Source organism: Hibiscus syriacus, unplaced genomic scaffold (assembly GCF_006381635.1).
Source record: "Hibiscus syriacus cultivar Baekdansim isolate YM2019G1 unplaced genomic scaffold, ASM638163v2 tig00113725_pilon, whole genome shotgun sequence".
Taxonomy (NCBI): domain Eukaryota; kingdom Viridiplantae; phylum Streptophyta; class Magnoliopsida; order Malvales; family Malvaceae; genus Hibiscus; species Hibiscus syriacus.
The window spans coordinates 12,494,794-12,566,882 of NW_024063471.1; the positions used below are offsets into that span (position 1 = coordinate 12,494,794).

At 33.3% G+C, this 72,089-nt stretch overlaps 3 protein-coding genes, 1 long non-coding RNA gene and 1 pseudogene across 4 annotated transcripts; 3 read left to right on the top strand and 2 right to left on the bottom strand.

Annotated features, from left to right (window-relative positions):
- Positions 1–18,070: 18,070 nt before the first annotated feature.
- On the top strand, positions 18,071–19,230 carry LOC120187607. Its single transcript, XR_005522318.1, has 3 exons — positions 18,071–18,081; positions 18,366–18,454; positions 19,193–19,230. It is a non-coding gene; the product is annotated as an uncharacterized LOC120187607 (long non-coding RNA).
- A 4,098-nt stretch (positions 19,231–23,328) lies between these two features.
- On the top strand, positions 23,329–23,676 carry LOC120187677. Its single transcript, XM_039191338.1, has 2 exons — positions 23,329–23,442; positions 23,575–23,676. The coding sequence occupies exons 1-2, from the start codon at positions 23,356–23,358 to the stop codon at positions 23,674–23,676; spliced, it is 189 nt and encodes a 62-aa protein (XP_039047269.1). The 5' UTR covers positions 23,329–23,355.
- On the bottom strand, positions 23,670–24,853 carry LOC120187678 (WAT1-related protein At2g39510-like). The gene is made up of 4 exons (XM_039191339.1): positions 24,692–24,853; positions 24,313–24,474; positions 24,037–24,188; positions 23,670–23,948 (listed from the first exon to the last, which is right to left on the bottom strand). Exons 1-4 carry the CDS (start codon positions 24,851–24,853, stop codon positions 23,735–23,737), a joined length of 690 nt encoding a protein of 229 aa, XP_039047270.1. The 3' UTR covers positions 23,670–23,734.
- Positions 24,854–40,324: 15,471 nt separating this feature from the next.
- Positions 40,325–46,098, bottom strand: LOC120187553 (2-oxoglutarate dehydrogenase, mitochondrial-like). Its single transcript, XM_039191255.1, has 9 exons — positions 46,009–46,098; positions 43,643–45,195; positions 43,276–43,502; positions 42,863–43,195; positions 42,010–42,256; positions 41,720–41,848; positions 41,413–41,628; positions 41,103–41,226; positions 40,325–40,782 (listed from the first exon to the last, which is right to left on the bottom strand). The coding sequence occupies exons 2-9, from the start codon at positions 45,191–45,193 to the stop codon at positions 40,538–40,540; spliced, it is 3,072 nt and encodes a 1,023-aa protein (XP_039047186.1). The 5' UTR covers positions 45,194–45,195; positions 46,009–46,098; the 3' UTR covers positions 40,325–40,537.
- Positions 46,099–48,002: 1,904 nt separating this feature from the next.
- Positions 48,003–49,905, top strand: LOC120187679 (annotated as a pseudogene).
- The last annotated feature ends 22,184 nt before the right edge of the window (positions 49,906–72,089 follow it).

The window sequence follows — 72,089 nt, forward strand, 5'->3', positions numbered from 1 at the left end:
AAGCGTGCCCCTTACAGTGGGTGGTGATATGTAATGCCTTTGTTCGGCCTCTGCCTCCAGATGGAATCTCATCATCTTAAAATGAGATGAGATTATCAGCTTGAATATTGTTCACCAGTCGATCCATCTTGTTGACTGGTATGTTTTGTGGCACGAACTTTTGATTCAGGACCTTCAACAATGCCTCCTGGTATACCTCCGAGTTTAACAATAGTGCCAACATTGAAGTATGTGTCGGCATGCTGTGGAGTTGTTCTACAATGTTGTACTCACTGTGCTTCAAGAATTTGAGGAACTATTTAGCTTCCTCCTCCTTTATGGGTTCGTTGATAGCCAGCACATCTTCCTTGAAAGGTTCAAGTGGTCTTGTCCCCACTTTTCTATCTTTTTTTCTTTTAAAGTACTCACCTGACATCCGTACTTCCATGGAACTTGTCGATTATCCTTTTATTGAAAAGGATAGGATGTTGTGATCACCACCTTTGCTTTTGTTGTTGCTACTATCATCGCTTTAGGGGTAATTATCAAAAGGTTACCCCTATCGTATTTTCTTTCTGATGACTCTCCGGTAGCGCAAACGTCTGCTTCCGAAGAATCTTGAACTTCCTCATAAAACTCCAGCTCCTTTCCGTCCATCATGAACTGGACCAAAGTTTTGAATTCCGGGCAATCTTGCACCTCATGTCCCTCCTTATCGTGGTAACAACAGTGGTTACAATCTCCATTCCTTGTTGTATCTGACTGTGGTGAGAGAAGCTATACCTTTACCATTTAGCTCCATATATAAGCCAAAGGATATTTTACTTCTGAAACATTAGTTTTAATTCTCCTTCCCTTCTCGGTAGTGACTGCGTTAATCCAGTCTCCTGATGATTAAGAAAGGGATTTTGTGCAATATTTAGTGAGCACCACCGTGGTATTCGTAGTGAGCATTCTCGTCATACCATCTAGGGTAAGTGGCTTTATTGGCTGCATAGGGTAAGGTGACACCACGTGAGTGTCAAAAAAACTGCTGGTATAACTCCTTGTATTTCATGGTAATAGGGTCCAATTGTTCCCTTTCCCTCTCTTTCATCGGTTCCTTATGATTTTGTTTAGAAGCACCTGATGGTACAACTGCAGCAGTTTTTATGCCATAGATTGTAACACATTTGTTGAAACTGTAGGTGTTAACGTTGTTGATCTCTCTGTCTTTGTTCTTCATGGGAGGTTTCTTGTTGGATTCCCCTCCCTCTATTTTGCCTTGTTTTATGGCCAGTTTGATCATCTCACCGGCCATAACTAAATCTGAAAAGCTTCCCGATGTGATTACCACCAGATTCTCGAAGTAAGGCGCCTTCAGGGTATGTACAAAAAGCTTTCTAGTTTCCTTTTCTTCCAAGGGTAGATGAACTTGCACAGCTAAATCCCTCAATCTCTGTACGTATTGTCGAAAACTCTCATTATGCTTTTTCTCCAAGGTTTGCAGCATAACTCAGTTTGGTCTCATATCATTAATATTCTTGTACTACTCCAAGAAAGACTTGGCTAAGTCTTTCCATGTCTTGATATGAGATCGGTTCAGCTGATTGTACCACCGGATAGTTGAACCGAACAGGCTCTCCTAGAAGCAGTGAATCAGAAGTTGATCATTTCCCAATAGTTTGCCATCTTCCGACATAACATAATGATGTGGGCTGAGGGACAACTATTTCCGTCAAATTTTCGGGGACTTTGAACTTCGATGGAAGTACCAAATCTGGAACCAAGCTAAGCTCCATTGTATCTACTCTGTAGTAATCATGGTCCCCTTTGACCAGTTTTATCTGGTCTTCCAGCATTTTAATCTTCTCTTCCATCTTCTTTGCTTTATCTTCCTCATCAAAACCTGGGATATGGTAATCATCCGGATGATTGTCAGGGTTGGTTGTAGAAGTTTGTATCTTTGCAACAGATGTGGCTTTCCCTTTGGTAGAAGAAGAGTCCCTGGGTAGGATTTCAGGTGAAATAACCACCTACGGGGTCGGTGGTATAGCTACCCCCTCAGACGCACCTACCCCTGGTGCACTGACTTATTATAAACCAAACAATTTGGCCATGATTTGATCGACCAAGGACTCCTGGCCTTTTTTTTGATGGAATCCAGGGTACTCTGACTGTTCTGTGCTATCTTATCTTCCAGTTCTCTCTGTAGCTTCAACATGTTCTCTTCAAGCTGAGCGATTTTAGCCTACATTTGTCTTTTCTTCGTTCAACTATTATGCGGATGATGCATGTGTGGAGGTAAACTCGGTTATTGTTCTTTTTTCTGATTAGACATGTTTTGTTAGTTAATATGAATGTAAAAACATGGAAAATATTAAAAACCATGGAAAATAAAGATGCAAAGTATGATGCATGATGTATTTAATTTAGAGGCATTGATCCAAAAAAGTGTTTGTTATTATAAATAATCCTTATTTAAACAAGAGTGTTTTATTTTTTAAGAGACATAAAAACAATCTAAAGGTACATCCGGACTAAATCCTCTAGATCCCGAACAACTTCAAGTAGGTTGACAAGTCTTCTTCCTTCATTTGTCACTGGTTTGATGCCTTGTTGAACTACTCTGGCTTCCTTTGCTAAACCATGAAAATGATGAGCTGCTTTCTGTACTTGCTCTAGGCATCTCTAGCTTTCACCTTCTGATGAGCCTGCTCCCAACGAAAATGCCAATGTAACTCTCCATCAAAGGGAACTATCTGAAGTTCGCTCGCTTTCTTCTTGAATCAATCCACAATAGCTTCTAACTCAGCTATGGTTTTGTCATCTCGTTCTTTTTATTTCTGAATAGTTTTCTCCATATCATCTACTTGGATTCTCAAGGGCTTGTTCTGATGCTGATTATCTATCAAGTGCCTCTGAGCAGTCTTTAGCTGTTCTTTCAGACTATCTCTTTCATTTGGCCCTTCAAACTTCATTTTCAGGCTTTGAGCTTCGTCTTTCCAGTACTCGAAAGTCCTTTTCAGATTAGAGTTAATCTGGACTTGCTCTTGGTACCCTTTTCTTAAGTCTTCGAACTCAAAACAGACTTTCTTCTGTTCTTTCTCCAGCTTATCTACGCGATCTTTCTAAGTGTCGATATCTAACTTCCACTGGTATCGTTCTGCCTCGAGTTCTCTTACCCGTTGTTTTAGTTCATTCTTCACAGCTTCAAACTCTTCTCTTGCTATCTCCAGTTTGGAAGGGACATGCCTGAGATGTTCCTCCATGGTCCGAGTGTCCTCACAATCTGGCATTGGGATGTTGTCATTTTTTGTCAATATTTGTCACTCCAAATAGTCCAGAGTAAGCTTGTCCTTAGTAGCCAGAACGTCTATCCGGAACACTTTCTTTCATGACTTGGCTACTTCCTTGATTCTTTTCTTATAGTTATCACCGTGGCATACAAATTATGATCCAGTTAGTCTACACGTCACTGAGATAAACTGACGTGCTCCATACTGTCAAAGTGACACAAGCGGAGAATACCCAACTCCTCCCCATAGTCCAAGTAGGGTCATAGTGTCTAAGTCCCCACACCGGAAGAGAATTTCACTGTGGGTCAACAAAGGGGCTCTCCAGGCAATATCCCAGTCCTGAAGATATTTTCATCCATTTTTCGTTTGAGGTGCCTTCATGCCATTTCAGAGTGATGAATTTACCCAAAGGTGAATAAGTAGTACTAAATCGGTGGTAAGCAATCTCGTTAGCTTTTCAGAAATGGTTGTGAATCCAGACTTGGAGAAGCTGAGTACACCCAATGAACCTTCCTCCGCCAGTTTTTCTGCAGTGGTTGAGAGAGCGGAAAGTCTCAGTTACGATTTCCGGTGTTGGATTTACTCACCTCGGGAGTTGTTCAAACAGTTCCACCACAGCTGAGTCGATGCACCCCAAAGTCTTCGAGAAAATAATCAAACCATAAAGACCCAGTGCAAAAAGATCTATAGCCTTCCATTTATCAGGGAGATTATTCATCAGTTGCTTGATGTCAGACCAAGGAATTCTTTCCCCGGTACCTCTGCGTTGAATCCAGTCAGTTATCCATTTCTCGTCTACTCCCGTAACTTTTGCAAACCCTTTTTTAAGGGCTGACTTTTAATATGCTTGATATAGGCTCGCTCCAGTATGATGCTTTTGCAGTGTAGCAGTGTAGTATACTCTTCGATCATGGGCACCATGTCCTCCCAGTTAAAGGTGAAGCATATGTACCCCGTATTCCAGAATTAAATAAGGGCTCTGATCAAGGGCTCGTCTATCTTGACATAGAGTAGGAGTGCAATATCACCATACCGCTGACTGAACTATTTTCGATCACTCTTCCAACTGTCCCAAATGCTCTATAGCTCTTGGACATTATTCTGCTTTAGGCTGACAGAGGTGTACCTAACCAGTTCTGACATATAGCTTCCCTGAAGACTGTCTCCCTTCTCTTTCTGAGTCTTCTCAGACCATAGTCATACCTCGGTGTTTTTTATCTCTTGCATTACAGCCCATTTGTCCATTAATTCAGATTATTTGTGTCTAATAAACACCTTTTTAGGGATCAATAGCCTTTTTTATGATGCAAATGCTAAAAAAGAACAACACGAAAGAAAAAAGTTAGTAAGACAATAATAATAAAAATGAAAGTAAAAAGGTAGAAAGAAAAGCAAACTGCATGGTTAAGGTGAAAAATCTTAGGTTTTGAAATGGGGTTTTAGGGTAGGCTGTAATTATCCATAGTCTTCTGATTTAGGTTCTAAAAAGGTACCCGAGTTCTCCTTGTTGGTGCCCTCTTGGGCCTGTCAGACCCTTAGTCATAAGCCCATCACAAGCTTGTTTAGACTAAGTTAAACTCGAGAGGATTCATTCCCTTATGCCCATACGGAGAATAAATTCACACGAAGGCATACGGTATATGAATCCCGAAGGTTACTTTCTAGGCCCATACGGAGAAAAAATTCTCATGAGAGCATCGCTTTCACCTTGTCCGCTATTTATGAGTACTATAAATGGTGTGGATATGTGTGCAAGTATACACAATCGAACAAGTAATAAAGTGATGAGTGAGTATCATTCTCCACATGGAACGATGACAATGTGGTAGCAAATGGATATGTTATGGCAAAGGAATTGTGTGTACGACAATCAAATAAAATGTAAAGGCAAAATAAATTATAAATACTAGATTTGATTATAAGGACTTTAGACTCCTCACACGACAAGCTACTGTGGGAATGAGTGATAGGAGTTACTTAGAAAATTTAAGTCTACTTCTCAGAATGATCTTACTTCTATGCCTAATCTGTCCGACAGAGTCTACTAGGGTGCTCTATGCTATCTCTAGTAAGGGACTTGACAGAGTGAAGATATCTTGGCAAAACCGGTTAGCGTAAACCCCTGCAGTGATCCTATTGGTCCAGATAACAGGATATGTCTCGGCAATACTTTTTGCAGTAGCATTAACATCTAACCTATCGCTCATGCACAACTTCTTTTAGTCGAATGAAATCTTAGCCTTATCTCTAAGGTGGATTAGGCCTAGTTACTATCTAGAACCCCTTGTTTATGTGGTTCCTCCTTAGTTTCTCTCGAACACTAAGGATGTGCTACCTAGACATTCTCTCGAACACTAAGTAATCTCTTAAGGAACAACTACTCTCATAGCTCTTACAACCTTAAGGCGCTAAGCTTCATAAACAAAACAGAATATGACATAGAAAAATAACCATTCATTAAAGAAAAACTTAAATATCCAAAATAAACTCCCACCAAATAGGATTAGTTCAAGGTGGGGTTCGAAATAAGCAAGCACAAAGTAAGTTAATTCGTTCCTTATAACCCAAATAATAAATATCGAATGTACGGAGCAAAGGGAAGGAGGAAAAGCCTTCGACGTGCACTGTCGGAGCTTCCCTCAGCCACCACGAATAGTCCCAGCGATCTAGCTCCTCTCAGACGCCTAGTTTGCCACTCCCTATAGCCTGTCAATGGAGGAATGTCACGGCAAAAACGATTGACAGAAAAAGAGAGAACTTTTTCTCTAAATTTTAGGCTCTTGGCTGCTATCTAAAAATCTCTAAGTCTCCTCAAAAAGTCAGGCTTCATCTTCTATTTATAGGGGAGAATGAACCTAGGGTTTTGTGTTAAAATTACACTAGCCCCTCTATTATGAACCTAAATTTCATTCCTTTTATGTGAGAGTCGGTGCAAAGATGGTAACTGGCCCCTCCATTATGGTTAATTGCAGAAAGCACTTTTTATGCCATGATAACTGGCTCTTACTAAAAATATTCTTCTTTCGTTTTGATCGCTCTCGAAATGCCAACTGGTTCGACATTTTCATTATGCTCAACAGTCTCCTTATGTCATGGCATTTTCCTTTTTCTTTTCCTTGCTCCCAAATCCTGCACATCACCAGACAAACATCTTCCCCATAAAGCAGCATTGATTACAAAATAAAATGTCGCGGCAAACAAAATTTCACCACATGTAACTATATGCTCCTAAATGCATCTATATGATCCTATATGAGCTCTAAGCCAGACAATAACTTAAGTGAAAAGGTCCCAAATATGACCTTTTACGGAGTTATCACACCCCCAAACTTAAGCTATTGCTTGTCCTCAAGCAATGGATAGTATTAAGCAAAATAAAAATATCTTGGCAAGTTCAGAAGCAGAATAGTTATATGGGATAGAATTTCAGCCCTTAGAACATTTGTTTTCAACATGCTAGACTGGTTTGAGAAATCAAGTAGTGTCCTCTAGGGCAAGATTCTTCGTGTGGGTGTGTGCGTGTTTGTATCCAGTCCATGCTTAACAAACCTAAAAATTTTCTACGCAAGTTTTCTTATTTTTCCATGACATTTACAATTTTTTACTCTCGCATTGTTTTCTTTTCCTTTTTGCTTTTTTTTCTTTTTTTAACACTGCTACGAGGGGAGTCAGCCCATCATACCTACCATCCCACACTCTAGGTGAAAGGGAGCGTACCTTCCATCCCCGAGCTAGTAAGGTAGAGTCATCCTGTGACAACTTTCATTCACACATATACCATAGCTGCCATTTATTTATTTATAGTTTCCAGGAAATATTATGGCATAGTGGAGTGTCCCTCTACAGATATGTCGAAGCATTTATTCACAATTTCATTTTTTTCTTTTTCTTTTTACAAAGTGGGGTTTTCATCGTTTATGCCAAGACATGCAAGAATTCTTTTATAAAAAATTTCTAAGTTCCTTAAGCATGGAAAACATACAATTGTGTATTCAAAGGTTTCAAAGAAGCAAGTCTTAGAGTTGGTTCAATCATCCTTAACAGTCATGTACATTCAATCCTAGCCATCAAGAATTCATCATCATCGGGCATCCTTAATTTATTCCAGAAAACCAATTCAACCACTTGCTAATGTCATGGCATATTCATTCTACTAATACTATCATACAATGATTTGGGAACCCTACCTCCCCCAAACTTAAGAGAAGCATTGTCCTCAATGCTAAATAAAAACTAAGGAAAAATCTAAACTACATGTTATGAAATTCAATACAATGCAAGGTACCTTGACTTCATGCTTGTGGTGGTGCGGCAATCATGCGACATGTGCGCTTTTGAAATTGTGTGGGGCTGGAGTGTTCAGAATCTGATGCTGGTACAGTTGAAATTTGGATGGACCCTAACCTTGCAAAGAAAAATAAAATAGTAAATTAAAAGGAAACTGAATAAAAACAGTAACAAAATAACCATTTATTTATGCACATGAGTAAAACTAAAATGTCACGGTATTCTTAAGATGCTGGGCCAGTATCAACTTCATGTAAGAGAAGCGCAGTCCTGTCACGCAATGGTGGGACTCCTTGGTAAGCCTTCAGGCGCTGTCCATTGAATTTAAAGATGGACCCATCATCCATGTTCTTGATATCAACAACGTCATATGGATAAACATGGTGGACTTTGAATGGTCCTGACCAACGTGACTTTAATTTGCCCGGGAACAGTTTGAGCCTAGAGTTAAACATCAACACTTTTGGGCCCACATGAAAATGCCGTGGCCAAAGCATTTTGTCATGCCACTTCTTGGTTTTTTCCTTGTAGGGCTTGGCATTTTCATATGCTTTACTCAAAACTCCTCCACTTCATTTAGATCGAGCAATCGTTTCTCCCCAGCGAGTTGTGCGTCGAAGTTTAGCTTTTTTATCGACCAGTATGCCTTGTGTTCTAGCTCAACTGGTAGGTGGTAGGCTTTTCCATATACCATCTTGAAAGATGACATTCCCAGTGGTGTTTTGAATGTCGTCCTATAGGCCCAGAGAGCTTCATCGAGTTTTGGGGACCAGTCTTTCCTTCGAGGGTTCACCACCTTCTCAAGGATTTGCTTGACTTCTCGGTTGGAAACTTCAGCTTGCCCATTCAACTATGGGTGATATTCCGTGGAAATCTTATGTCGCACTCTGTATTTCTGTAATGCCTTGGCAATTAGCTTGTTGTCAAAGTGGGTGCCCTCGTCACTGATAATGGCTTTTGGTGCTCCAAATCGAGTGAAAATGTTCTTGTGAAGGAACTTGAGCACCGTCTTCGAGTCATTCCTTGGTGTCGCAATCGCTTCAACCTACTTGGATATGTAGTCCACCATGAGTAAAATGTATAAGTTTCCAAAAGAATATGGGAACGGTCCCATAAAATCGATGCCCCAAACATCAAATAGCTTTATCTCTAAAATATTTTACAGCGATATTTTGTGTCGTATGGAAATGTTCCCAGTACGCTGGCATCTGTCGTAGGCCTTGCAAAATTCGTGGGCATCCTTAAATAGCGATGGCCAGTAGAACCTGATTGGAGGACCTTGGTAGCAGTCATCGCACCTCCAAAATGCCCTCCATAGATGTTGTGTGGCAATGGTGTAAGATGTCTCATTGCTCCTCTTCGGGGATACACCGTCGAATCATTTGATCGATACATTGCTTGAACAAGTATGGCTCGTTCTAAAAATAGAACTTGGTATCATGCATAAACCTCTTTTTGCCCTGGCTGTTCAATTCATATGGAAAAACACCACTAACAAGAAAATTAACGAGGTCTGCGTACCACGAAATTGCCGTGGCATATAAAATTTTCTCGTCAGGGAATTTTTCTTTAATATCAAAAATGTCATGGCATTCTGAAATGTTTTCTAGCCTAGATAGATAGTCTGTAACTTGGTTTTCGGTACCTTTCCTATCAATTACCTCTAAGTCAAACTCTTGCAATAGTAATATCCACCTAATGAGTCTAGGCTTGGCATCTTTCTTGTTCACTAAGTATTTTATAGCTGAGTGATCGGTGTGAACTATGACTTTGGTGCCTATCAAGTATGGCCTAAACTTGTCAAATGCAAATACCACGGCAAGTAATTCTTTCTCAGTGGTGGTATATTTTAATTGTGCCTCATTCAAGGTACGACTACCATAATATATAACATGAAAGATTTTACCTCTACGTTGCCCAAGCACAGCTCCCACGGCAAAATCACTTGCATCACACATTAGTTCAAACAGTGTCGTCCAATCTGGGGGAACTACGATCGGTGCAGAGATAAGTCTTTACTTCAACTCTTCGAAGCGCCATGGCATTTTTGATCGAATATAAACGGTTGGTTCTGTTGCAGCAAGGTGCATAAGGGCTTGGATATTGTGGAGAAGTCCTTGATGAATCGTCTATAAAATCTAACATGTCCAAGGAAACTCCGAATGCCTTTGACAGATGTTGGTGGCGGTATCTTCTCGATCACCTTGATCTTGGCCTTGTCAACCTCAATGCCCTTTTCAAAAATCTTATGGCCTAGAACAATGCCTTCAGTCACCATGAAGTGGCATTTTTCTCAGTTCAGCACGAGATCAGCCTCCTCGCATCGCTTCAGAACCTTCGCCAAATTACCGGGACAGTTTTGAAAATCATCTCCAGAAACAGAAAAATCATCCATAAAAATTTCCAGAAAATCCTTAACCATGTCTGAAAATGTGGCTTGTATGCAGCGCTGAAAAATTATCGAGGCATTACAGAGTCCAAAAGACATTCTTCGAAAAGCATATGTGCCATAAGGACACGTAAATATTGTCTTCTCTTGGTCCTCCGGTGCGATGGAAATTTGATTATACCCCAAGTATCCGTCCAAGAAATAATAAAATGCCTTCCCAGCAAGTCGATCCAGCATTTGATCGATGAACGGCAAAGGGAAGTGATCCTTCTTGGTGGCCTTGTTGAGCTTGCGGTAGTCCATGCAAATCTACCACCCGGTGACCGTGCGTGTAGGTATCAACTCATTGTCCTCACTCGTCAACACGGTTATACCTCCCTTATTTGGCACACATTGGATGAGACTCACCCAAGAACTATCAGAAATATGGTATATTATGCCAGCGTCAAGCCATTTGAGAATCTCCTTCATCACAACTTGCTTCATGATTGGGTTTAGTCTACGCTACGGCTCTATGGATTTGTTGTGGCATTCTTCCAGCAGGATTTTGTGCATGTAGATTGTTGGACTTATTCCCTCGAGATCTACCATCGTCCATCCTAACGCTTTCTTATGCTGTGAAAAAACACTTAGCAAACTCGATTCTTGGTTAGGAGTAAGGGCAGAGGAAATAATCACAGGTAAAGTTTCATTACTACCTAGATAAGCATATTTAAGATGTTGTGGTAAATTCTTAAGCTTTAGGGTAGGTGCATGATGTAATGAGGGCTTAGGAGGAACAAACTCGTCAAAGTTACGAGGTTCAAAATACGTACCTGGGCTAGCTTTGAGGAAGCTAGCCTGTTGTTCCTCGATATAAAAATCATTAGGCTCTCTAGCCTTTAAGTCTTCGAATAACCCCTCATCAGGTCCCAGCTGAATGAAGTTGTCCTGGAAAAATTGATTTGCTTCTTTCGTGATTATTGTATCCACTTCTAAAATGCTTTGGCATTCTTCAGAATCATCCATGTACTTGAGGTATCGGAAGACATTCACAGTGACATGTTGATCGATCACTCTCATGGTCAGCTCGCCCCTCTCGCAGTCGATGAGAATACGCCCGGTAGCTAGGAAGGGTCTCCCCAAGATGATGGGTGCTGTGGCATCGACCTCACAGTCCAGAATCAAAAAATCAACAGGAAAAACAAACTTGTCAACCGTACGATGACATCTTCAATTCGCCCTTCAGGACGCACATATGATCGATCGACTAATTGCAAGATGACGGATGTGGGTCTCGTATTTCTTATCCCAAGCTTTATGAAAATTGACTTAGACATCAAGTTCACACTTGAGCCAAGGTCACATGTGCCTTCCCAACAAATTTGTTTCATATCGAACATGGGATGATAAAACTGCCCGGATCATGTCTCTTCGGTGGAAGCTTGCTTAAGGATGAGCAAAATTCTTTTTCCGTGGCAATTGTCTCGTACTGCTAAGCCTTTCTTTTCTTGGTCAAAATCTCCTTGAGGAACTTAGCATATATAGGCATTTGTTCCATAGCCTCTATAAAAGGAACATTGATTTGAAGTTGACTCAGAATGTCAACAAATTTTCTAAATTTAATATCCTCGTTATGCTTTTTCAGTCTTTGCGGAAAAGGTGAGGGGGGTCTGGCTTCCTGTACTGACGGGGTGGTAACAGAATTTGCCTTGGCTTTTTTGTTTGCTACCTTAGTCACTTTACTTGATGAACTCTCATCTTTATCCTCTTCCTCTGGTGCTTCTTCTAGCACTCCTTGATCAGCTTGTACAATCTCAGGGGTGAATTATCCTTCAATCTTCCCCCAAACTTATCTTCGACATTAATTCATGTACCACTTCATAGAGTTAGCACACTACAATGCTCTTTTCCATGAGGTTTTGTGACTTCAGTGTCACTCGGTAGATGTCCTGGTCGTCGTTCTTGTAATGCCGCGGTAATTTGACCAACCTGATTCTCCAATGTCCTCAGCGATGAACTGTGGCTTTGAGGAAGAGACCCTTGGTTTTTTATGGAGGTTGTATGGTCTTGCAGCATTGTCTTCATTGTTACTATGAACTCTTGCATTGTGGCCTCCAAAGAACTGGTGTTAGATGAAGATGGACCTCCCTTGTTGGAATTATGCCATGGCATATTCGATTGAAATCCCTGGGAGTCATTGAAATTTTGATGCCGAGCTAGTTGATGAGCATTGTTGGTTCCTTGGTTTCCCCACAAAAAGTTTGGATGTTGACGCCATCCAAGATTATATGTGTTAGAATAGGGTTTGTTGTTACCTCGGTTGAAGTTGCCTACATAATTGATGGATTCTTGATTGGTCGGGCAGTCACTCTCATTGTGATTGTCGTGTCATAATAAACATGTTAAATGGGCTACCTTCACTTCTCTCACCTCACTTGGCCTTTGTAGATTCTTCAACATGTTGGTGATAGAAGCAAGTTGGGCGGACACGTTATCCTTAGAGTCTAGCCCGAAAGCTCCATGTGATTTGCACCCAAATCCAAGCCTTGTGGATGGGAACTGATAATCATTGGTGGCAATCCTGCCCAGAATGTCAAATGCTTTTGCTAGTGATTTATCAAGTAATGTCCCATTTGTCGAGGCATCTAACATCATCCTCGTGGGTGCATTAGCTCCATTATAGAACATCACCACTTGCGTCCAATCTTTAAACCCATGATTTGAACTTTTGTGAAGCAATGCTTTGTATCGATCCCAGCACTCATACATTGATTCGTCATCAGCTTGACGAAAAGAAGCTATGTCGTTCCTCAGTTGGGTGTTCATGTTCGAAGGATTATACCGCAGCAAAATGTTTTTGCATAGAACATTCCACGACTCCATTGAACCCACTGGAACGCCACTCAACCAAGCCCTTGCTCGGTCACGTAGAGAATAAGGAAATAGCTTTAGTTTTAAAACATCTTCGTACACTCCTTATTGGTGAAAGAAATCGCACACCTCCAAGAAGTTACGAATGTGTTTCCTGGCATCTTCATTTGGCATTCCGCCAAATTGCCCTATGGAGTTCAATATATTAAACATGACAGGTTTGAGCTCAAAGTGGGTTGCCTGAATTTCTGGTGCCACAATTCTAGGATTTAAGTCATCCAAGATAGGGTTTAAGTGATCACGAATGGCACGAGGTTGGGTTACATTCCCAGCATTTAGATTTGACTCGGCATTCTAATCTTCCTTATGACGAAATCCTTGATTTCTGATCTGATACATATTTGCTTGAGCACGTAAAATAAAAACCTGAAAAAAAGACAAGGAAAATAACAAGTAAAACTATACAAAAAAATAAACAAGTAAAATAAAAATGTTTTGACAAAACAAATTAACTTCCAGTTGCCAATCCCCGGCAACGGCGCCAAAAACTTGTCCGTTATTTGTGAGTACTATAAATGGTGCGGATATGTGTGCAAGTATACACAATCAAACAAGTAATAAAGTGATGAGTGAGTATTGTTCTACACAGGGATTGGGGGAAATCAAATAAGTTTGTCATGTCACTTTACTCTATCACCTAAGTAAAGTTAGAGATGGTATATATACAAATGATAATGCTATGGAAAAATGAATGGATGGTATAGAAATGGAACGATGACAATGTGGTAGCAAATGGATATGTTGTGGCAAAGGAATTGGTGCACTGCAATCAAATAAATATGTAAAGGAAAAATAAATTGTAAATACTAGATTTGATTATAAGGACTTTAGACTCATCACATGACAAGCTACTATGGGAATGAGTGATATGAGTTACTTAGGAAATTTAAGTTTACTTCTCAAAATGATCTTACTTCTATGCCTAATCTGCCCGACAGAGTCTACTAGGGTGGCCTATGCTATCTCTAGTAAGGGACTCGACAAAGTGAAGATGCAGTGATCCTATTGGTCCAGATAACAGGATATGTCTCGATAATACCTTTTTGCGGCAGCATTAACATCTAACCTATCGCTCATGCACAACTTCTTTTAGTCGAATGAAATCCTAGCCTTATCTCTAAGGTGGACTAGGCCTAGTTACTATCTAGAACCCCTTGTTTATGTGGTTCCTCCTTAGTTTCTCTCGAACACTAAGGATGTGCTACCTAGACATTCTCTCGAACACTAAGTAATCTCTTAAGGAACGACTACTCTCGTAGCTCCTACAACCTTAAGGTGCTAAGCTTCATAAACAAAACAGAATATAACATAGAAAAATAACCATTCATTAAAGAAAAACTCAAATATCCAAAATAAACTCCCACCAAATAAGATTAGTTCATGGTGGGGTTCGAAATAAGCAAGCACAAAGCAAGTTAATCCGTTCCTTACAACCCAAATAATAAATAACAAAAGCAAAGAGTAAAGGGAATGAGGAAAAGCCTTCGATGTGCACTGTCGGAGCTTCCCTCGACCACCACGAACAGTCCCAGCGATCTAGCTCATATCGAACGCCTAGTTCGAAATAAGGCAAAAACGATTGACGGAAAAAGAGAGAACTTTTTCTCTGAATTTTTAGGCTCTTGGTGGCTGTCTAAAAATCTCCAAGTCTCCTAAAAAATTCAAGCTTCATCTTCTATTTATAGGGGAGAATGAACCTAAGGTTTTGTGTTAAAATTACACTAGCACCCTAAAGTTCATTCCTTTTATGTGAGAGTCGGTGGAAAGATGGTAACTGGCCCCTCCATTATGGCTGATTGTTGAAAGCACTTTTTATGCCATGACAGCTGGCTCTTACTAAAAATATTCTTCTTTCGTTTTGATCGCTCTCGAAATGCCAACTGGTTCGGCATTTGCATTCTACTCAACAGTCTCCTTATGTCATGGCATTTCCCTTTTTCTTTTCCTTGCTCCCAAATCCTGCACATCACCAGACAAACACCTTCCCCATAAAGCAACACTGATTACAAAATAAAATGTCGCAGCAAACAGAATTTCACCACATATAACTATATGCTCCTAAATGCATCTATATGATCCTATATGAGCTCTAATACAGTCAATAACTTAAGTGAAAAGGTCTCAAATATGACCTTTTTACGGAGTTATCACACCCCCACTTAAAATGGGTTTAGATCTCAGGTATAGAGCCTTCGGTGGAAAAAGAAGTTTGATAAACTAAAACCATTGAAAGAAATCATTAGTACAACTATTTATTTGGAAAATATAATCAAAAGTAAGTAATAAGGATCGAAAAGTTACCTTAAAATTTACCATTTTCATTAAAAAGACAACTGGAAATTACATTAGCCTAATTCACTTACCTATCCCCAGTGGAGTTGCCAAGCTGTCGGAACCGTCTTTAGGGTGTCTCTGAATTGGGCTTCGACTTGAAAAAACGTTAGAGTCGCCACCGACCATTTATTTTTTAACAAAACTTAGGTTGATCGGATACCATCTTACATCATATGTGCTATACCAAAGATGTGTCAGATTCGGGAGTCGGTCACAGTCAAGGAAGGACTAGTACCCTTGAACTACCCTTTCGGTACTAGTTAGTTTCTAGTTGTCTTTAATTAAGAAAATGATAAGTTAAAGTAAAATATAAAATAATGATCTAAATTACTTACCTCTGATTGATTTAAAAGTGTACCCTTAAGAAGTCAAGAAATGTGTTAAATAGGAAATAAAAGAAATGAAATAAATGAAATAAAATAAATGAAATGAAATGAAAGAAATAAGATAAAAATATAGATAAAAATAAAATAAAATAATTAAAATAAAGAATATATATATATATATAAAAAGGAAATAAAAAATAAAGATAAAGACAAAAAAATAAATAAATAAATAAATAAATATAAAGAAATAAAGAAAAGAGATAAAATAGAAATAAAAATAAAATAAAGAAAAAATAAAAGAAAGGAAAATAATAGTAAAAAAGATATATATATATATATATATATATATAAAATATTAAAAAAGAAAAATAAAAAATATATATATATTAGAATATGCATAAGACAAATAAAGAAATAAAAATAATATATATATATATATACACATAAATAAAACACTAAAAAATCAAAATCAAAATCAAAAAAATCAAAAAAAAAATATAAAAATAATAAAAATAATAATAATAAATCCCAAAAAAATAGTAAATAATATATATATATATATATATATATATGAAAAATATAATAATTAATAAAAAGGGCTAAATTAAAAGAAAATCAAAATTAATGACCAATTTAAGAAGAATTTGGATTAAAAACTAAAATTAAAGGGTAAAATAAAATATTTTAAATGCGGGGGGACTAAAAAATAATTTCCCCCTTTATTCACAAAAACACGCGGACCCTGGTGTCCGGGTCGAGTTGACGCGCGGGTTGCCAAGGGTCCACGGGTCATGTATAAATTCCAACAGCCATAACACCATTTTTATTTTTTCCATTTGCAAATGAATCAAACCCCCCTTGCTCATTTTCTCTCGGGTGTTCATGTGTTCTTCAGCAATGAAGAACACGCCGCCGTAATTTCTAGAAGTCGGTGGCCCACAAAAAATTTTATGTTTTTGAAAACCTTTTTTCACCCACTGATCAAAACTTTGAACGATTTTCTCCAAAACACCTCGGGGAGGGCTAGATCTGAGATTATATATCTAGAAACACTCGCCCCATTGTCATTGGTGTTTCAAATCAACCAAAAAAAGAAAGAAGAAAGCCACAAACTACGCATTCAAGACCGAAAACTGAACGAGGTAAAGAAAATAATACCTTTTTATTTCACTTCGAAGTTGTTACAAAATGCTTCGAATACTCTCGTATTTGCCTCGTAAGTTTCGTATGTATTTCATGTAGGATTTGTGTATTTTCTTGTATGAGTTTACATCAATTTATATTAGAACAAATTGTAATACCCCAAAAAATTAAATAATGACCAAAATGAAAATTTTGAAAGTTTGATGGTCAAAATGGAAATTTTGGAAAACGTTTAGGGAATTAAGTGATAATTTCCTAAAAAGAAATTTTATTCCATAAATAGATGGTTTACTCTTGAGAGTGGAGTTTTATAGAAATCATATTTTTGGATTTGGAATTTTAGTAAAGAAAAGTTAGAAAGGGTTAAAGCCGATAAGGAATCGTTATTTTAGATAGAATTGGAATTTTACAAAAATTTGAAGGATGTTATAAAATGGTTGGAAATATTTTTTTAATATTTTGGATCAGAGAAATTTGGTTTGGAATTGTGTAATTTTTTATATTTAACCGAAACAGTGGAATTTAGTGACTAAAACGCAAGATTTGAAAATTCAATGTGAATTTCAGAAATAAAAGTCAAAATAATTTATGTTTGACTTTGTATTATGATAAGGATCAGATGGTTTGGTTTTATGGTGATTATGGAGATTCATTAAGGGTAAAAATGGAATTTCCTATAGTGCTGAATAAAAAATTTCCATTATGATATTATATTAAGCATGTGCTAGATCTAATTATCATTAAAATATCAAATATGATGAAGCATCTTAAGCTTCTTCTTCATCCAAGACCGACACCTCTAAGCTTGCAAGGTAGGTATTCTTGTTTTGAATTTTTGAAGTAATCTTGTTGAGAATTAGACTTGGGTGTGATTAGGAAAAATGTTCTAAGTTCAATTCTCTACATTTTGACATGAATATTACTAGGGTTTCATGTTCAAGTTCATCTTGATTTGATGAAGGGGATTTTGATTCTTGTGTTTTATGGGTTTTGAAGAGTTAAGTGATTTTAAAGAATTGATTCTAAGCATTGATGAACAACCTAAGAATGAAGTTAAAGAAAACAGTTTGGATTTTGAATCTGGAAGTAGGTTCAAAAATTCACCAGAAATTATATAAAAATAATTTTGAGGTTATTTTTATATATTTGTGTTCATATATCGATCTAGTTTCGTTTAAAATAAACGGGATCAATTTCAAGGTGTATACAAAAAGATATGAATTTTTAACCAAGGAAAGGTGAGAAAAATCGGACAACAGATTTTGCAAAATAGATTCTGTTGGTCAACTTTGAAAATTCACTATAAATTGTACATAATGAATTAGAAGGAATTATTTATATGGATAGATTATTATTCTAGTCTAGTTTTCAAAGGAATAAACGGAACTGCATTCCAGTGTGTATATCAATACATAATACTGGTTCTTTAAAGGTAGTACGAGTTGTCTGAATATGGAAAATTGATGGGTTGTTGTGTAAGTGTTGTTTAATTGATGTACTATACTGGAATTATTGGTATTAAGAATCTAAGTGATAAAATGGTGAAGGACCATTTTGAGTAAATTGGAAAAGTTGGTTCCAATACTAAAAAGAATTAATAAGTGTTAAAGTATTTGGTGGTGAATAGTTTGAAGTATATTATGGAGTTATTTTGGGATATGTTTATGTTAGTACAATACTAACATATGTATCATTCTGAAATTGTGAATTATACAGATTATGATTTATTTGCGATTTAAGCAAGTCAAGTGGGTTTATTGTGGGCAATAGTGAGGCACAAATTTGGAAAATTATAAAGTGTCAAGGTGAGTGCAATACATGCATGACATTATACATGGATGTTTTATACATCATCAGGAAGACTTGCGATAAGTCGACCTTGTTTATGTTGACATGATATTTATGTCATTTACCATATATTTGACATATTTTAAAAAAATGTCAAAGGTTGAAAATATAATGCATTGATTATGAAAATTATGATATTTTACCATGAATATTATTTCGGGTATGAACTGGCCAATGTTAAATTTTGATAATATACTTTGCAATGGATGGATTAAATAAAATAGATTGTATGCCCAAGTAGTTATTAACGGACAGGGTATAGTTGGCATGCCATAGAGTCCAGCAGTAGGATGCATACGGGATACACTAAAGGATACCTAGTGTATATGGTGGGTACGACCTTATGTGCCATACGGAACTGTACTTAAGGATACCTAGTACAAATGGTGGACACGACCTTATGTGTCATACAGATTAGCACTACGGTGCTTATATTTGACTCGTGTACCCAGGGTCCTCAGTGTTGTATATTGGGCTATTGTCTATGGTACATGTTTATGGAAATAATGGTAAGTATATTGGTAAAGTAAGCTTACGAGCTTGTATTATTAAATGGTAAATTATTGCACATGTATGTAACATGATTTTATGGCATTTTAAATTTGTCATTGAAATTCATGCATGAATTGTATTGCACTGTATATTGTTTTAACTCACTAAGTTTATACTTAGCGTGTGATGATTTTCACGCGTAGGTAAAAAGCCAATAGTGGATTAAAGAGTTCAAAGTGACATCAAGCATCGAGAGGTATATTTCAATATCAGTAAGACATCCTACGATGGAATTTGATTTTAGATAGTGGCATGTAATTTGAAAATGTTCGATTTAGTTGTTGAATAAATTTTGGAAATTTTTATAGTGATGAAAGGTTAATTTTTATGAATTTATATGTATTTTCAGAAGTTACTGTAGCGTATCGATGCACTATTCATCAATGTTCACGGTACTATTCATAACTATTCATAAAAAAATCTTTTGAATTAAATTTGTTATAACAAAATATAAATTATATGGTATGATATTTTTATAATATCAATTACTATTTTAAGAAAGAAAATGATTTTAAAATTCGGGTGACATCTATAATTTGTATAGGTATAATTATACGGGTTATGGGTGTTACACAAATCCTATTTTTAGGCCTATTTCGAGTATCCTATTCGAACTAAACCTCTGTTTTGTTGGTTGTGGATGAGTCCCATTAACACAAGTTGTTGATGGTGCCGTGAAAATCGGTCGGTTGCGTGGGGCGAGAGATGCGGCGTTTGGAGAGTAGTGGAAAGCGGCTGGCGGCTAAAACACTAGAAACCCTAATCTGCTCTAGGGTTTCATGTCTGGTCGAGCACAAGTGGATCCGGGTTTCAAGTTGCAGCTCCAGTGGGTCGCACGTAGGGCTTGGTCTGGGTACTCTTGTAATGATTCGGGCCACATGTTTAGGCCTGACACAATGTAAAAATAAAATACATATATATGTTATAATATAATAATAATAATAACGTAAATATATATTATATAATATTAATCGAATGGGAATGGACGAGAATCCCTTAGAAACGAATCAAAAATAACAGAATTGCGAGGAAGCCAAAGATTCCACAAAACTGAACCAAAAAGGATATCTCAATCCTGAACAAGTCGAATAAACTCATTGGGTTTCGAAAGATTCATAACCGTTCAATCTTTCATATCCATAGAGAGAAATTTCTCAAGCTTGTCCCTCTTAGTCAAAAGTAACCAGAACAATAAAGCTGTCGGACACCGCCTGAAAATGTCTTCACTCGGATGGGAACAAACTGGACAACTACCATATACTTGTGTGTTATTTTAATATATTAATGATTTATTTATACCATATAAATGATTATACTTATGTGTTATTTTTGTATTATATAATCTCATTTTGTTTTGTTTTTTTGAACATGAGACAGCTTACGCTTTGACTAAAATTATATCTAATGTTTTCTTCATGGAGAAGAGTTAATACTCCTGTCGATGGTGATGAAAAAACTTGACACCTTTCATCTCCTATCCGCACGAATTTAGCCATATCTGCTATCTGATTCCCTTCTCGGAAGACAATCTCGATCTTGACCTCCCAATTTCTTTGTAATAAACCACATATATGTTGATGTATTATGGATTCTACGTGTTGTTGTTCTTTTGTAGGAGGTTCCTCACTTCCAAATTATCGGTCTCTAGAATTACCTTACGTGAACCCAAGTTCCACGCTCCGGTTAAATCACCAAATACTCCCCAAAGGTCTACTTCCCTGACCGTACAAGTGCCGATAGTCTCATCTTGTTTAACAAACTATAACATGGTTGATCCTTTAAATATAAGAAATCGATAATTTTTAAACGTAAAAAATAAGAGAAAATGAAAATATCCTTATGAAATAAATAAATAATAGGTCGAATCAAATTCATTATTTTTTCCTATTTTAGTAATCGAGTTATTATTTTAACAATATAATCATTAATATTAATCTTTTCCATTTTTTTCATTGATTATTAAAAATTAATTACTATACTAATTTTTAGTTTTTAAATTTCAGTATTTTTCATCTTTCCTCGTCCGTAGAATAAATGTTATTTTTTTTATATAATTTTAGGTAAAAAGTTTGATCACTTTCCTTAAAGTTTTGTACATTTTCTTCATCAAACTTAAAAAACACAATATTTAAGTCATTTTTATTTTAATTTAATTAGGATATAATCACTAAAAGTAATTACCGTTAAACTTTTAAGAAATGTTGACATAACACACTAAATATATAAAATTAAAAGGATAAATTGTAAAAATAGTCGCTAATACTTGAATAATTTTTCATTTTTCATCTTCATCATCATCATCCTTCTCGTCTTCCTTAGCATCGATGTATCATCTCTCTTGTTGGTTTCATCTTCATCATCCTTCCTCCGTTTCGAGCTTTTCCAATTCCCTTCATTAGCAGAGGATGAGGTATCTGCATCATCGGACTGTTTTAGCTGCAGATCTCCTTCTACACTTCCCGATTGCCCAAAGTCCTTCCATTCGGTCTTCCTCTTCCGAACCACATGCTGCCATATGTTCTTCAGCGCCTCGATAAGAACTGGTTTGATTCGGTAACCTCATGCACCGTGCATAACACCCTTCATAACAATATGATTTTCATCACCCCGCAAACATCACTGCAGAAAATACAAGTTGGATATGATGAACATAAAGTACTCGAAACCAGCATTCAAATCCATCTATAAATCAACATGCTCAAGAAGTTTGAATCCATCCATATCTGGTATGTGGACGACGCTGATAACGATATCGAATCCATTTTTGCTCTCTCTTAGCATCGATAATACAGTCTATGCTCTATTGCATTTGGTCACTGCAAAAAATACCATCACAAATCAAATGAAACCAACTTCTTAAGCTCAAAAACAAGATGCATCCCCTCATTTTACATATCACAAATCAAGACGAACCACACCATTGAAGCAATTCGTCTAACACAGACTGGACTAAAACAAAAATCATAGATGAGAGATTTACAAAATCTTGAAACTATTGCCAAATCAATTAAACAAATATCAATCTTTCTTCTTTTGTTTTTCCACTATGGACCCACAAATAAAATTCAACAAAAATGCAAGAATAAGGAAAGCCATATTCACAGCTCGAAACCAAAAATGCAAAATCTTGATACGAAAAAAAAAATTCCCTAGGTCCCATAATTTATCTTATGAATATGCACAAAGTTTTAGTAGATATATTTGACCAAGAGAAATAATAAAATTATCCTTAAAAATGATTGATAAATTTGTTTTAATAAATGTAAAAAAAATGAGATATGTAAGGGTAAAAAAAATATAATTGTTGTTTATTGAATTTTTTTAATAATACATTTTGAATGAGAAAATTTAAAAAGTTAAAAGCGACTCATTGACGTAAGAAATAGTAATTAAAACGGAAGCTTTCGAGGCTAAAAAAACATTAGAAATACTTTCGTAAAGAAAGTTCTTAGCATCCTTTCCAATATCATAAGTCGGATCATCATCAACAAAAAGAACACGCAAACCAGTAGAGAATTGATCAGCCAGCAGAAATATTGGATGTTAAATTCATCTCTCGGAAGCACTTATCCAAAACCAAGGAGAAAGGGATAAAAAAAGAGAGAAAATTTAGCATAAAGGTATTGGTTTCATGCTTAAACATGAACTTAACAAGTTGAAGATAAAGAGATTTGCATGCCTCATTTCATTTTTGGCATGTTAATTCTTCGGTTTTTCTTTTACGTCAATGGGGAAAACAAAAAGTTACTAAAATATTAATGATAATTTGAGTAATTTATCCTTTCTAATTATATAGTCAATGTATTATGTCATCAGTTTATTAAAAATATAACAGTTGTTAAATCTTAATGACCACATCTTAATTGAATAAAAATAAAAGTGATCAAATATTATATTTTTTATTTCATTGAGAAAAAGTATACAAAATTTAAAATGAAAATGATTAATCCTATAGTTTACCCATAATTGACTGAAGAAAATTTATAATACTTATCATTAATTTTTAACTGTTGGTGAATGAAATAGAAAAAAAATAATGTTAGTAATGATTTTGCTAAAAATAAAAATTTAGTTATCAAAATGAAAAAGAAGCAATGTTTGATTGCTACGGTTATAATTTATCCTAAATAATAAGATAAAAAGGCAGAAAGCGAATTTTCTATTAGTAACGAGACAGCATCGGAAAACTCCAAATTCTCATCCTTCAACTCTGAACTTTAAATCTAAAAGCCCTAAAACACAACCACAGGAAAACCCCAAGTTACAAGTCCGAAAACCCTAAAATACAACAACAATAAATAGGTTTATGGTAAAATTCGATGCCCAAACTCTTATCAAAGACAAAAGGTTCTGGATCGCTTCTTTTCTCATTGCTTGGGCCGCTGCTCTCCAGGTGAAAGAAAATATAACTTTAAAAAAATCCGATTTTTATTGCAAATTTGGCCCATTTTCTGGGTTTTCAATTTCGATCGTTTAATTGCATTTGAATTTCTGTGTTTGATTGACGTTCTTCTTCTTTTGGAAGGGGCATATGATGTGGATGCAAAGGCAGGACACTTTCAAGCAAATATATCTACTTCACATTCTTGGTGAGTTTAGGGTTCATAAAACTTGCTATAGAATCTAAAAGTATTTATACAGAAAACCCAAATCACGATATTCTTTTCTTGTGATTTTTCGTATCATCAGACATATTCATCAGTAGGTGTGACTTTGTTGCTTGCTAAATCCAGGACAAGTTCTTGATTCGAAACCTTTGTGATCCCATCAATGGCTGAAATTATTTTCAGATCATTCGGTTCTTTGGTTTCGATGATAAGACTTGATAGAGGTTGATCTTGGCTTTTACCCCACAAAACCAGATAAAGGCCAATGACAATAACAATGGCTCCGATAACCCTATCAAAGAGATCGACACAGTAAGTGCAGAAAGTATGAAACTTTTTCCAGCGGTTTCCATGTCGGAAACAGCGAAGGGGTTATTTACCTTCCTAGGTAGAGTGTTTCTGATAAGATAAATGAGCTAAAAATGGCAACAATCACCGTGCTTAAGGGATTAAAAGCGGTCACGAAAACCGGTCCTCTACTCCTCATAATGGTCCCTTGAACATAGTATGCAAATCCAGAGCATACAATACCCTACAAGCAAACAAAATATTTTTGAATTATCATGCATGGATATTACTCGAGTATTTCATTGCTGTGCTGTTTACGTTTTTAACTCTTTTCTGCTGTATATATTCATGAGGGAGAGTGTTCTTACACTGTAAACTGCAGCTAAGAGCTTAGAATCGAAATGAATATACCAGACTGTAGGATCACCGGCATCCATGATTAGGGAAACAATGCTTCCTTGAACAGTGCCGGCCAGACAGATTAAAGCTGTTAGGGAGAGTTCAGCTGGGTATGATTTTAACGTTGTTGCCTACGCATCAGCAATTTACATTCTTATCAATACGAGGATACAAGTGCGGTTGTTTTTTTCATCGTTAATTGACTTACTGTAAACACATGTTATTGACATTGTAATTTTTCACATTTATTTAATTGCAGATGATATATAATATGTCACCTATAGTAATGATATGGCACATACCGATGGAAGCAATATACGAGGGTAATAAAAGATAAGAAGAATTGACCTGAAGAACGATGAAACTAGCCCAGCAGAAACAACCGACGGTGATCATGATAGCACCTCTTATGGGATGTTGCTGAGCTCCTGCAGTGGAAGAGATTTGATGATGATTTGAGTTTGTCCATGGCAACTGCAACTTTGGTCCATTCATCAGTGACATCAGCATTGCACCCCCAACTGTTACGATAGTTCCTATGATCTTCGCCTGGCTACGACTCTTTTTTATGTCAACCTCCTCGAGCCTGCAGTCACATCCCTTTTCAATTACAAGTGTTGGGTATCGAGTCACATCAGAGTCGACTCAAATTTTTGGAGTCAAAAACAAAAAAAATAAAAACTGTACTCCTATAAAATAAAGTATATTTTATTACTTTAAAAAATTATTTAATATCTTATTAATAAATCATAATAACATGATTAACTTTTATCAAACACGTTATTTTTATTGTTTAATTAATTAAACATATTAAATATAATTAAAATAGTAAAAATATATATTATTTTATAAAGATAGAAGAAGGGGCCTGAGTGGGAGCTCATTGTGTTTTCCTGTTATTCAAACTTTTATACAATATTATTGTTATTTATATTTATTTAAATTTAACTTGAAACATATACGAACAAATTCATATATAATATGAACGCTACGTGCAATTTGTTTAAATTCTATTCAACTTAAAATATATATCTTAAATTTTGTTTATATATACAAGCACATATATGTATACTTTAAAATAAGGGATATTAATGAATCAGGTCTTATATATAAGATATAAAAAATTATTTGTATTTATCTAAAGTCTAACTCGACCAAAATATAAACTTTAAATTTTACTAAAATCTATCTATATGTAAATGTAACTTGAAACCATTTAGGTCTATCCACGGGGTTATAGTCAGGGGCGCATAAGAGCCTTGTCCTCACTTATCTAAACAGACAATTTCCTTTCAGTCCTTCTCAAACCATAAACATTCAATTTAAGTCTTTTTAGACTTTTCTTAAATGGATTTTTCTTTTAAATTTTGTACTTCTAAAAATTTAATTCAGTTCATTTAAAAAAAAATTAATCATTCTGGGGTAGGGCCTAAACGATGGAATCAAAGCTCAGTCCTTTTTTTAAAATCTTTATTTTGCTTAAATCCATTTTCCCATATAAACTCTTATCCAAATCCTTGAAATAGAAAAGTTATATAGTGTAAAAATGGTTACTTGAAGATCCAGGCGAAGATAAATGCAAAAGCAGGAAGAACGTTGCACATTGCAGATGTGAAAGTTGCTGAAGTATACTTCATGCCACCGTAGAATAAGTTTTGATCAAGTACCGGCCTGAAACATTTTCAAAATATTACAGCATTCATATGACAGATACAAAAATTTAAAAATGGATTCTAAAATTTTAATATTTAATTTTAAAAAAATATAAATATGTAAATTTCCTTTTTTTTTCCTTAACATATTAAATTTAATAATACTTTTCTAAAATAATAGATATGTACTTATTCTTATAGAGGACTTGGTACATTCGTTCATGATCAAGATGGAGGAGACAAATTAAGTAAGTGATTGAAATGGTACGTAAAACTTACTCCAATAAGCCTAGTAACAATATCTTAAAGAAGACAGACAATGTCATTTTTGGCCTAATCTTCCTGCAAATTCATTAAAATAAATATAAGATGACTGAAAATATGTTGGATAAACATTAAGTTTAGCAACAAATTTTTTTCTTCAAAATCATATCTAAAGTTTAGTTTTGATTTTATTTTGGTACCCCTTCTGTTAAAAACTTAAGGGTGATATTGACGTGCCATCATAAGGTAATATAATATCATCATTGGAAAAAATATCAAGTTAACAATTCTATTAATTTTTTAACAATTGGATATCAAATCGAAACTTAAAATAATGTTAAATATGATTTTAAAAAAATGAAGTATAGGTACCAAAATGAAACAAAAGTAATAGTTCAGATACTAAATGTTTTAAATAGCAGGCCACGATCGTAATAGCGTTTGTTATATAACGGTAGCGATATCGTCCGAAACCGTTATCTCATGACCGCGATAACCGCAATCACTGCAATAGCGTTCCGTTATACCCGTAATCGCAATAAACACAAGACAACCCTAGAAATGAAGGTAGGGGGAGCATGAAACCTATCGAAAACAATGGCGAAAGGAGCAATGACGAGAGTGGCAACAGCGTAGCGGTATACCACCAAAACATGTTCGCTCATGCCTTGGTTTAAAGCAAACTTTGTGATCAAAGACATGCCCGCAAACCCAGACTGCAAAAGGATTACTGCTACAAATGGCTTTGTTTGAGCAAAAATTTTGGCCAAATTATCCATTGAAATTCTGTGTGTGTGTGTGTTTTTTTTGGTTCTACACAATCTCTCTTTCCCCCTGACACAATCAATCGCTACTTACTTATACATATTATTTCCCAATTAAAGTAATAATTAAACTTTTGGGTTTCCATAAAAATGAAGTAACTCTCATTGTCAAACATCATTGACCAACGGTCTTCTCTTTTTCATGAAAAATATCTCAAACATAAATAATTCGCCAACTTTGAGCACAAAAGTTTATTAGTTTTAGTGGGGTTTGCCTACACGGACCATTCTCTAGGAGAGGTAGTTGGTTTTACGAGAATTCTTTTAAGGGTAAATCACACTCCCAGTCACTTAAGTTTTAGGATGTTTTCAATTTAATAACCATGATTGAACATTTTTCATCAAAGTCATTGTCGTTAAAAAATATAATTTTGATCATTGGACCGTCAAACAACTAATGAAAGCTGGCGTGGCACGCCGACATATATTTTTTCTTAATAAATTATTGACATGTGTCACAATTCTATTGATGAAAATTAATCCAAAAATGTATAAATAGCTTAGGGGTAGGGATGGCAAACGGGCGGGTCGGGTGCAGATATACTCTCCCCATCCCCATACCCACCTAATATTTCAAATCCACCATCCGCCCACCACCCATGATGGGTAAAATTTTTCAAATCCACACCCGCCCACGCGGGTACATTCTCAAATCCATCCACACACCCACTACCCAACTGGAGATGTACCCGGCTAGACCCGCCTTACAGCAACCTTAAGTCATACATATGCAACAAACATAAAACAAACACGTCCATTAAGAAACATAATAAAATAAACCAAGGATTATCATAGTTAAGTGTTAACATAGATATTAAAGTACATAAAACACCATAATAAAAGACATAATTAAAGCCTAGAAATATAAATGACAAATACATAATATTTTTGTTCTTTGGCACACGAATGACAAACCCTAAAATTATATCTAAATTCATAATAGTCCAAAATTTAATGGGCATTTAGTAGGCGGGCGGATGCGGTGCGAGTAAGGTCTCAAACCCATCACCCGCCCACTACCCACTAAAGTTATACCCATCCCGGCCCCAATTGAAGCGGGTACGGTACAGAATCCACGAAATTGTACCCGTTTGCCATCCCTACTTAGGGGAGACCATATTCTACACTTATAAAAGATGTGAGCAATTCCCAACCACTTAGCTAAGAGAAGTAATTGTTATTGTGACAAAATATGACACTTAAGTTTAACTGTGTCAGATAAATTAATTTTATTTATTTTATAAAAATATATTAATTATAATATAAATTATAAAAATAGAAGAACATATTTTTAATATCAATTATAACTGTTAGAGTATGCCCAAAGACCAATCATATGATGATTGTAATAATACTTTTATTTACCGATTTTATTGAATAAATGCATTGCCACTATTATTTTCAGTTATATATATGTGTTTAACATAAACTGGAAGATAATAAAGTCCATATAATGACATAATTGTTATTATTAAAAGATCCCTAATCAAGTATTATTATGGGCATAGAAAAAATAATATGCTTAAGACTAACATGTTATTGATTGATGACAACGAGTTGTCATTGACATAGAGATGTCAGAATTGATACATGATTGTATTGTTAGAGAACAATGTATTGGATTGACCCACCATGAGAATATGTCTTGGATTATTATGTGACAGTCATAACATTGCTCATGGTGATGACTATATGTATGATCCTCAAACTTGAGATCAATACTATCCCAACATATATTGTTGTATGTTTTGATGCAACTAAACTAGCTCTGTAACTGGTTGCTCTATAAAGACTGTTATTGAATATATCTCAATATATGTAGTGGGTGTGTATGATTAAGATAGCATTTGTCCTTCCTACATTATAGGAAATATATCACAGGCCACTTGATTGAGTAAGACTAGAAATGCATGACCATGCTCGAATAAGTTGATATGAGATATCATAAACTATTCGTTAATTAAAGTCTACTCTAGATATCAATAAACAATAGATGGGCTATACAAGTGTGACTATTCCAAGACTTGTGCCTATTCTAGATATAAAGGACATAAGGATGTAATACATAAATGAGTTAATCACCAAGATGAAATGTCGAATCATATTTTCTTGTAACTTAGGTGACAATGATATATTGCTAGATGTCACTCATTGTATGTAATATTAGAATTGTTCTAATAATTACTACTAACGTTACAAGAACCTACAGGGTCACACCCTAAGATTGAAACGAGCAAAGATGTACAATTTGTTGTACGTTACTAAAATATGTTTAGAGTTAATTAAATATATGTTTTAATAATCCAAAATATTTAATTTTAATTAATTAAATTTAGATTTAATTAATTTGAAATAATAAAATCCCTAATATGATTAGGGTAACTTAGATATAAAAGGATTATTAAATTCCAATTAATTAAATATAGATTTAATAAATTTGATATAATAAAAACCCTAATATGATTAGGGTAACTTAGTTATAAAAGGGAGTGTTAGGTCTAGCAGTTGTTTTTAGAATACACACACAAAACCTTCAGCCATTTTTCTCTCAAAACTGTTTTGAGGAAGAAAATTATTGCTCTCAATCGGGAAAACTGAGTAGAGGCCGAGACGTGATTTCGTGGAGGCTTACGATTCGAACCGATCTACACCACCAATATTCACTATTGTCCTTTCTGTTTTTCAAGGAACCTGCTGTAAGTATTCTCATCCCTTCCTCCCGATTTCAGTTTTTCGTACTTGGATCGCTAGTGAGACCATCAAGTTTAGTTTCCGCTGCGCCATGGGGTGCGTCGACGGTCCCAATAGTGGCATCAGAGCCACTTGTACGATCTGAATTTGGGTTAAATTTTTTTGTTGATATGATATGTATGAGATGCATGTTCTAGTTTTATCGATTTCGGTAAATATGATAATATTATTGTTCAATTCGATAACCACAACGATTAATATGTTAATTTGTTAATATATTTTTCAATCGATTTGTTGCTGGATGATCTGTGGGATTGTGATAGCAGATCGCGTTTGGAAGTGAAACAATAGTTGTTCCGATGCAGAAAACCTTCGGGATTGAAAATCCCAAAAGCACGATTCTGTTGATAATTGTTATCAAATCGTGAAGTTTTTCCATGGAAATATAAGTACTGTTTTTAACAAAGGGGCTCCGCCCCTTGACCCCTCATCAGCAGTACAAATTGAAGGCCCATATTAAAATTTTTATTTTTTTAACAAAGGCGTAAGAACGTGTATATATATATATATTTGATATGTTTGTTTTGCACGGTGTTTGATATGCATGGTTATAGCCCTTGTTCACTTTATAATGGTTTAATTTGAAATACGATCTGCGAGCCATGCCTTTCTATATCTCTTTTGTATTTCTCTTCTCATCTTAATCCCTCGTATATAAAACGAATTTCTTTTAAAATTGTAAACCTATGAAGATTCACAAGGAGCAGAAGAATGGCGAGAAGATGTCTAGAGAGCAGTTTTAGTCTTTAGGGTTCTTGGTTCTCCCATTGGCTTGGGATGGGCCACCTTAGTCATTATTTTGGGCTATAACCATTGCATCTTATTTATTGCTATATTTGTTATGTATGCAATGCATCAAATGATAAAATAAGAATAAATATTGATGAGATCAATAAGGGCCTAATATTAAAATGAACAATCATGAGATAATTACGTAAATCCCTCTTTATAATCTAAGTTAACTTAACCGTCCAATATTTACCCTCGTTAAGGCTTTGATCGATATTGTGTGGGCTTTTCCAAAGCATTGGCACATAAATCTATCTTGTTTAAACGCGAAGAATAAGCAAGTGATATTCACCGGTTGAAATATTGGTAATAACTTATATAGGTTATTCTAATAGGATTAAAAACCTAGAGGTTAAATATTTGGATAAGTCATGATATGACTTGAACAAAAGTTGTTCACCAAAATGAGGAGTTACATGAGATGTAACTAGTCAACTATTACTTACCTAAATAATCATTATCCTAAAAGAAAAGCCAAAGTTGATTTAGGAAATTGATGTATTATGGATCCTCACCCACTAGAAAAATTTTAGTTGAATTTTTTTGAAATTAAAACAAAGAGGGTTTTTAATTTTGAATAAAATAGTGGGAGTAATTTGTAAATAAAGTCCTATTTATACATTTTAATTCGGTAAATTTACTTACTTTAATATTTTCATTGTTGTAGATTTAATGGCAAACAACACTTTATCATTGCGATCACTCATTGGGAAGGATAAACTTAATGGTATAAACTTCATTGACTAGTTTCGTAATTTGAGAATTGTTCTCAAACAGGAAAGGAAGGAATATGTCATTGAGGAACCTGTTCCTGATGAACCAGCACCTAATGCTTCAAAAGCTGACAAAGACAAATTCAAGAAACATATGGATGATATGTTATATGTTGGATGTCTAATGCTTGCCACCATGACTCCTGAGCTTTAGAAGCAACATGAGGACATGGTTGCATATGAGATGATTCAAAATCTCAAAGAAATATATGAAGGGCAAGCAAGTCAAGAAAGATATGAGACCTCTAAAGCTCTATTTCAATGAAAAATAGCAGAGGGAACTCATGTAGGAGCTCATGTCATCAAGATGATGGGCTACATCCAAACATTGGAAAAGCTGGGATTTCCTCTCAAAGATGAATTGGCTACCGATGTTATCTTGCAATCGTTTCCACATAGCTTTAGCCAATTTGTCCTTAATTTCAACATGAATGAAATTAACTTGCCACAGTTACTTGACATGTTATGAACTGCTGAAAGTAACATGAAAAAGGTTGGACCTAAGCCCATTCTGATGGTCCACAAGGATAAAGGAAAGGAAAAAAAAGGTAGTGGCAAAGTCTTAGGGCAATGATAAGACCAAACAAAAAGGGAAAAATGCATTGAAACCCAAAGGGGGAGTTAGCAAAGAAGGAAAATATTTCTATTGTGATAATACCAGACACTGGAAGAGAAACTACCCTGTTTACCTTGAAGAGATCAAGAAAGCAAAAGCAAACGGAATGTTTGTTTCAGGTATTTATGTTATTGATGTTAATTTTTCAACATCTACTTCTTGGGTATTAGATACCGGTTGTGGTTCTCATATTTGTACTTCTATACAAGGACTGCAAAAGTAAAGGAATCTGGCTAAAGGAGATGTGGACCTACGAGTGGGAAATGGAGCAAAAGTTGTTGCATTATCTATAGGGACATAAGTTTTATCTTTTCCTAGTGGACTTGATTTAAATTTAGAGGATTGTTATTATGTGCCTAGTTGGACTAAGAACATTATTTATATTTCTTGTTTGGACAAGATTGGTTTTGAGATTATTATTAAGAATAATTGTTGTTCTTTTTATCTCGATAGTGTTTTTTATGGTTCGGCACAATTGGTTAATGGTCTCTATATTTTGGATCAAGAAAACACCATTTATAACATAAATACTAAGAGATCAAAAACAAATGACTTGAATCAAACTTATATTTGGCATTGTCGTTTATGCCATATAAGTGAGAAACGCATATCAAAACTCCATAAAGATGGATTATTAGATTAATTTGTTTTCGAACAATATGATGTATGCGAATCTTGCTTGTTGGGAAAAATGATTAAAGCTCTTTTTAATAGTAAAGGTGAGCGAGCAAGTGATTTATTGGGGTTAATACATAGTGATGTATGTGGACCAATGAATACACAAGCCAGAGGTGGATTCAATTACTTCATTACTTTTACCGATGACTTCAGTCGGTATGGGTATATTTATCTTATGCGCCATAAATCTGAAGCCCTTGAAAAGTTTAAGGAATTTAAAAATGAAGTACAAAATCAACTAGGCAAGAGTATTAAGGCACTTCGATCAGATCGAGGTGGAGAATACTTAAGCATAGAGTTTGATGAACTCCTAAAAGAATGTGGGATTGTCTCACAGCTTACACCACCTGGTACACCACAGTGGAATGGAGTTTCTGAAAGAAGGAATCAAACACTGTTAGACATGGTTCGATCGATGATGAGTCACAGTGATCTTCTGACTTCTTTTTGGGGATATACACTTGAAACAGTCGCTTTCACACTAAATCGTGTTCCATCTAAATCGGTTCAAAAGACACCATACGAGATATGGACTGGGAAACGTCCCAGTATTTCTTTTATAAAGATTTAGGGTTGTAAAGCTTATGTAAAACATTATATGTCTACAAAGCTCAAACCTAAATCTCATAAGTGTATATTTGTTAGATATCCTAAAGAAACTAAGGGATAATATTTCTTCAACCCTAACGAGAACGAAAGAGAAATTCTCTCAAAGAAAGGGAAGGGTAGAAATATTTAACTTGGAGAAGTTCAAGAGCAACAGATAAATGAACCTGAAGTTGAGCATGTTTCACAAGTTGTTGAGGAATATTCAACAGATTTAGAAACACAATCACTGCATAGATCCACAAGAAAACATCGTGCACCTGAGAGATTTGGATTTCTCGTTACGACACATGGAGATGTTCTTCTTATGGATCAAGATGAGCCCAGGACTTATCAAGAGGAAGTGTCTAGCCCAGACTTTGAAAAATGGCTTGAAGCCATGAGATCTGAGATGGATTCCATGTTAGTAAATCAAGCATGGTCTTTGGTTGAACCACATGAAGGGGTCAAACCTATAGGGTGTAAATGGGTTTTCAAGAAGAAAATCGACATAGATGGTAATGTACAAATATACAAGGGGTGATTAGTCGCTAAAGATTTTTGACAAGTTCATGGTGTAGACTATGACGAAACATTCTCCCCTGTAGCTATGTTTAAGTCCATCCAGATCTTGCTCGCAATAGTTGTATTCCATGATTATGAAATCTGGAAAATGGACGTCAAAATCGCTTTCCTTAATGGAAAACTTGAAGAGGATGTGTATATGACACAACTAGAAGGTTTTGTCTTTCCAGGAAATACTGGAAAGCTTTGTAAGCTATAGAGGTCTATTTATGGACTAAAGCAAGCTTCTCGAAGCTGGAATCTTTGTATCAATGAAGCAATCAAAGATTTTGGCTTTATTAGAAATGAAGATGAGCATTGTGTTTATAAGAAGACTAGTGGGAGCATTGTTTCTTTCCTAATCTTGTATGTAGATGACATACTCATCATAGGAAATGATATACCTACTTTACAGTCTGTTAAGACTTGGATAAGTAGTTGTTTTTCTATGAATCATTTGGGTGAGGCATCGTATATCTTAGGAGTTAAGATCTATAGAGATAGATCAAGACGACTTCTAGGTCTGAGTCATAGTACATATATAGACCAAGTGCTGAAAAGATTCAATATAGAAGAATCCAAGAAATGATTTTTGCCTATGAGACATGGCATTTCTCTTTCTAAGGAAATGTGTCCTTCAACTCCACTAGAAAGAGAATGGATGAATAAGATTCCATATGCTTCGGCTATTGGTTCTATAATGTATGCCATGATATGTACTCGACTAGATGTATCGTATGCTTTAAGCATGACGAATCGGTATCAAGCAAACCCTGGTGAAAATCACTGGATTGCGGTTAAAAATATCCTTAAGTACTTAAGAAGAACTAAGGATAAATTTCTTGTCTATGGAGGGGAGGAAGAGCCTAGTATAAAATGTTATACTGATGCCAGCTTCCAAATTGACAAGGATGACTCAAGATCGCAATCAGGTTTTGTGTTTTGTCTTAATGGAGGTGCTGTGAGCTGGAAACGTTTGAAGCAAGACACAATAGCTGATTCTACAACAGAGGCTGAATACATTGCAGCCAGTGAAGCAGCAAAAGAGGTTGTTTGGATCAAGAAGTTCATATCTGAATTAGAGGTTGTTCCCAGTATATCAGATGTTGTAGAACTCCGTTGTGACAATAATAGAGCCATTTCACAAGCAAAGGAACCCAGATCTCATCAACGATCCAAACATATTCTTAGGCGCTTTCATCTCATTAGAGAGATCATTGATCGAGGAGATGTGGAAATATGTAGAGTACACACGGATGACAACATTGTTGATCCCTTGACGAAGCCTCTTACACAACAGAGGCATGATCGTCACACTGAGTCACTCGATATTAGATATGTAAGTGATTGGTCTTAGTGCCAGTGGGAGATTGTTAAAGTATGCTCAAAGACCAATCATATGATGATTGTAATAATATTATTATTTACCGATTTTATTGAATAAAGGCATTGCCACTATTATTTTCATTTATATATATGTGTTTAACATAAACCGGAAGATAATAAAGTCCATATAATGACATAATTGTTATTATTAAAAGATCTCTAGTCAAGTATTATTATGGGCATGTACAATAATAGTACGCTTAAGACTAACATGTTATTGATTGATGACAACAAGTTGTCATTGACATAGAGATGTCAGAATTGATACATGATTATATTGTTAGAGAACAATGTATTGGATTGACCCACCATGAGCATATGTCTTGGATTATTATATGACAGTCATAACATTGCTCATGGTGATGACTATATGTATGATCCTCAGACTTGAGATCAATAATATTCCAACATATATTGTTGTATGTTTTGATGCAGCTAAACAAGCTCCGTAACTGGTTGCTCTATAAAGACTGTTATTGAATATATCTCAATATATGTAGCGGGTGTGTATGATTAAGATATGATTTGTCCTTCCTACATAATAGGAAATATATCACATGCCACTTGATTGAGTAAGACTAGAAACGCATGGCCATGCTCGAATAAGTTGATATGAGATATCATAAACTATTCGTTAATTAAAGTCTACTTTAGATATCAAGAAACAATAGATGGGCTATACAAGTGTGACTATTCCAAGACTTGTGCCTATTCTAGATATAAAGGACATAAGGATGTAATACATAAAAGAGTTAATCACCAAGATGATATGTCGAATTATATTTTCTTGTAACTTAGGGGACACTGATATATTGCTAGATGTCACTCATTGTATGTAATATTAGAATTGTTATAATAATTACTGCTAATGTTACAAGAACCTACAGGGTCACACCCTAAGATTGAAACGAGCAAAGATGTACAATTTGTTGTACGTTACTAAAATATATCTAGAGTTAATTAAATATATGTTTTAATAATCCCGAATATTTAATTTCAATTAATTAAATATAGATTTAATTAATTTGAAATAATAAAATCCCTAATATGATTAGGGTAACTTGGATATAAAAGGATTATTAAATTCCAATTAATTAAATATAGATTTAATTAATTTGAAATAATAAAAACCCTAATATGATTAGGGTAACTTGGCTATAAAAGGGTGTGTTAGGTCTAGCAGCTGTTTTTAGAACACACACACAAAACCTTCGTTCGTTTTTCTCTCAAAACTATTTTGGGGAAGAAAATTATTGCTCTCAATCGGGTGAACTGAGTAAAGGCCGAGACGTGATTTCGTGGAGGCTTACGATTCGAACAGATCTACACCACCAATATTCACTGTTGTCCTTGTTGTTTTTCAAGGAGCCCACTGTAAGTATTCACATCCCTTCCTCCCTATTTCAGTTTTTCGTACTTGGATCGATGGTGAGACCGTCGAGTTTTGTTTCCGCTGCGCCATGGGGTGCGCCGACAGTCCCAACAATAACACCAACTGAAATATAATAATTTTCAAAATATTATTTATATTTTTATAATTAAATTAATTTTATTTTATAAATAAATAATATTTTATGAAAGTTTTTTGATGAAATTTTTATATTAAACATAAAATTTAATTTATAATTTATATTTTTCATAACATGAATTCATTTATTTTTAAATAAATAATACATTAAAAATATTTTATGGAATATTTAGATTAAATTGTTTATAATTTATATTTTATGAAATTTATTTCACAAAATATTTAAATTAAAAATTTATTTATATTTTATAAAATATTTAGATTAAACATTACTTTATGAAAATATAAATTATAACATTTGATAATTTAAATATATAGTACTGTTTGAGTTTTATATAATATAAAAAATAATATTAATAACCTATAATTGAAATTAATTTTTTATTTTATGAAAATATAAATTATATGTACTATTAATGAAATTAATATGTTTCCATTGAATTTCATATATTTTTTTATTAATTTTTCACTAAACATAGTTTAATTTAAATACTATATTTTATTAATTTGACAACTCCTTTAGTTAACTCAGTGATTGGGTGTTGCCTCACATTTTTGGAGGTCTTGGGTTTTTAATCCTATTGATTTAAATGAAAAGTTTTCAATTTTAGTGATTAATGTAAAAGCTCCCTAATAATTTAGTGACTATTAGTGCAATTTACTCTTCTTTTAATATTATTATTTTTATTAATCAAAGTATTTATAAGTGGTAGTATCTGTTTTAAAGACTTTCAACCATTTGAAAATGAAGGCTCAAATACCTTGCAATTGTTGGTACTCAAATCCGAAATCTCTAAATATAACAATTAATTATTTAATCACTGAGATCGCTTGATCTGTGTCCTTCTTTTAATACTATAATTAGTATATTTATGTTATGTTTATATATTTTATCATGCTATAGTCGTATATTGATATAAGATTTGATTTAATGATTTATATATTATATTTATAGATATTCATATATACATGGTATTTTATGCCGTATTTTTTTTACCTTTTCTATTTTAATGTTTGTTTTGAATTTATTATATTATCAAATTTAATCTAATAATTAGATGTCATTTATAAATTAATTAGAGTTTGAACTCGAAATTAGACATTAGTTGAAAATTTAAAAATAACATAAATTAATATTTAGTTGACGTGTTTACAACCTTGAAATGAAGCATTTCGTTTGGGGTTTGATGAGAGAGTGAGAAAGGAAAATATAATAACCCCCCGCATAATGTGCATAAAATAAGGCCAATGGTTCAACATAGGCAGACACTTGGTGACTTTTAAATAATAAATTCCTCAATTTGATACGTCAAGGGAAAATATAACTCAACAACCAACAAATTCGGTTTCCATACATACAAATTTAATAATTTGACTTTAGGGTTAAGTATACAAATGATACATTAATTATTGAGCGTTGTTTTGTTTAATCTTTAGATAGTTAAAAGTTTTAGAATGATCCTCCGACTATAAGACGTTGTTTTATTGAGCCCTCAATGATTAAAAGTTATAAAAAGGTCGCCCATATGTTTCAAACTCGCCCTTTTTCATTAAAAAATTAACGATCATTTGATGTGAACATTAACTTGTTGACTGAGATATGATAAAATCATATTTTAATGATGTCTACTGAAATCGTCGTTGCTTTCAAGCACTAGCTCGACAAGTACTGGCTCGACTGAATAATGAAATGGAAAGTTGATCTATAAAATATAGCGTAAACGGTTCTAGAATAAGATTTCATCATATCTCAGTAAGTTAACATCTAGCTCAGATGGCCACCAATTTTTTAAATAGGAAAGGACGAATTTGGAACATGAATAGTCGTTTGACCATTTTGTAAAGTTAGTTAGTTAGAGGACACAACAAAATATTATCTTATAATTAAAGGATTATTTTATAACTTTAATTGTACAAGGATTCAATAAAATATCATCTTATAATTGAGGACCATTTGTGTAATATACCCTTGATTTTATTTCCATTCCCCATAAATTTCACGCTAAACTTTTAGAAAGTATCCTAATCGGATTACATTAATAGCACCTTTTTATTGATATTGTGATGACAAAGATGAAAATGATTTAATAAAAACATGGTGGGATGACCAATAAATAGTTTAATCATTGATTTTGACCTAAGCGTTTCACTAAATCAATAATTTAATCATTGATTTTGACCTCGAGTTTCAATGATTTTATAAACCTTAGCCAATGGGATTTAGACATATATGTTGTAGATGCAAGAATGGTTCTTTAAAAATTTAAAATTATTATATAATTTTTATTTTTTTATACATTTTTATTAAAATTATTTTTGTCTCTCATGTTTATAAATTTATTCATTTTTAAAAGTTTAGAAGTTCGTCCTTAACATAAATTTCTATTTTTCGTACTGAGTGGTTTAAATGTATGCCCTTGGATTTAAGCATAAACTAAAAATGCAATCCAAATCATAGTGTGATAAGCTCATTGACGCCTCTAATCTGGCTTTAAACTTGCTGCGTGTATATGCATTATCATGTCTTAATTACCAAACGACTAATCTCTTGTTTTGTTTAAAGCCAAATCATAATGCGAAATTGCACCTTCCGCAAATAATCTGCCTGCCAACATTACAGCCATTTACTTTACAAGTCTAATGCATAGAATTAAATATCCATCATAATGCGATTTTGTACCCATTCATTAACGATAATACCATCCATTATATCAATAATACATATATAGGATGATTATAAATTATAATGAGTTTAATTGACACGCAACATCTTGGAACTTTGGTCCAGTAATCAGATAGCTGCAAAGTCATACCATAAACAAATAGGTTACACGTTTAGTATCTTAACTAGGCATGATAATTTAATTTAAAATAGATGGATACTTTTTTTATAAAAAAAATTCGAGTTCAGGTTATGTCGAAATATTTAAGGGAGTGAGGTCGGGTCGGGTTCGGGTGGAGAGTGAAAAAAACTCTGACCAGAACCCAATCAGGGATAATAATGAAATTTCATTAAAAATCATTATTCTTTTAATTAAGTCATTATTTTATACCGTCGGGTCAGAGCCGGGTGAATAATATATGTTTTTGGGTTGGTCGGGTTAGATGGAGGATATATATTTTCTAGTTGGATCAAATCAGGGGAGGGTATATAATTTTCAGGTCGAGTAGGATTATGATAGAGGATACATATTTTTTTGGGTCGGGCTAGGTTGACCAAAAACCAAACCCAACTTATTGCAATCCCTAATCTTAACTATCACTTTTTTTCCGTTTTAGTCATCTAATTATTATTTTTAAATCATACCTAACATCATAGATAGACGTGAAATTTTATGCAAACACTTATTTTAGTTATAGTTCAAACACTTTTTATTAATACTCTTATTAATGCAATTTTCCATGTCCGCATATTTCGAGAATTTATGAATGAAACTCAACCCTCAATTTTCCCAAATAGCCCCTGAGAAGTCGAGCATAGTGAAGAGCAAGGTAGTCTCAGTTTCTGAACTTAAGAAAGAAACTGATGCGTTGTTATATGACGTTAGAGATGAAAATACACCAACCAGAATATTACAAAAGGAAATTTTGCATCAAATTAAAAAAAAATTAATAACCTGTTCACCTTCGTGTAGTGGTGCCTTGGAAGAGAAGTAATAGCGGAAAAATGACAGACCATCAAAATAACAAACCCTGATAAAGAGTTTTCAAGATCTGCACCAGATCTTATTTGACAGAATTGCTTCAATGCTATAGTTTTTCATGTATGATTTTGAGCAAAGCTTCAGATAGTGATATTGGCCTTGATTGGTTCGGGTTGAATGGCCTTTTGAACGAGCTCGGTTTGTTCTTTCACATGCACAGAATAGAAGCCAGTAGCAGTGGAAGCAGATGGAGCACGACCGACATATCTGATATCCTCAAAGACTCCTCTATCCAAAGAGGCCATTGAAGTGGCAAGGCGAGGTGAGATGTAGCTGTATGCACCCATGTTCATCGGTTCTTCTTGACACCAAACAATCTCCGCATCTGAAAGTAACACCAAAAATATCTCGATATCAGGAAAAACAAAAAAGCATGGAAAGAATCAAAGGATCGGAATACGTGAAAAATTACTAAACCGAGCAGTACATGACCCCATAAACCTTGGACATCTAGTTTCTTTATAAAGTAAAGAGGTGGAGTCCAAGAAAGAAAAATATTTGCTTTTAATAAATCGAGTGAAATTTGTTCAGCGGCTAGCTTTTCATTAGCAATCCTAGTAAATTATCAAAATGTTTCACATAATGTATTTAGGTTCAGTGAGTGTTGCTATAGATCAAATCTTAGTCTAAGTTTGGACTACATACTTGGATATCGCTTAAGCTCTCGCTGGATTAGGTCATAAGGGAACGGGCAAAGCTGTTCCACTCGACAGATAGCAACATCGCTAGCATTGTTTTTCTTTCGCTCATCATCAAGCTCATAGTAAACCTGAAAACATAAGTGAGTATGATTATCGTACAATAAACAACAGAAACATTGAACCTGCTGAAAACTAAGGATGGAACTGAACAAGATAAACACAATTTATGAATCTTAGCTATAAAATTCCGGAATTAAACAGCTTTTACAAGTCATACAAGAGGAAAACAAGCAGAAACCAAGGGCATAACCCACCTTTCCGGAACAAAGTACCAAGCGTCTGATGCCCTTCTCAAGGTCAGAGTGCATATTCTGATCCTTAATAAGACGCTTAAATCGTGTTCCTTGTTTATCAAAACCAGGGTGGCCTTGGACGTCATCAAATTCAGAAAGGTTTGATTTGCAGTCCTTGTGACGAAGTAAGTTTTTGGGGGACATCACAATGAGAGGCTTACGGAATTCCCTGTGTATCTGGGGTAGGAAGGAAGATACAATAAGGAAATGGCAAGAGACTAGCCTCAAAGCTGAAATATCATTAAGATTAATGATTAGATGCGCTGACCTGACGTCGCAAAACATGGAAGTAATTAGCAGGTGTTGTAACATTAACCACTTGCCAGTTGCACTCCTGAATTTGTTTACGAAGTGTTGGATCCATCTCAGGAATCACAAAAGGATTATCATCACTCATCTGCAAAAGTTTATAAAAATGTAGTTATCAATGTATAAAATCAAGTCCTTTTTTCTTCAATTTTGATGTAAAAAAATACATACTGCGTATCATACTCTAAATTTGAGTAAAAGATGCCGAAGCTAAAATGGGCTGTAAAGAACAACGCATGGGGAATATACCTGAAGATAACGCTCTAGTCGTGCACTTGAATGTTCGGGACCTTGTCCATCATAACCATGGGGAAGCAGCACAACGAGACCAGTTTGACGCAGCCACTTCGCCTCCCCGCTACTTATAAACTGATCAAATATCACTTGAGCACCATTAGCAAAGTCACCAAACTGAGCTTCCCACATAACCAATGAATTTGGATTTTCCATTGAGTAACCCAACTCGAATCCAAGCACACCAAACTCAGAAAGAGAACTGCACTCAAAGACCACATGATGCTCAGAAAATATTCCAGAATTAGCAAAAAGATCAAAAGGACAAATGCCACACAAAACTAACATGCCCAATTTAACAATTCTCAGTCAGGTAAATAAATTTGTACAAGAAGCAAGGATAATGCCACCTTAAGCAGAAAACAAAACATATTTGCAGGTGAAAGATAAAAACATCAGAGTGTGAACCTTTACACATTGCATGCTGTGAACCACATGGAAAGCACAATACAAGAATATGGTACAGTCAGGTGGAACAATTCTCAACAAATTAAGCACTAATGTTGAGCAAAATTAATATTTAATTTGGAACGAGTACTTAAAAGACAATTTCTTTGGCAAACACGTATAAATAGATTCCAAATTAACCATAATATTACATAGTTACACAAATAAAGGTGTCCTTTTCTTTTTTTCTGTTACTATTTTTCCTTGAATAAGTAAAAATGTAGATGGCTTATTTTCCTCTTAAAGGATTTCCACGTCAAATAGTCAAATACATAACCACAAATCTTGTACAGTCCTAATCAGAGAAAATGTATTATATTGGTTGAAAAACTAACAAAGTTCAAAGCAATGAAAAGGTTACCTATTGCTGACAGTAAACATCTCCTCATTCTGGTTGATGATAACATGGTCTAGAGGGCAATACTGCTCCCCTGTTTCCTGATCATGAATCACAGAGTGCCGATGACTGAATGTACCCCTTTCAACATCCTGACCACTCAACCTAACATGGTTACCTTCCACCAGCAACGTAGCAAATGCAAGTGCTTCACCCATAGCCCAGTCAAGGCCATCCCCCGTCTCAATCATTTGTGAACGTTGTTCGTAAACCTTCTTTACCGCTCTATGAGGCTTAAAAGTATCAGGAAGGGTTGTGATTGTTTTGCCAACATTCTTCAATATCTCAGGTTTAACCCTACATAACATGCAAGTTTCATCAAGTACATATAAGAGTTACAAAAATTAAAGTTGAAATTGGCAAAGAAGCCATCATACCCAGTGTTTCGAACACGTGAAACTTGTTCAGGTGACTTGAATCCCGTCCAGTAAGCAGAAAGCCAATCTCTTTTTTTGGGAACATAATCTTTGCTAGCTAAAAATTCTTCATTAAGAATGGAACTGACCTTCTGACTTATATTACCAATGTCATCCTGTGTTACCTGCCCAGACTCTAACAACTTGTTTTGGTAGATCTGAAGTGCTGAGGGGTGATTGCGAATGATCTGTGAGAAAGAAGAACTACATAGGTGAAGTTCCGGCAATTTCTCAGAAACATATTAAAACACAAATAATAAGGGTATGACCAACAATAACATGTATAATGGAGCAATAAATAACAAAAAAGGGAAATACACCGACAGACCTTATACATCTTTGGCTGTGTAAACGATGGTTCATCAATCTCATTATGCCCAAATCTACGGTAGCAGACCAAATCAACTACCACATCTGAATGGAAGGTTTGGCGCCACTCGGCAGCTAGTTCACATACATGAACAACCGCCTCAACGTCATCTCCATTTACGTGGAAAATGGGAGCGTTCAATGCTTTGGCAACATCAGTGCAATACTGTGAGGATCTGCCTGCCCTAGGATCAGTTGTAAATGCCACTTGGTTGTTGACTACAATATGTATAGTCCCACCGGTAGTGTAGTTTGGAAGTGCACTAAGATGAAGAGTTTCATAGACTACACCCTGTCCAGCAAAGCTGCCATCTCCATGGATCAAAATAGCCATGTTCTTGGTCCTATTCAGATCATTGGAGTAATACTGCTTTGCTCTAGTTTTTCCAACAACAACTGGATCCACAGCCTCCAAGTGACTGGGATTGGCAACCAAAGACAAATGAATTCTCTTTCCACCTCTTGTTGGTCGATCATAGGAAGTTCCCAAGTGATATTTGACATCACCAGTTCCCGTGTAAAGCCCAACTTCATCTACAGGCCTAGTACCACCACTGAACTCGCTAAATATTTGACGAAGTGGCTTTCGGACAACATTACCTAGGACATTCAATCTTCCTCTGTGAGGCATTCCAATAACTATGCTTTCAACCCCTAGGTCTGCAGCCCTGTCAAACATTTCTTTCATTCCAGGAATTAAGGTTTCACCCCCTTCTAGCCCAAACCTCTTGGCTGTTGTCCACTTAGTAGCCAAGAAATTTTCAAACTGTGTACTCCATATAAGCCTATCAAGAATGACATCACGCCGCTGGCGATTGTACTGCATTGGTGTTGGAGTTTCAATCTTGTCCCTCAACCAGTTGCACTTCTCACGGTCAGCAATGTGCATGTACTCAAACCCAATGCTTCCACAGTAAGCCTGTTCGAGCCGAGTCAAAATTGACCTAAGCGTCTGCACTGGCCGGTTTTCTGATAAAAATCCAGCCATCCTCCATACACCTAAAAAGAATTCTCTGTCAAGATCAGCTTCAGTAAAACCATAAAGAGCTGGATCCAAATCATCGGGGATTTCTCTTTCCTCTAAACCCAAGGGATCCAACTTTGCTCTCATGTGACCATTAACCTGATAAGCCCTCACTAACAATAATAGTCGCATACTCTCCTGAATGGTCTGGCCTGAAATTCCAGGTGATGTGGCAGCCTGACCAACAAAATTCCTGAAGAAATTGTCCCATGACTCATCAACGCTATCTGGGTCTGCTTCCCAGGCCCTCTGAAGCTCTTCCAAGTATACACTACTGGTTCCATCTAAGAAACTATCAGTTAGCTTAGAAAGTGGAACAGGACGAGGAACAGGTGCAGTCTGTGCCTTTGATTTAAAGACGGTGGTATGAAAATATCGACTCTGTGAAGGAACAAAGCGTGATCTTGCAGCATAAGATCCACCCTGAGACAAAGTCCTCCTAATAGCAAGCTTTGCCACACTTGACCCAGCTCTAAGCCACCCCATATCTATCAATCAACAATATTTATGAGCCCACAGTTCACAAAGACTACCTACCGCCAGAGTCAAATCTCTATCAAAAAACCTGATACCCTTATATTCTAAATATTGTAAACTTTTTTAACAAAAATATAAAATGAAATTTTAAAAAGGATATATATATATTGACAAAATTAATAGCTCAAATACGAGAAAATATATGTAATTGTTCTTTTTATGCATCTAAGCTTATTAACATTCACAATCAAGTACTCATGATAAAAGTGCAAACTTCGATGATTCAAATTCACCAAAGCACATAAAAACTATGAATTGTGCTTAAAAATTTTAGCCTAGAACAAGATTATGAAAAATATAAATGCTCAAAATGTTATTAACAGAATAAAAAAACCAACGAAATTCAACTTTCTTAACATTAGCAATTAAAGTAAACGGTATAAAATATTCTCAAGAAAAATCAGAATTTCTTAAGCCTACTACAACAGAAATTAAATCCAACAATAGATCTTCCTCGTTCTCAATTCGTTCAAGCGGATCAAATCAATTCAATTATTCTTGGGAACAGAACTTAAAGATAAAAGAAAAATAAAGTCAAGCTGCTGAATCATTACGGCAAATTCATCCACACAGAAAGCGACAAAAATAAAATCTCAAGTCTGTAACAAATGCAAGCAAAAGAAAATTCTTAATAATAGTGAACAGCACACAGAACACAGAATTACCGGTGAAACTGAAGAGAAGATCAGTGTTTAGAGAAATCAGTTGAAAATTGGAAAAAATGATAAAAATAAATAAAGTTAGAGGAGAGAATAAAAAGATACCTGGAAAATAGGAGAGAAAATCAAAACCCTACAAGTGAAGTTAAATTTGACCTTAGACCCAAAATCTTACTTTTTATTCTTTGCTCTTTCTCGTAATTTCTTCTCTAGAAGCACCTAAATTTCACTTTCCCTTTATTTTCTTTTTAAATTTGGACAATGGATATTTTTTAAGAAAAAATAAATATACAAAATAATAAATATATAATAAAAAATAATAATTATATGTTTAGCTTGAATATTTTAAGTAAAAAGATTAATAATAAAAAGTTTTAATATCTGACGGAATACCTCAATTTACTAATGTTCCTTAAAACTGTGCACTACAGTTTAATTATTTTATTGAGTCCATTTCATTAATTATAAAATTATTTAATTTTTTTAAAAAACGTGATATTTATAGTTTTCTCAAATGTATTGTTAAGTTTTTTAAAGTTGAATAAATTACGTAATTTATGGAAAACCCAATAGAGATTGGCGTTAGATTCACGCTTTATATATATATATTTCTGGGCAGATAATAAGAATCATTATTAACCGAAAATAAATGAGAATGGTATGAATTGTCTTCTTTAATTTTAGGGTAAAGTATAGTAATAGTTACTAAACTTTTCTAAAGATTTCATTTTGGTCTCTCAACTTTTAAAATTTGCAATACAGTTCCCCAACTTTTAGTCCATTTACAATATGGTCCCTCAACATTTAGTCTGTTTGCAATATGGTCCCCAAAGTAACTGTTGGGGGACCATATTGCAAATGAACTAAATGTTAGGGGACTGTATTGTAAGTTTAATAGTTGAGAGACCTAAATGAAATCTTTAGAAAAGTTCAGTGACCATTACTATACTTTACCCTTATTTTTAATGGCTGACGCTAAATGCTTTGAAGGCCGAAATTGAGTTTTGACCTTCTCATTCTTCCTCCTTCAACACAACTTTCACTCTTATTTTTCTTTTATCACTTTTACGCTCATATTTATAAAGCGTGAGGTCAACAGTCATTGCTATTAAGGTCGGTTTCTTTTTTTTTTCCTTACCTTTTCCATTTATTATTTACATAAAATAAATGTAAATTTTATAATTAATCCCTACATTATTTATCATTATGTTATCACAAATCATATAAAATATATTAAGTTTTAAAATAAACTATAAAATTGATCATTTCCATTTAATTTTTATATATTTTAATTGAATAAAAATAAAAATAAATACATATTATTTTTTGAATTCAATGAAAAATATATAAAATTTAAACGAAATTAATCAATTTTATAATTTATTCTAAATTTTTTATCGATCATTTCACTCTGTATAAATCATGTATTTATTCTTTATATTTTAATTTAATAAATTTTACTTTAAACTCGTACATAAACGATACAACATAAAACTGAGGATTTGAGGTGATTCAAGATGATAATGAGTGTTGTTTGTGATGATCAAATTTATTAAGCTGACCAGCATTTTCCATTTTCTGATGTTCTGTTGATGCAAGCTTACCTGACATCTAAACCTAGCAGCCAATTATATACATCTAAATGTATGCGTAAGAAATTTAATTTGATAGCGTAATTCAGATAGTGGTGTGGTGTCTTTTCCATAGCTAAAAGTAACCTTAACACAACCCAAATTCAGAATAATTTAATATATTTATCCATTAAAGGAGATTTGGGTTGTTTAAGTTGAAAACCCCCCATTTCATTTATTAAAAAAAACCCTACCATATTTAGCCCTTTAACTCGATTAACCAAGTTATCCTCCAAAATTCAGTGGGTTTATTTTGGCTTATTGCGCACATACTGAAATAATTAGTGTTTTCAAAACACAGATGGGCAGTTGGCGTCTTTTGCTCTCTACGAAGCTTAAAACACACTGTGGCAAAATATAGACACTCTCTACTCACACGTTTCGACTTCTAAAATCTTGCAACATAGATTCAGATTTTACTTATTTTCTTTGGCTTTCAAGCATTTTATTAACTTTTAATTATACATCATGTGCTATGCCTCTTGGTACTATTTTTAAGTAAACCACATGTCTAGTATCTAGATTACTAATTTTGTTCCGTTTTGATAATAAAACTTTATTATTTTTTAAAATCATACCTAATGTTTAGTTTAAATTTCATTTCAGTATCCGTCATTAAAAATTTAACGGTGATATTGATGTCATACCATAAAATAATATAATGACATCGTTAAAAAATAATAAGTGCCACGTCAATAGTTTTGTTAATTTTTTAACGACGAGATATCAAATTGATAAAAAAAAATTATGTGCCAAAACGGAATAAAAAAAAATTTAACGGCAAGATATTAAGTATAATTTAAAAAATAAAATTTGAGTATCAAAACGGAATAAAAACAATAAAAATATATTTTTAAAGTAATAATACATATTATTATAATAATTTTGTAATTTTATATTTGATAATTTTTAGATAGAACTTTTAAAAATCGTTACTCTAACATTTTTTTTGGATAATGTGGAGTGATTACAAAATAATATATGTTCAAAACTTTCTTAATTAATTGATAGCATATCCATTCTATAGATACAATTGTTTAAAGGGTAAAGTATAGTAATGGTCACTGAACTTTCTAAAGCTTTCATTTAGGTCCCCTAACTTTTAAAACTTTCAATACAATCCCCCAACATTTAGTCTGTTTGCAATATGGTCCCCCAACAGTTACATCAGGGACCATATTGCAAACGGACTAAATGTTGAGGGACCATATTGCAAACAGACTAAATGTTGGGGAATTATATAACAAGTTTTAAAAGTTGGGGACCTAAATGAAAGCTTTAAAAAAGTTCAGTGACCATTACTATACTTTACCCTATTTTTTATATATTCACAAATAATTTCAAAATTTATATAATCGTTAAACTGTATATTTTAACATAAACAAACGTAACATAAAAAAATCATAATTTTGAAGGCTTCGTGATTCCATAAGGGCGGTAACCAGGGCTTCTTCCTTGTTTTATCAAACACTGATGCAGGGCCAATTTATTATCACGTTCATTTAGGGTCAGATATCTATCATATACCCATTAAGCTCTATTATTCTAACAATTATTGAGGCCTATATATCTAAGTATTACATTCCTAGTTAGCACCTATCACCTATTATTGTAACACGGGACGCAGGCTTGTTTCTTTGTCATGCATGGCAAAGATAAAAAAGCTAGCCAACATGCAAACAAAGGTACAAACCCATGCAGCTATACACGGACAAAACGGGCGCCAACGTTCCCCGTAGGGTTCTCCTAGCGGAGGAAAATGATTGCTTTTTCTACCACAGAAAGTCCCTCATGCGCTCATCGATGCAGTACGTGATAAGAAGCGCTGTAACAGCTGGCACGAAACCGTTGCCGGTTACCAAGAGCGGGCTGTACCTCTTGCTCACATCCGTTGACGTGCACGTGCAGAATTTTTGCAGCCAGATTTGTGGGTTCCACAGTTTGACGTGGAAAACAGGTACACGCTCCTATACGCATGGGTGGGTAACTCAGCAAAGCTTTGCCCGCAAACATGTGCTTTCCCTTTCTCCGTACCAGAATACATGCCGGGGTTCAAGGCGTTAAAACCACCCAACGGTGACGTGGGAGTGGACGGGATGATAAGCTTTATCGGACACGAGGTGGCCGAGCTGGCCACCGACCCACTTGGAAACGCTTGGTACTCGGGGCAAGAGGTGGGTCGTTTGGAAATAGTGGATATATGCGAGGGTATTTATGGAACCGTAGGTGATGTGCCTTACATGGGACATGTATTGAAGGGTAAAGATGGCGCCACGTATAACATGATGGAATCAAACGGAGGTACTTGGTTCAGTGGGTCTGGAACCATGTCGTGAGTAACTGTACTGGGCCTAATGCTATTGATCAGTAGTCATTTTCAGGGTAAAGTATATTAATAGTCACTGAATTTTTCTAAATATTTCATTTAGGTCTCCAACTTTTAAAACTTTCAATATAATCCTCCAACATTTAGTTTGTTTTCAATATGGTCCCTCAACATTTAGTCTATTTGTAATATGGTCCCCGACGTAACTGTTGGAGGACCATATTGCAAACAGACTAAATATTGGGGGATTGTATTGCAAGTTTTAAAAGTTGGGAGACCTAAATGAAAGCTTTAGAAAAATTCAATGACCATTACTATACTTTACCCTTGTTTAAATTTAAAACCTCTAAATAAAATGGAATTTTCATTTACGTGTGAGGTGATTGATCATTATCATAACATTAAATATAATAGTTTTTTGACATTAAATATTTTCCTTCAATTGCTTAACAAAATTGATCTTTTTCCATCTATATTATGGGATGAAAAGACTAATACACATAAAGTTTTATTTACTTTTAATTATTGATTGAATTGATGTTATATTTTCAAATAATAATAGATATTATTATAAGAATATCTTTTATTTTTTCATACTTTCATATTTTTCAAAAAAATAATTTAAAATTATATAAGAATAAAATTTAAAATTAATAAATGGGTAGAGTATAGTAATGGTCACTAAACTTTTCTAAAGTTTTTATTTAGGTCCCCCAACTTTTAAAACTTACAATACAATCCCCCAACATTTAGTCCGTTTGCAATATGATCCCCCAACATTTAGTCTATTTGTAATATGGTCCCTGAAGTAACCATTGAGGGACCATATTGCAAATGAACTAAATATTGGAGGATTGTATTGCAAGTTTTAAAAGTTAGGGGACCTAAATGAAAGCTTTAGAAAAGTTCAATGACCATTACTATACTTTACCCTTATTTTTAATTCATAGAGGCCCTCACTTTTATTTAGCATATCTATTATCCAATGGTTAGGAGTTTTAGTATTGATTATTATCATTAGGTCTAGTTACGTGTATGATACATGTATTTTATTATTTTTTTAATATATATATATATATATATATATATATATATATATATATTATATTAGTTTTATACATGAAGTATTACTTTGTCAATTTTCCATCATTTCTATTTCGAAAGAAGATATGAAATGTACAAACAAATTTAAAAAAATGACCGTAGCATCTAAAAATTTTACTTTAATTATAATGAATTTACCATTTTTAAATTTTAAAACTGTTTCATTCAAAGTATTATATTGAAAAAGTTAATAAAAACTAACATTTATTTTTTTCTTTCTTACTCTTATACGTATTATTCTTTTACACTAATCAAAACAATTATATCAAATTTATCAATCACTTTTGAGGATAATTTTATCATTTTACGAAGAAAGTAACAAAATTAATCTTTAATATTTCACTAATTTTTAATTTCATCATTAATTTTTAATATGAATCAAAAATTACAAATTCATTTTTAAAAATTATAAAAATATTCATACCAATTAATGCTAGGCATGTAATACCCCAAAAATTTAGACAATGACCAAAATGAAATTTTTGAAAGTTTGATGGTCAAAGTATAATAATTGGGAAAAAGTTTAGGGAATTAAGTGATAATTTCCTAAAAAGAATTTTATTCCATAAATAGATGGTTTACTCTTGAGAGTGGAGTTTTATAGAAATCATATTTTTGGATTTGGAATTTTAGTAAAGAAAAATTAGAAAGGGTTAAAGTCCGATAAGGAATCGGTAATTCCGATCGAATTGGAATTTTACAAAAAATTGAAGGATGTTATAAAATGGTTGAAATATTATTTTAATATTTTGGATGAGAGAAATTTGGTTTGGAATTGTGCAATTTTTCAGATTTAACCGAAACAGTGGAATTTAGTGACTAAAACGCATGTTTTGAAAATTTCATGGCATTTTCGTAGGTCAAAGTCAAATTAATTCATATTTGACTTTGTATTATGATAATGATCAGATGGCTTGGTTTTATGGTGAATATGGAAATTCATTAAGGGCAAAAATGGAAATTCTTATGGAATGGAATAAAAAATTCCATTATGATATTATATTAAGCATGTGATAGATATAATTAATATTAGAATAAAAATATTGGGGGAACATTTTAGCTTCTTCTTCATCCAAGACCGACACCCCCAAGCTTGCAGGTAGGTATTCTTGTTTTGAATTTTGAAGCAATCTTGTTGAGAATTAGACTTCGGTGTCAATAGAAAAAATGTTCTACGTTCAATTCTCTACGTTTTGACATGAATATTATTAGGGTTCATGTTCAAGTTCATATTGAGTTGATGAAAAGAGATGTTGATTCTTGTGTTTTATGGGTTTTAAAGAGTTAAGTTATTTTAAAGAATTGATTGTAAGAATTTATGAAGAACCTAAGAATGAAGTTAAAGAAAACAGTTTATATAAAAATAATATGGAGGTTATATTTATATATTGTGTTCATATATCGATCTAGTTTTGTTTAAAATAAACGGGGATCAATTTCAAAGGTGTATATAAAAAGATATGAATTTTTAACCAAGGAAAGGTCAGAAAAATCGGATAGCAGATTCTGTAAAACAGATTCTGTTGATCAACTTTGAAAATTCACCATAAATTGTACATAATGAATTAGAAGGATTTCTTTATATGGATATATTTGTATTCGAGTCTAGTTTTCAATGGAAGAAACGGAATTAAATTAAAGTGTGTATATAAGTACAGAATACTGATTCTTTAAAGGTAGTGCAAGTTGTCAAAATATGGAAATTTTAGAAAGTTTGGTGATTGTAATACAAATTTCGAATTGTTGGGAATGTTATTGTAATTATTCCTTTGTAAAGCATTTGTATGATAGTAATTACAATGCTGGAATTCTGATATTAAGAATTTAAGTGGTAAAATGGTGAAGGACGATTTTGTGTAAATTAGAAAAGTTGGCTCCAATGTTAATAGGAATTATTAAGAGTTGAGTATTTTGATAGATGATGAGTATCAAATATATATTATGGAGTTATTTTGGGATATGATTATGTTAGTAAAATACTAACATATGTATCGTTATGAAATTATGAATTATACAGATTATGATTGATTTGCAATTGAAGCAAGTCAAGTGGGTTTATTGTGGACAATAGTGAGGCACAAATTTGGAAAATTATAAAGTGTCAAGGTGAGTGCAATACATGCATGAAATTATACATGGATGTCTTATACATCATCAGGAAGACTTGCGATAAGTCGACCTTGTTTATGTTGACATGATATTTATGTCATTTATCATATATTTGATATATTCTAAATATGTCAAAGGTTGAAAATAAAATACATTGATCACTGATTTTTATCATGAATGTTATTTTGGGTATGAACTGCCCAATGTTAAATATTGATAATATACTTTGTCGTGGATGTATCAAATAAAATAGATTGTATGCCCAAGTCAGTTATTGAGGGACAAAGTATAGTTGGCATGCCATAAAGTCCAGCAGCAGGCTGTATATTCGGGAATACACTAAAGGATACCTAGTGTATATGGTGGGCACGACCATATGTGTCATATTCGGGATTGTACTTAAGGATACCTAGTACAGATGGTGGACACGACCTCATGTTTCATACTCGGGATAGCACTACGGTGCTTATATTTGACTCGTGTACCCAGGGTCCTCAGGGTTGTATATTGGGCTATTGTCTATGATATATGGTAATGGAATAATGGCAAGTGTATTGGTAAAATAAGATTTCGAGCTTATGGATAAATGGTAAATATATAGGTAAAATAAGCTTACGAGCTTATGGATAAATGGTAAGTGTATTGGTAAAATAAGCTTTCGAGCTTATGGATAAATGGTAAGTATATAGGTAAAATAAGCTTACGAGCTTATGGATAAATGGTAAGTGTATTGGTAAAATAAGCTTTCGAGCTTATGAATAAATGGTAAGTATATTGGTAAAATATTTCATATGCAAATAATATGATTTTATGACATTTTGATTTGGACATTGAAAATCATGCATGAATTGTATTGCACTGTATATTGTTTTAAATTGCCTCACTAAGTTTATACTTAGCGTGTGATGATTTTAACGCGTAGGTAAAAAGCTAGTAATGGAATAAAGAGTTTAAGCGTCATCAAAGATCGAGAAGTATATTTCAATATCAGTAAGACATCCTAAGTTACTGTAGTGTATCAATGCACAATATTAATTCGATATTTTGGTGCATCGATGCACTGTTCACGTTACTGTAGCGCATCGGTACGATGTTCACGGGTACTGTTCATAAATGTTCACGGTATTGTTCATCATTATTCATAATTTTTTTTTGAATTAAATTTGCTATAATAAAATATAAATTATATGATATGATATTTTATAATATCAATTACAGTTTTAAGAAAATAAATTTTAAATCGTTTTCGAATTGTAAAATGGTTTTAGAAATTCGGGTGACATCTATAATCTGTATAGGTATAATTATACGGGTTATGGGTGTTACATTTATTGGCATCAGAGCTACAAGTTTAGCCGATTCTAGGACTAAACCGAGGTTGTTTTGAGTTAAAAAGTGTATACATGCCACTAGGATGTCAAAAGTTACTGATAGTTGTATATATACTGTGATGATGCTTATTGGGAGTAAAGTTATTCTTTACTAAAGTATGATGATTCTGACTATGTTCAGATGTTGGAATTAAAGACAAAGGTAAGAAAGTCGAAATTGTTGAAAGGAAGGTCGAGATCGAAATCGAAAAAAAGGGGACCGGCATGACTTATGTAAAACACCTTAGAAGGGTGGATGTTATAAAGGATTTTTCTCCATTTTGTGGAAGAAATGTTTCAGTTTCCAATGAATTTTTTAAATTGGAAGAATTATTAAAAAGTTTGAACGACTTACAAGAAAAGTCAAATCGGATAAGAATCCAGAGGAGATTAATAAATCTAGTGATGATTTTAAGGTTTCTCCAGGTAAGCTTAAATAAGTGAGAAATATTTAAGCTAAGCATTAAATTGTTTAAAGCATTGTTGATTGAGTAAGAGAAATTGAGGAAGCGGTAAATATGATTTTCGCTAAAAGTTTAAAGAAAGTTGAATTATTAGTGAATCAAATGGTTATGAGTTGGTTTGAGAATGGATATCAAGTCCATAAAATTGGATAGAGTTACCTTGGAAAGCTAAATATACGAAAATGGGTTGTCTAACCATTTCATGCTGCAATGAATTATTGTATAGATTGAGATGGATTCTCAAGAACTTGAAAATTGTTAAGTCCGTAATGATAAGAAAAAAAGAGTAAATTTGTTTACTAGTGTGAATTTAGCATTAACTACTATGAAGTTATTGCTACATTTTCTCAAGTCTTCTTTAAATGACATGGACATTTAGACTTTTATTTGAGATGAAAAATGTTTCACTTGCTTGAGAATAATTTCTATGGATCTGGAAAAATTATACAGATTTCCTTAAGAAGGAAATAAGGAATTCTAAAGTAGAAATATTCAATTCTACTTGATATCAAGTGATATTATAGCTGAAGACCTATAGGTCACATTCATGATACAAGTGTTAGACGGACAAATAGTAAAGGTTCGATAAAGATTTAGGAGCTTATGTTTCTGATGAATCCGATGGGATTAACGAATTTAAGATCATTTTGATCATTGAGTTGGTTGTCTCTGCATTAAGGTTGGGTTAATGGTCGCAAGAAGCGATTAATTTATAAAAATGAGGAGAACTTAATAATTTTAATGATTGATGAAAAAGTGAAATCATCAATAAGTGATATCAGTAATGGTTGCGATTAAGATGATGTAAAAAGGATGCATAGCTTTTGTAGCTAAAGTGATAGATACTTAAGTATATGAAGTAAGATCATATGATATTTCCATAACTTGGGAATTTCCATATGTCTTTTTAGATTTATTATTATGGGTTACCTCCAGATTGAGAGGTGGAAATCAATATTAATGGTTATCAAGGAATTGATCTTGTATTTATGGATTCATATCGAATGGTTGCAATTGAGATAAGAGAATAAAGAACCAATTGTAAGAGCTGCTAAATTGAGGATGCATTAGACCGAATATTTTACCTTGGGGTAAATCGGTGTTGTGAAAAAGAAAAATGGATATATGCAATTATGCATAGATTATTGAAAAAAATTATTGATAGTTAAATAGAGTAACTATCAAGAACAAGTATCAACTTCAGAGGATTGATGACTTGTTTGATCAGCTTAAAAAGAAGCAACAATGTTTTCTAAAATTGATATTCGAATGTGATATCACCAGTTAAATTTTAAAGAGGAAGATGTTCTAAAGATAGTTTTCAGAATACAGTATGGACACTACGAGTTCATAGTAATGCCATTTGGTTTGAAAAATGCTCTAGCAACATTCATGGATTTTGATGAATCGAGTATTTCAATTTTACTTGGATTAATTTGTGGTGATATTTATTGATGACATTTTGGTATACTCGAAGATAAAGATAGAGCATGATGATTATCTTGTACTGTGCTCGAGATACTTAAGGATAAAAAGTTATATGCTGAACTGTCAAAGTGTGAGCTTTGGCTATTAAAAGTTGCTTTTCTTGGTTATGTTGTCTCGACAGAAGGTATACATTTTTTTCAAACAATATTGGAATGGAAACCTCCAAAGAATGTTCAGAGGTCCGAAGTTTTTAGGACTTGTTGGTTATTATCGAAGGTTTGTGAAAAACTTTTCGATGGTTACTTCTCTTTTGATCAAGATTTTGAGAAAGGATGTTTCATTTGCTTGGACTGAGAAATGTAAAGAGAGTTTTAAAGCTTTAAAGAATATTTTAAACGGAAGCACCAGTGTTGGTACAACTGGAATCGGGCAAAGAATAAGTGGTGTATAGTGATGCATCTCATAATGGTTTGGGTTGTGTACTTATGCAAGAAGGTAAAGTAGTAGCTTATGCTTCTCAATAATTAAAGACGTAAGAGAGGAATTATCCTACTCATGATCTTGAGTTACCAGCGGTAGTTTTGTTTTAAAGATTTGGTGTCATTATTTGTATGGTGAGAGATGCCACATCTATACGGATCATAAGAGTTTGAAATATTAGTTGACTCAAAAAGAGCTGAATTTGAGACAAAGAAGATGGATAGAACTTTTAAAGGACTATAATTTGATCATTGATTATCATCTAGGCAAGACAAATGTTGTAGCAAATGCACTTAGTCGTAAAACTTTTGTAGCTTTGTGAGCTATGGATGTGCGACTATTGTTGAAAGAAAATGGCGCACTTTTGGCTGAATTAAAAAAAAAGGTTAGACTAAAGACATTGAAATCAAATTATATGGATGTCTATATTATAGAGGAAGAATTTGTATTCCTCATGATGATGAGTTGAAGAAATATATTCTTTCTGAAGCAAATTATAGTCCACTAACTATGCATACAAGTGGGAACAAAATGTATAAGGATGTAAAGAGTCACTATGGATTTTGTTACAGGGTTACCTTTGACATTAAATGAAAAGGATTCCATTTGGGTGATAGTGACCGGTTAATTAAATTGGCACATTTCATTCTGATGTGAATGGTCTATGCTTTGAATAAATATACAGAGTTGTATATTAAAGAGATATTTCGGCTACATGGAATGTCAGTATCAATTATATTTGACAGGGATCCAAAGTTCAGTTTAAATATTTTGGAAATAGTTGCACAAAGTTTTGGATACTTGATTGAAATTCAGTACGATCTTTTATCCACAGAAGGATGCTAAATCAGGATATACTATTGAGATATTAGAATATATGCTGAGAGCATGCGTGATTGATTCCAAGGAATCAGGGAAAAGAAAAGTATTTGATTTTAGTAGAATTTTTCTACAATAGCAGTTATCAATTGAGTAACAATATGAATCCGTATGAATATTTATATGGGAGAAAATGTCGAACACCATTAAATTGGTTTGGGTTAAAAGATCGAAATCTTGTTGGCCAGATTTATTGAAAGAGATTGATGATAAAGTAAAGATAATCTCAAGATGATATTTGATCGACAAAAGTCTTATGCAGACTTGAAGTGAAAAGTGATTGAATTACATGAAGGTGATAAAGTTTTTCTTAATGTATTGCCTTGGAAAAAGATTTTTGCGCTCAAAACGCAAAGGAAAAATAAGTCTAAGACTCATTAGACCTTATGAGATATTAAAAAGAGTTAGACTGATGGTTTACCAGTTAGCATTAACTCTAGAGGTAATTGAAATCCAGAGTTGGACAAAGTACACAATGTTTTTCATGTGTCGATGCTCAGAAAGTATCAATTGGATCTTTAACATATCATTTCATCAGAGGAAAATTGAGATCCGGCCAGATTTAACTTATTAAGAAGAATCAATTCGAATCTTAGCTCGAGAAATCAAAGAACTGCTTAACAAGATGATTTCTCTAGTCAAAGTGATTTAGCAAAATCATAATGTCGAGGATGTTACTTGGTTAAGAAAGGATGATATGAAGAAACACTATCTAACATTTTCATATCAGGTTGAAGATTTGGATTAAATAGTTTCCAAATCTAATGATTTGCATGATCTTCACAAAATTCCCAAATTAAGGAGGAAAAATTGGAATTCAAGAAGTTGGCAAGACCAGAAAGTTTTTCACAAAAAGAGAAGGTTCAACTTGTTTATCTTGAGCTATCGCAAAAGAAGTTTATAGTTAAGGCATGAGCATGTCTTACCAGTCAATATAACCCTAAATTAGGATTACGAATGAACAATGGAAAGTGCAATCCTTATAAAAGGGGAGTTATGGTTTTCATAGAAAGTTTTAAAATTCAAGGATGAATTTTCTTAAGGAGGGGAGAATTGTAATACCCCAAAATTTAGACAATGACCAAAATGAAATTTTTGAAAGTTTGATAGTCAAAGTATAATAATTGGGAAAAAGTTAGGGAATTAAGTGATAATTTCCTAAAAAGAATTTTATTCCATAAATAGATGGTTTACTCTTGAGAGTGGAGTTTTATAGAAATCATATTTTTGGATTTGAAATTTTAGTAAAGAAAAATTAGAAAGGGTTAAAGTCCGATAAGGAATAGGTAATTCCGATCGAATTGGAATTTTACAAAAATTTGAAGGATGTTATAAAATGGTTGGAAATATTATTTTAAAATTTTGGATGAGAGAAATTTGTTTTGGAATTGTGCAATTTTTCAGATTTAATCGAAACAGTAGAATTTATTGACTAAAACGCAAGTTTTGAAAATTTCATGGCAGTTTCGTAGGTCAAAGTCAAATTAATTCATATTTGACTTTGTATTATGATAATGATCAGATGGCTTGGTTTTATGGTGAATATGGAAATTCACTGTTCACGGTACTGTTCAACACTATTTATAAAAAATCTTTTGAATTAAATTTGCTATAACAAAATATAAATTATATGATATGATATTTTTATAATATCAATTACTATTTTAAGAAAATAAATTTTAAATCGTTTTCGAATTGTAAAATAATTTTAGAAATTCGGGTGACATCTATAATATGTATAGGTATAATTATACAGGTTATGGTTGTTACAAGGCACGTGATACAATATTAAAAAATATTAACTTAAAATAACAAAACTAATCTTTAAACTTTCATTGATTTTTTAACTTCATATTGAGTATAATATTTCACAATGTCACCCTTAGTTGTTTTTTTAATTTCATCCTCATAGTTTCTTCAGTATTCTTGTAACATCATAAATTCGACCTTTAAATATCGTCAAGTTTACAAATGTTGCATTCAATCATCGAAGTGACTATAAACTTTACAACCTCATGTGACACAACTTACACAAAATTTTAAAAACAATTTATATAAGTTATGAAAACATAAAACTTACAAAGATGGAGCTCCTTTTATTTGAAAAACAAATACAAAAACAAATATATACATCACGATTCAATAAGTTATAGCCTTTACATGCCCACTCAAATCTTGAACAACGTACTCTTAACACTCCCACTAAGATTAAGCAGATGATATTATTATATCATCACGATCATCGAAAATTATAACCTACAAACAAAAATAATCTGAACGTCAAGCTAACATAGATTAGTGGTACACAACAACTCTATTATATTTCATGAATTTCATAAAAAGAAGTATAATAGTCTGTTATGAACTCATCAACATTAATCTTTTACTCTGATAACCTTTAATATTATCGATATAGTTTATCATGCTTACTAAGGCCTAGAATATAGGTAGTCTGTTATGAAGTCATCGACATTAATCATTTAGCCTTTAATATTATTAATATAGTTCATTATGCTTACTCGAGGTCTAGAGTGTAGTCTATCTCAAGTCATCAAATTACCTTATTCATTTGTATCATTTTCACATTCACGGTATTTCTTATTCATTATGCATTTGATAAAGTAATTACTCAGTCTAATATATATATGTAGTTCATTAAGGTGATTTTCATCATGATAGTTTTATAACTATATATATATATAAATTACTTTATATGGAATATCTTGTTTAGTCCTATCATCAACATATGTAAATATATCATGCATATAATCATTAATATCAAGTACGTGTATATCATGCACGAGAACATCAATATCAATATGTCATATTTTTAATAATCATAATGAAATATCATTAAGTATACTTGAAATTAACTCTAATAAGGGTCTATCTAGGTGATCTAGGCCAAAGACTTACACCGACCGAAGTTTCAACACCTGTAATACCCCAAGTTTTTAGCTAGTGACCAAAATGAATAAATTAAAAATTTGGTAGCTAAAGTATAAAGTTAGGAAAAATTTAGGGATTAAATTGTATTTTCATAAATTATGTATTTTAGTCTCATAAATGAATAGTTTCCCCAAGAATGATAATTTCGTTTTTGCTCAGACTTTTCATATGGAGTTTCATTAAAAACTATAAAGTGATAAAGTCTGAGAAAAATTCGGATAATTGGATCGAATATGAATTTTGAGATATTTTGAAAGATGATAAATCAAGGATAATAATGTCATTTCCATGCCTTAAAATGGTAGGATTTAATATGGATCATTAGATTCAGTTGATTTTCCATGTTAAATCGGGATCATTGAATGAAAAATGGTAAGATTATAATTTTGGAAAAGTACAAGGGCAAAGTTCGAAGTTATCAATTTGTTGGTTCATCTTTGACCTTTGGATGAATAAACTTATCATGTGGCTTGGTAATAAACATGAGATTATAAAGGTAAAATGTCGATTTGACATTAAAATGAATTTTTAATTAATTTTAGTTTATAAAGGACAAATGGTCTTAAATGAAAAGAAAACGAAATTACATGAATTCTCTCCATTTCTCCTTGCTGCCGTGAACTTCTCCTAAGGTAAGAGTTCATATTCTTTTGATTTTTAGGCCATTTTTTTTATTTTGGATGAAGACATGAAATACAAAATTGTCCTCCTTGAAATTCTCTATTATTTGGTACTATTTGTTCATGCTTTCCATGATTTAAACCCTTTCTTGAATTGGATGGATGAAGGAGATGTTAGTTTTTCATGTTCTAAGGTTGGATTATGATGTAGTTGATGTTATTGAATCATTTATATGCTTGAAAAGTGATGAAAGACAATTGGAAGTTGTGTTTATCAATTCGACCAATTAGGATTTTATGGAATTTGTATGTTTGAATTGAAATCGATATGAGATTCATTATAATTGCTTGGAAATGATGTTTGGAAGTTGAATTCATACTTGAATCAAGTTGAAAATTATGTCTAACGTGACTCTTTGTATTCGACCTAAGGGAAATAAATAAAGAAAAATTTGTGAAAAATTTATTTTATGGTTAGACATAATGAATGAATGATTTTACGTGCTTTGGAATGTTGTTTGAATCATTTTGGAATATTGTAAAGGTTAGGGGGCTAAATATGCAACATCCCAAAAATCGGGCTAATGACTAAAATGTAAGTTTTTGAAACTTTATGACAAATTTTAGAAAATTGGAAAGTTTAGGGACTTAATAGAAATATTTTTTGTGTAGGATTGATTAGCAAAAAAAGAGATGGATGGAAGGGCATAATGGTTATTTGACAAGTAAATGAATTAAAAATTTATCAAGGGTATTTTATATGCACGTGGAGCAAGGAGAGGAAGAGAAAAGATTTTCCATAAAACTCTTAATCCTTCTTCCTCTTCTCAACGTGAACTCCAAAGATAAGGTAAGAGTGTTGTTAGTTGGTTATTTCTTTCGATTTATGAGTAGTTTTGAGTCTTGGAGCATTAGGAAAGCTTAAGAAAACTTATAGAGAAACAATAACTAAAAGTTGAAGAAGTTAGGGAGGATTTAATAAAAGGGGTTTTTAAATGAATTTGTGGAACAGAAGGAGTTAATGGATATTTAAGCCATATTTGACTTGTCATCAGTAGAAATAAGAGATTTATGAAGTTAGAAAAGATTTATATCAAAATTGAAAGTTTAGTAAGATTCTTATTTTTAAGTGTTATGGTAAGTTATTGAGTACTACGAGGTGTTATAATGATATAAGATGGTTTGGGTGAGTGTAGTTGAGTTTGGAGTGTTGAAATGAGTTCAAGGTATGAATTTTGTATAAGTATTGGTAAATTTTCGGGTTAAAGGAGTGAATTCTGGGTAAGAGGTATCGATACTGGATGAACAATATTGATACTTCAAAGCAAAGGTAGATGAAATTTGGGTTAGGGTATCGATACTAGAAGAACAATATCAGTACCATATGGTGAAATTAAATGAATCAGTAGTGTAGTATCGATACTAGAGGAGTAGCATCGATACCAAGGGTATCGATACTATAGTAATGGTATTAGTACCATTTTCAAAGATGGATTCCAGTATGTAATAAGGGTATTGATACCACAGTTAGGAAGTATGGGTATTGCACCATGGGTACCGATACTATTCATATGGAATTTGTGAATCAAGTGTCTCTTTAAGATTAAGTTGAATGATTGATTATTAGTAATTCAAAATCCAGTATTCATATAAGTCACATGTTTGTATAGATATCGATCGAAGGAAAATCCAAGATGATTCAAAGCTATAAGAGTGTTCAAGAGTCATAGGTGCTTGACTGGACTAGTGAGGCCAATGTGAGTGCATATTATTAGGTATATGATGTTTTATGGAAATAAGACTTGCGATAAGTCTATTTTCCATATTAGAATGCATGAATCCATGAATATAAGCATGTGCTTGATATTATTCTTATATGTGCATGGGTATATGAATATGGTTATATGTGTCATATGTTATTGTATGTGCCACATGATCCATATGAATACATGTCTGTGTGGTAACTATGTGAAATACTATAAATAATCTATGGGATTAAATGGAATAATGAAATAAGTTCAATGATAGTGATCTATGTGACTACATGAGAATATGATATAAGTCATGTGGTATTAATATAAGTGATTGTATGAACATGTAATATAAGCTATGTGATGAGGATCTACGTGTTATATGATCCATGTGAAGATATGAGAACAACATATTGGCTATGTGATATGATCTATGTGTTTACATGAACATATGAGATAAGCCATGTGACATGACCTACGTGATTAATTGTCTATGTGAAATAAAATATAATAAATGATATAAATGGTAAGCCCATATTATGTGATATGAGAGCTGGGGGTATAATTGGCATGCCAAGATTCGAGGGTTCTACGCGGTCCTTCGGGACATCTATGTGGTCATTTGGGACATTCTATGTGGCACTTCTGTGCAATTTATACGAGTTGTGGTGACATCATTTGTGCACAACCTTAATGCACTCACATACCTTAAGTTCTCAGAAGTGTACCATTAGCTATTAAAAGAGATAACATAAATAAACTATATGTGATGTTATATGTTTTACTTTGTTGAAATGTATTATATGATGTGTACCAATGTTAAGTACAAGATTATATGATTAAAGAGACTAAAAATATTAATATTGAGAACGATAAAAATATTGATGATGATAATGATGGTATATGTCCATGTATGCATTTGTAATATGAAATGTTATATGGTTTTGTATGATATTATTGTATGAAATGTTCATGTATTGTTAAGTATTTAAAGTTTCCAATATACATTTTATATACCTCACTAAGTCAACGACTTAGCATGTGAGTGTTTAACACGTAGGTTCTGAGAAAAAAAGGAGCAAAGATAGGCAAGTCAGGTCAGCTTCTCCTTTCCAAAGATCAGATCAGAAAAGAATTAAATCGTATGTATTTTGTTATACTAATTGTAGTTGACATGTAAATAAAGATTTGAATCAAATATACTCTGATCGATTTTGTAAAATCATATGATTGTATTTGATGTAAATTATTTAGTTTTATTTAATATAAATCTGTATTTTCATTTATCTTATAAAAAAAATGTTTTTTGAAAAGTTAATGTGACACCTCAAATTCGTATCCAGGTCGGATACGAGTTAGGGTGTTACAAAATCACAAAGTATAAGAAATATAAGTTTGAAATGTAAATTGATTTAAAGTTGATGTGTAATGTTTAAATGAATTTTTGGAATGCTTGAATGAGCTGTTACAAGCTTGAATTTGAAGTTGTTAGCTTTATTGATCAACCGAAATAACCAATAGGGGTGAATTGGGCTTTAAAAACTTTGTGGGGGAAGCAACTAGAAAATAAAATTTTGCACAAGGAATTTAGAGTGGTTCGACTTTCTAAACTAAAGTCTACATCCACTACCTTAGCATCCACACTAAGAATTTATCAAATCCACTAGATTTGCTAACCTTTGAGGAAAAGGTGTAACCTTACAATGACTTACAAGGTTTATACCCCAAAACCTGTTTACATTCTCTCCACAATAAGAATTACAAATTTAGCAAACTAAATAATAACCTCACAAAGGCAAATAAGTTTGCAACTAATTTAGCTCACACCCAAATCACACTTGAGCAAGGTTAAACAAAGAAGTTCACTAGTGTATTACAAAGAATTTGACAATTTTAACTGTAAAACTCTTTTGATGTTGGATTGATCTTGAAATTGACTTTCTTGTTATTCTCCATTCGAATCTTGGATTGATCAAATAAGCATAAATTCATCAATAAGAGTATTGCAAACATAAAGTACCAAAATAAAATAGTACCAAAGCAACACAAAGTGATAAAATGAAATCCATAGAGTACATGAAAAAAATCATAATGCAAATGTCCTAAATGCACCATAAATATGCCTATTCTTCCAGATAAGGCGGCGAAGGAGAGGGAGGCATCAAGTGATGACGAATCAAATGAACGTCGTCACGAATCGAACGAACATAAATATAGAGCTAGTCCAAGCGATGATCCATCATAGTCATGCGAGCATCCAAGTTCCCAATACCTCGAAGTATTTTATTGTATATAGTTTTCATCGAGATCTCCTCGTGAGGTGGTGACATCAGAGGCTCTTCCATTTTATTTTCTTCTTCCTAAACAACGTCCGTAAGTTGTCTTCTATAAGGACCCCATTTACAGGTATTTTCATTGAAATCCCAATTGGCCTTGTGGACTGACTTGAGATCGATGATACTAATAAGATGAATAGAAGGGTCAAAGGCGGTGGAAACTTTAAGCTTATCCCTAAAGATGTAACTAAGGATACAACTATAGGGAAGAGTTTTGGTGTAATTTGTTTCTTTAGACACAACGTCGACAATCTCTAAAAATATGATCATGGAAAAATTAGGATGCATGTTGTTCTTGATATGATAAAACCACCAATAATCGCAAGCGCACATATGGGTAGTTTTACCACCACCAGGTGATAAAACAACATAATTAGGAGAAATAAGAAATAATCAGAGAAATCAAGAGAAGTAGGGCTATCATTGGGAAATCTCTCCATTCGAACATAAGTACCATCCTTAAAAGGCCTATCATTATTGTTTATGTTCAAGAACGAGTCAATAAAAGTAGGACTAAGAGTGAAAGTCTTTCCCATGAGGTACGACTCTATCCCTATAACTTTGTTAACTTATCATCCTCATGAACAATGATAATGTTAGAGAGGAAATCATGAACATGGTTAGGATTAACCTTGGGATGAATGCTAAACAAGTATAACCATCCCCTAGAGATAAAGGTTTCAGAAATAGTGAATTGATAATCCCATGACATAAGAAAGTTTGGGTCAATGGTACATACGATTCTAAGTGGTTTAGTTTTGAAAAAAATATTGAGAAGATCGAGTGTATTAGGGTCCCTAAAGAAAGCATTTTCAAAGTTTTCGTGCAACACCCCCAACCCGTATCCGAGTCCGAGGTGTAACATTAACTTTTCAAAACATTTTTCTTTACAAATTGGAAAAAATTTAAATTCACAATTTAAGAAAATGAATACTTTACCTTAATTAAAATCAATTGGTTTTACAAAACACATCAGAGCATATTTAGCTCAAATCTATTAATACATGCCAACTACATTTAATATAACAACATACATATGATTCAAAATTATTTTCTGATCTGAACTTCGTAAAGGAGAGGCTGACCTATCTTGCTCCTCTTAGCTTCTCTTCTTTCTTCCCAGAACCTACGTGTGAAACACTCACACGCTAAGTCTAGGACTTAGTGAGTCATAAAACATGTATAATCAAAACTCTAGATATTTAACTATGCATGAACATTTCACATTTCAAATATTAACTTAGTAAAAATATCATATAACAATTCATATTACAACTATATACATGCACATATATCAACATTTTCATTCTTAGAATTATCATTAATCTCTTTTATCATATGATACTTTACTTATCATGTATGCACATCATATATCACATATATCACTTCACACAGAACCCAACACATAATCAAACATCATATACTATCTAATATGCATTCACCTGGCCTAACTAGTCAATTCGAGCACTTATAACTCTTTCCTGATCGATCTTATCTCATTGACTCATTCGGTACTTGCTTTCGTTTGATATCTACACAATAATACATTTAGTACAAATATTAGAATTCTAAACATCAGGATTCGATCCTTAATTTCTTAAACTAAAAGAAAGGCGTAATTCCATTTTCTATTTGGAGTAGTATCAGTACCCCCTGTAGGGTATCAATACTTCCCTAGCTGTGGTATCGATACCCATTTTGCATTAGAAATCCTTACTTCAAAAATGGTACCGATACTGATCTTATGGTATCAGTACCCTTGGTATCGATACTACCTTCCCAGGTATCGATACTCCATGAATAATTCATAAATTTATGCCTTATGGTATCGATACTCATTCACAACGTATCGATACTCTCTCTTAAATTTTGACCCTTTTCTCTTGGAAGTATCGGTATTGGATGAACAATACTGATACCCCATACCCAAAATTCATTTTTATCTCGAAAATTCACCCAAACTTACTTATATCATACTAGAACCTCCTTTAAGTCCTTTAAACTTAACTCCACTTATTTTAATCAACTTAGATCACTTTAACTCATCCTAATATCCAATATCCCACATACATACTTGAATTTAATAATCTTGTCAATAAATCAACATGTTCCAAATTCATTTCTAACACTTTGAATTTATTATTTCAACTTATGACAAGTCAAATTTAACTTCCAAATCCATCTACTCCTTTTTTTCCTCAATAATTCACTTAAAAACTCTTTTTACTTAATCTCTCATAACTTGTTAATCTTTGAGTTTTAAACCATTTAAAACTTCCCTTAAGCTTTCTTATCATTCTAAGAATCAAAAGAAACCTTAAAATTAAAGAAACATCAAGTTGAATCCAACTCACCTTACCATTGAAGCCACGTGAGGAAGAAAATGACCAAGCCTCCAGAGTTTTCTTTCTTTCTCTCTTACTCCACGTGTTTAATCCCTTTTATAAGGAAAATAAAAATCTTCGTTATGTAATGACCATTACACCCTTTCATCTTTCCAACTTTTCTAATCAATCCAACATCAAAATTCTCTACTTAAGTCCCTAAACTTTTAACTTATTTCAAAATTGAGTATAAAGTTTTCAAAATTTGTAATTTAGTCACTAGCTCTGATTTGGGATGTTATATTTCAGAGTTGGAGGAATGTCCTTGTTGGGTAATGTTATTAGTCCTAAGACATTTCAAAACTGTTATAAGAGGTATAATGAACAAGAACAGTGGCTAAAAAAGATAGAAATTCTTTTGGGAATTTTATCGAACACTTGGTGGACAAGCCTAAAATAAGGGTTCAACGTAAAAAATGGTGAATGGATTAACATCTTTCAAGAAAATCATGCAAATATGTATCCAATAAACAACCTAATTGCAACAAATTTGACAATTTTTTGCATATTAAAAAATTTAAAACCCTTATAATGAGAAATTTTGAATCTTTTTTGAACAAAACATGTTGTTAATGCAATGGAAATATGTTAAAAAGATGTACAATCCATTTTAGAAGTAAGAATCAACATAAAAAATTATTTTAAACCAATGAGAAAAAGCAAAATTGAAAATTTAAAGACAAAGGTCATGTGAAAATACCTTTAAATTTGATGTGATTGTGAAGATTTTTGAGGAAATCTTGATGCTAATCCACAAAATATGAGGAAATGATGTTGATTTTGGGTGGGTTTTGAGCAAAAGTTAAGAACAATTTGAGAGGATTTGAGTGAAGGACCGAGTAAGGATTATGAAAAAAATGAGGATTTTAGGAATTTTTGAAATAAAAGACATGTTTTCAGGCGTACAGGGCCACAGTCTCGATACTGAGACAGGTGATCTCGAGACTCTCTGTCATGGGTCTCATGACTGAAAGGAAGTCTCGACATCTTTGGCTACTAGAATTTTGATCTCGATTCAAATATATTGATCTCGATACTGAATGTTTGGAAGTGCCAAAATTGACATTTTGAACCCTCAAAGCATACTGGAATAAGAACCTTATGATGATAAGACTATATAATGCACTTGAAACTTATTTAGCCAAAAAATTTGATGCTAAAATAATATGTTTTTCTAGGTACTTTACTAAAGTGTATATTATGGACTTTTTGAAGAGTTTACTAGCTATATTAAACAAGGTAAAAAAATATACCAAAAAACAAATTTAAGGCCACATGATATCAAATTAAGTATATAAGGCTACAAAAATCCAATTCATACAATATTAACTCCCCCTAACTAATTGCAATTAAGCACCACGTGGGGACACACAATCAAGCATAAAAACATATATAATCACATAAAAGAATAAGATTGCATGAAATTAATAATTTTTACCACTTGAAATAAGGTTGATTTGTTAAATCTCCATTTCTTCAAGTGTTATTCCTTAGTGTGTTTTAGAGCTCCAAAATAGTTTGACTTTGCTCACAATTGCTCCAACACACCTACAATAGACAAATATATAATTTTTGGTACCCAAATATTTTTGGGCCCATTGATGTTAGTTTCAAACAATTTAGTCCCCTTGGGTATCCATGGCGATATGATATCATATTTTTGGTAGCAATGAGTCATTTAGGGACCTATATACTTTTTATCATTTTTATTTTATAAAATTTGGGGGAATTAACATGTCTATTCTAAAATCCATTTTTGACAAAAATTGATTTGGAGTAATTCTTTCTTTCAAATTTATTTTTAATTGTTTTGTCAAAATTAGCTTTTTCTTTTTCAAGACAATCAATTTCAATCCTATAAGAGAGTTTTATAATTTCTCATACTGAAAAGTATATAAGATTTATTAAAGTTTATGAAAGAGTGTTTATGAATAGTGTTTTAACTCTTTTTTCTGTACACTCTTAGGCTTTTCTTATAACTTATTATGATTATGGGAATTTTGTTCATTTTACTCACTCAATGGTATTTTAGATTTTTCCCAAAAAAAGTTATATTAGTCATCCTTTCTCCTAAGAAATTTCTTAGAAATAACTCATCATAGTGTAAGTATTTAGATTTATTAGCATATTTCATCTTGCATTGTATTTTCCTTACATAAGTGAGTTTTTGGTATTAGTTCTTAAATTTTGTGCATTCATGTATACAACAACAAAGGTTTTTTTGCCACATCGCTCATTGCATTATCTCTCTTAGGGTTACAGTCATTGTTGTTGCATTGTAGTTGAACTTTTAATCACATAGAAGGCATGACGATGAGCTGACAAAAGTAGTTAGAGATATTTTTTTTTCCATTTATTAACCAAAATATTCAATTGGCTCAGGGTTTAACCACACACTAATACTTGAGGTCACATAAGATGAGAGAAGATTCAGTATCTCAATAACTTTTCCATTCATGTTTTTATCATTTCTTTACAATCATAACATCTTTTTTCATAGGAGAAGATTAGTGTTGTCAATGCATGACTCAAAGCACTACATAATAAACCCTCCCTTTTATTTTGAAAGTTGAACAAACTTCAAGGAGGATTTGTAAACAATAAACCCAATAAAAAGCTATATACAGACTCTGTAGCCCACTATACTTCTGAAAATTTTTTTTGAAATAAATTTATAAAAGAATTTTTAGACAAGTATGGAAAATTATTTTTGAAATATCATGTCACATAATTTTATAGTATTTTTTTGAAACTCTCAAGACTCCGATGTCATTATGGATAGTTAATATTTTTTCTGTAATCTTAGTCTAATACATGATATGTAGTCATGAATTCTGTATGAATATTTGTTATTGTTTAGATGTCTTAATGAATCAATATATTATGATACTCAAACTATGCAAGTATAAACGTCCAACAAGTAATAAAAGTGATGAGTGAGTATCGTCTACACAAGGAATGGAGGAAAATCAAGTAAAATATTTGCACTGAACTATAAACAAATGAAGTGTATAAAGTTATGAACAAGGTTATGTGAATACTGTGGCAATATAAGAAGAGTGTGAAATGCTATAGCAAAAAAAGTAAGGTAACAATATGTTGTAGCAAAATCGTGTGTTGAGAACTGGGTTATGAGATAAGACAATGAAATAAAACCTCACACATGTGAAACTCTTAAGAAGGATAAAAGTCTGGGTTTATTGTGAACTCCTATGTCTTATCTTTAAGAAATGATTAACGTCTGACAATGAAAATGCCAAAGCAGTAACTCTCAATATGAACCCTAGCATGATATTATCAATGAATCCCTACCCATTTTAGTCGTTCAAACCTTATCCTTATCTCTAAAGTGAGTTAGGGTTTTGCTTCCCAGCTCAACCCCATTATTCATATAGATCTAAGCTTAACTCTCTCGATATTAATTATCAAACATATATAGAGGCCATCTATCAAAAGCTCTTACAAATCTAAGCAATAAAATAGTGAAAAATTAAGTATTAAAACTGGAAAAATACTAAGTCATTCATTCAAACACAAAACATCATCATCCAAAATAAACCCATGCCAAATAAAGTTAGTTCATGGTTGGGAAAGCATAATCCAAAATCATTTCATTTTATTACAACTCAACAATGATAAATAAAAGTTAAGAGCAACTAAAAGAGAAGGAAAACTCCTAAGTCGTGATATCGTAAAATGTCTTTGGCTTGCTAGCTTCTCTAAAAGGCCAAGCTTTCTATCCCCTTGGTGCTTCATAAATGGAGGACACCATGAAGAAAGAGAAGAGAAAGAGAAAGAATGAGTGGTCACCTTTCCCTTTTCTCTATCTTATCTCACACTTTCCATTCTACCTTTAATGAGGGTGTCCTTAGCTTTACATAGTGGGGACTCCTAGGGTTTTGTGCCCTAATTCTTTTTGTGTGCCCTAGGGAAAGGATTCCCTTCATGTTTGGGGAACAAATGGCTGAGGGGGTGGTCACATGTAAAACTGTCACAAAATATTTTATCTTTTTGTGCACCTTCAAATGTCGTACCGATTGCTATAGCTTTTTTTCATTTCTCTTCATTTGTTCCAAACCTGCACAAATAACCACCAAAACATTGTGTTTCCTCAAAGCAACACCATTAATTAAACAAAGTAATTGCAAATAAGAAAACTCCACCACATGGATGAAATATATATATATATATATATAAATGCAACTAAATGAACTTAAAAACAAATAATAACCTAAGTAAAAAGGCATGAAATATACCATTTTTAAAGAGTTAACACACCCCGAAACTTAAGCTATTGCTTGTTCTCAAGAAATGAGTAATAATTAATAGTGAAAATGCTATGGCAAAGTTCAACA

Excerpts from the sequence above, each read along its gene's own strand:
- LOC120187677 (XM_039191338.1), top strand. The coding sequence starts at position 23,356 with ATGGTAAAATTCGATGCCCAAACTCTTATCAAAGACAAAAGGTTCTGG. Across the intron at positions 23,443-23,574 it reads CTTGGGCCGCTGCTCTCCAG|GGGCATATGATGTGGATGCA; the intron begins GTGAAAGAAAAT and ends TTCTTTTGGAAG.
- LOC120187678 (XM_039191339.1), bottom strand. The coding sequence starts at position 24,853 with ATGCTGATGTCACTGATGAATGGACCAAAGTTGCAGTTGCCATGGACA. Across the intron at positions 24,189-24,312 it reads TCTTAGCTGCAGTTTACAGT|GGTATTGTATGCTCTGGATT; the intron begins GTAAGAACACTC and ends GTTTGCTTGTAG. Across the intron at positions 23,949-24,036 it reads GAAACACTCTACCTAGGAAG|GGTTATCGGAGCCATTGTTA; the intron begins GTAAATAACCCC and ends TCTCTTTGATAG.
- LOC120187553 (XM_039191255.1), bottom strand. The coding sequence starts at position 45,193 with ATGGGGTGGCTTAGAGCTGGGTCAAGTGTGGCAAAGCTTGCTATTAGG. Across the intron at positions 41,849-42,009 it reads GACTAGAGCGTTATCTTCAG|ATGAGTGATGATAATCCTTT; the intron begins GTATATTCCCCA and ends AAACTTTTGCAG. Across the intron at positions 41,629-41,719 it reads TCCATGTTTTGCGACGTCAG|ATACACAGGGAATTCCGTAA; the intron begins GTCAGCGCATCT and ends TTCCTACCCCAG.